Source organism: Vicia villosa, linkage group LG1, assembly GCF_029867415.1.
Source record: "Vicia villosa cultivar HV-30 ecotype Madison, WI linkage group LG1, Vvil1.0, whole genome shotgun sequence".
NCBI lineage: Eukaryota > Viridiplantae > Streptophyta > Magnoliopsida > Fabales > Fabaceae > Vicia > Vicia villosa.
In genome coordinates, this window is record NC_081180.1 from 128,956,261 (window position 1) to 129,028,349 (window position 72,089).

A 72,089-nucleotide genomic window follows, 5' to 3' on the forward strand; every position below is an offset into this window, starting at 1 on the left:
TATTTGTTTTTTCAACATATTGACGGCGAGTCTGGGGTACGAACAACGAGATTGAATCCCGATATACCAAAATTCAGGGGTGCTACTAAAGACGCTTTGCACATCTGGCTACAATAATGAATTCTTACACATGCATAAAGGACACAACCAGAAACTCAGGGGTGCTGTCGGAGACGCTTTATACATTTGATTACAATAATCAATTCCCCACCGAAAGTCAGGGGTGCTGTCGGAGACACTTCAAAGTTCTTCTACATCAATCAATTACCCACCTAAAGTAGGGGTGTTGTCTGAGATGCTTTGTATATCTAACTATAGCAATCAATTACATGCAAGCGATAACAATACACCCCCTCTAGCAACTAGCCACTTCAAATGCCGCGATGGTTTGACCATACATTTATCCCTGATTGTATTTTAGTCTGGTGGGGGGAGGGGACTGACCTTTGGCCGAAAATGGCCCAATGACGTCCAATTAACTTCGAAGGAAGACCTTGTAAGTTTGCAAAGATCCTAAGCTATGCACTAAGAATCCTACAAATGCACCTTAAACGTATAAAAAAGCTTCATTCCATAAGTGACAATATATACACATATCTATTTATATTACAGGGTACTCTCAGGTAGGACACAAAAAATCAGAGGTCGACGTGTCTACTTCGGAATAGAAGCATTATTTCCATCTTTGACCACTCATTCCAGTCAAATTTTCTCCTTGGAGATAGTCAAAGGAAGTTGAAAATGCTCCACTTGATGCAAAGCATTCTCAAACGACTTCAAAACTTCCTTAAGGGTAGTTGTCGTACATTCAACCAATTGCTAAGTCACCTGGTTCTTCGCCATGGTCTTCACCAAATGAGTTACCTTGTTCTTCTTCGCCGCGGTCTTCACCAGATGAGTCACCTGGTCAGAGTGAGGATTGTCAAAGATGTATAAGCTATTTCTATTAGCTGCAGGTACTTATCCTGCTGGAGCTTCAGGATGTGAACGTTCATTTTAAGCCGCTACTTCCCAGTGATTGCCATTAACAAGAGCCAAAACGATGAAAGCACGCCATACATGTCGAGTTAGAGTTGCTAAGTCTTCATCCAGAGCATGTCTGAAAATATTAGGCAAGTAAGAGTAGTTGTCGTTCAAAGGAGGGTTTCATCGACTTCCGGCAGAATGGGAGCTAGACCTCGTCAGGAGCAGACTAGCATTCAAACCTAAGATACTCGGTAAAGTCGGTAAGGTCTCCAAAGCAACGTCACTTCCGTTCAAATGTATTCCCCACCTTATACGCCATAGTTGTATTTCATTCTTCATATAATATGATCATAGTTATTGGTAAAACAAATACGTCACCAGCAGGTAGCTTAAAAATAAAAGAGCTTGAAGTTTCCAGAAATTACTAAAATTGACCTTTCTATCTTCCCAGAATGGACATTTATAGCAATCCAAATTCAATAAGGCGTTGCAAGCGTTTCTTTTCAACCTCCCCCACAGGGGTACCTTCTAATACAGAGCCTCATCAAAACGATCTTCGTCCTTGTATACATACATGTTGTTCCCATCATAAAGTGACTCTCAGTCCAGTATTTAGGAAACAACTCAACACATCTCCCCCACTCAGCCTCAACAACGCAAACATCGCATGCGCCTCTGGGTAAGTGAGAGTGACCAGAAAGAAACGGTCTTCGAAAGGTTCCAGCTTCGGAACAAGCCCGAAGCCGCGCATAATCGGCTCCAAAGAAACTAACCCAATGCTACGTCCCGAGCCACGAGACTACAACGACAATTAAAGAGATCAACTAACAGGGTTACATAAGGCTTTCCTTTCAGATACTCACGTCAATACTGGCTTGAGTCTTACAGTGATAACCTTGCAAGTCCCCTACTCCACTGCATATGAAGCTTTGATTTCCTATCACCACCGCTTCTCATCTCATCTTTGATTCTTGACCGGAAAAAAATGATAATTTATCCTTGCATAAAAATTATAATGAATTTATTAAAAATTAAATTATTATATTAAATTAATATTATTTATAATAATTTTATTTTAAAATATTATAATTTAAATAAAATAAATGTTACCATTTGTTAATTTTTATAAAATCAGAACAAAACTCCAATGAACAAACACTAAATTGAAACCAAATCATGATTTCATGTTTCTTATGTCATCCAACCCCAAACATTTGTTTACTCAAAACACATTTGACCATTAATAATAATTTAAGAATTTTATATTTAATACAGCTAATTTAAAAAATAGAGTCAACAATTTAGGAAAACATTTGAAGATACATCTGAATCCGACGGCGGAGTCGGAAAAAAAACATAAATTCTCCATAAAAGAGATTGATCGAAAGGGTCAAAATCAAAATAAACATAAAGTGGGGTTAACCTCCTTTTCCTATACCTACGTCCTCTCGTTCCTCTTATAAGCCAAACCTCAATCCCCAATTCATATTATTATTATTATTATTATATTATATATATTCTTATTTAATTAAACCTTCTGCCGCACCTTCTCTTCTTCTTCATTCTTCCATGTCAAGGTTCGTTCACTCTTCATATCATTCTCTCTAATTCAAATTCAATTCGCTTTTATTCTTTTCTTTCTGTTAGTTTCATTAGTTATATCATACACGATGATACGATACTTCACTTTATTAGGTTTTGTACGGTGATTGTGCGGTGAATTCTGATTCCTGATTTGTGAAATTTCAATTTTGCATTGATTCAACTCTCATGATTTTGATATTTTTGCCTGTTACCGAATATATTCCACTTGCAAAGCAAGCATTAGTTTACTGCTACTTGTTTACTTGAAATCAGGTCATACGAAGTTGATTGATTGATTCACTTGGAAGCCTAAAGCTATGTCGTCGTCTTATCCGTCGTCCTCGATGCGAGCGACGTCGATTAATTCCAACAACAGGACTGCCGGACACATGTTTTCGAACCCTGCTGAGCTACTTGATAACATCTCGTTTTCGCCTGCTTCGGAAATGCATTCTATGCCGTTTCCTCAAGAAAGTGATGCTGTTTCCTGGGGGACGGAGCTGTTTGACGATATGCTTCCGTTTTCGGATAATGTTCCCATCCAGAATGATCATGTGGGATACAGTGGTGGTTCGGATGTCTTGGGTGGGAATGCTAAACCGACGGAGTTTAAGGAGTGGGTTGATCAGTTGATGTCGGTTGATGATGATGATTCTCTTAATCCTAATTGGAATGAACTTCTCGGTGATAATAATATGGCAGAACCATTAGCAAAGGTTTGTAATTTTCTCTTAACTCTTAGTCTATGACTTCTGTTTTTAATTCTTTGTTTTAGGTTTTAACCCCTAAGATGGCTAAATGTATAAATGTACCATTTTCTCTTGATGCAGGAGAATCAATTTTCACTGCAGGAGGCTCAAGTTTCGCTGCAGCAGTATGTAACATCTAATGAAGTTTCACTGCAGGAGAATCAAGTTTTACCGCAGGAGAATCAAGTTTCACTGCAGCAGTATCTTCCTAATTCTTCTGGATCGACTACATCACAATCTAAGCCTAGAATGCGTTGGACTCCCGAACTTCACGAGGCCTTTGTGGAAGCAGTCAATCAGCTTGGTGGTAGTGAGAGTAAGTTCACTTCTTAATTTTGGACTTCTTGTTATTCTCATTACAGATTTTCCTTGTTATCTCATGGTGTTCGTATGCAGAGGCTACGCCAAAGGGTGTCTTGAACCTGATGAAAGTTGAGGGCCTTACCATTTATCATGTGAAAAGCCACCTGCAGGTACATTTTTTATTTTTCTTCTGTACTTAGGAACTCTTTTATTGGCGTGTGTTTTTGTTAAAGGTTTTTAATGAATTTTTGTTCTTTTAATTTTAGAAATATAGAACTGCCAGATACAAACCGGAAGCATCAGAAGGTACGTGCAAGTCTATATGAAAATTTAATGTTCATATAAACCATATGGCTTTTTGTTTATATCTATGGTTTAGGGCTTCCTCAGTTTTTTCACCGGGGTTTGAACCCTGATATCCCTTAATTCCTTTAACACCAGGATAGTCAAACCAGCTGTTATGTATTGTTGCCTGATCTCTTTAGGGTTTAAATACACTTAATAATCACATTGAGTTGCACCAATTTTTTAGGATGAATATGAGATTACTGGTAGTATGAATGACATTTTCTTCACTATCTACAGGAATTCCAGAGAAGTTGACTTCGATTGAAGAAATGCCGCCTATAGACTTAAAAACGTGAGTTCCCTCCCCATCTTATCTAGAAATTATTTGTTTTGTATTGATTGACCTTTTTTTTTGGTGACAATGACATCCCTAAATTGTATGCATTGAGCAGAGTGTAAATGTATAATGCTTCATTGATATTGATTGTAAAAGGACATATAAAATAAGATAATTTGTGTTGGCTAGAATTATTTATATTGTGGTCGGAGGGAGTGTCATATATTTAAATTTATTATATAAACTATGACAAAGATATGACCTAAAAACTGATTCGTACAGATCCAGTGTTTGCTATGGTATGATAACTGTTGTCCTCATTTCCAATATTTGAAACTATTCCTATCACTTAAATTTCAATGAGATGAAATATTAATGTTTACAAACATACTTTGGGTTGTCGTTATGCAGGCCTAAGGGCATTACCGAAGCATTGCGGTTACAGATGGAACTCCAGAAGCGGCTTCATGAACAACTTGAGGTATATTTTAGTTGCTAAAGTTCATTGTCTTTAGTGTGCAATCTTTGGATGAAGGAGTGTTCTTTATCCCCATTTTTTGTAAGGAAGATGACAACGCGTTCTGTTATTATAACTAAAATTAATTATTATGCAGATTCAAAGAAATCTACAGATTCAAATTGAGAACCAAGGCAAGCATCTACAGATGATGTTTGAGCAACAGCTCAAGTCGAGCGAGCCTTCTGCTCCGTCATCTAGCGCCGCACTACCTTCTCCAGTTGAAAATTTAGAAAACTCAAATGAGGGTCATGAAAAGATTGGAATCAACTGTAGCACTCCAGACACATGCGCGGAGCAAAAGGCAGATGATGCTAAAGTTACCGATGAACTTGACCAGTTATCCGCACCACCCACAAAACGAGCGAAGACTGACTAGTTGAGTAAAGAAGAATAAATTTAGACCTTGTGAAGGCATCTAGTGTTTCTGCTTTTACAGATAACATACTGGAATTTCCTTTTTGCTTTTGACCATGACTTACTTGATCAGTGATTTGGTTTTGGTTTCACGGTATCTATTTCTTGTCCTTGATTTAGTTTAGGGTATAACTTGCATTGGGAAACTTGACAGTATCTAGATATTTGTTGTATATTAATGGAATGTTTAGACACTGGAGCACCTAGAAACATTGTTGGCTCCCGAGATGTTTCAACCATATTACTAGTGTTTAATAAGTTATGGGAGTTGCCATTTGCATTCCCTTTTTGCCCATTATTCTCTGCATCTTTCCAATTTTATCGGATGTTTTTGAAGGGACCGCAATCTCTCCTAATCCATTTGGAAAGTAAATTTCTGAAATATCTCTTCATTCTTTTTCCCTTTCCTCTCCTTTGATCGCCTACTCGATTATGTTGAGTTAGGATGGCAGTAACATAGCCATCTTTAAGATGAATGCACATAGAGTTGTGTTGAGGAGAATGCATGAAGCCATGAACAAAGCATGAGTTGTGGAAACAAAATCAAATCACATTCAATGAAGGACTCTGCCAAGTCGGCACATATTTATGAATTATTGAAGTTAATTTTCAAATAAGAACAAAGAAGAGTCATGAGTTATTGAAGTTAATTTCGAAAGTTAATGTGTTTTAGCAGTTAACTTCTAGAACGTAAAATATATATGAAAGGTAGCACCAAGAAGGTTTATCAAAGTTAGAGTGGTTGAATTGTATTAGAAAATTTTTTAAGGGGGGGAACAAGTTAGAGTGGCTGAGTTGAATTAGAAAAATTAAGGGCTGCAGATAGAAATTTTCTTAGGCCCAAAATGTAGTCTTATAAGTATATTTTAATCCAAACAATTCACATCATTATAAAACAAATAAAATATTACAATTTATAATGTATTGATTTTGTAATTATTTTACTAATATTGGTTAAAAGCGGGGAATGTCGGTAGATACATATTAGAGAGATGATCAATATTGGTTAGAGTGGTGGTGGTCGATGATTAAAGATAGTTTATTATGGTAATTTACAGTGGTCGGAGTCGTGGTAATGATGTTAGTCGATGGTAATGACAGGTGGTCAGATTGGCGATAAGAGGTGAATGATATGGTGATTAATTATGATCAAGATGGTGGTGAATGTGGTGGATGATGGGGGTTATAGAAGTGGTTGACAGTTGTTAGAATGGTGATTGACAATGATGGTTATAGTAGTGGTTGACAATTGTTAGAGTGGAGGTTGATGACAGTCAGAGTGGTAGTTAAGAGTGGTAGTTAATGGTGGTTAGATATAAGATAATATGTGGATAAAAAGGTGATAAGAGGTGGTCATTGTGGTTAGGACAGACAATAAACCAAACATACTCGAATATACTTTGAAACTCAATTCGATAATTAAATCGTTGAATTTGGTTCATGAACCAAATGAGTTGAATATGATCAAAAAATTAAATTAGTTAATTAAATGAGTTGAACTTGAACTATGTACAAAAGCTCAATCACTGGGCCTAATACTGAAGATGCAGACGACAAACAATACGTGAGACCTCAGCCAAGTACGAAATATGTGATCCTGGACTCTGGCCTAACTTTCACCATCAAATCTAATTAAACAGCAATTCGTACAATGTGTTGAATTAATTAAGAGTAATTTTAACTACTCACTCTATATAAACTCCACACACCAATTTCAGGGTTTTTTCTCTTCATTTTCACTCTAAATTTTTTGAATACTTTACTAACCTACACATTAGACTTATAATCTTACAAATTCATCTCATTCTCACATATAAGCACTAATCATCTTACCGTAATTCCGTTTTCCCATATAAAAAGCCCTAACCATTTTACCTAACATGTCGCTATATTCCTGTTCCTTATTCCTGATTTCTTAAAGCAACAATTAATAATTAATATCAAAATTTTTAACAGTGATTGAAGATCAAAAGACCATATACTACCTTAAATCAAATACTTGACTTCAAAAATTGAATATTTCTTTGTGTAACTAGATTAGATTATTATTTAATTTTTACCTAATCTTTTTAAAAATAAGCACGTGCAATTCACGCACAAAAAAATCACACTAATATTATAGATAAAATCTGACAAAGACACACTTTGTATAACTATATCAAACTTAAAAAGTAATTTATTTACCCCTATCCAACTCCCTTATAAAAATTTGAGTTAGCTCAGCCATTCAAAATGACCATCTTTTTTAAATAGAACATATGAAACAAGTGACTCTATCACGTGTTTATATAAGGGAGATGAGATGACCATCTTTTTTATGATTGATGAAAGCAAAATTCATTAATTAAATAATATAGAAAAAGGACTACAAAGTCTCTACCATCTGGCATGCCACTTTTCTAGGTAACGAGAATTGAAAACTTCCACTTGAAAAAAGAACCTTGCTAATCCCAGATTTTGGTCCAAAGACAGAGCGATACTACATTTACTATTATTACTCCCTCTTTTCTTTTGTAAAACATTTCTTATTACTCAATCTGTCTTAGAATAATTCATTTATTTATAAACAAACTATATCATTAGGCTACTATCTCAACCTTTTTTCTTATTGGTTTTTTTTTATAAAAATATTCGGTAAGATGTAAGTATTTTATTGGACTTTTCAAAATTACCGGTAAAAATGCTCGTGGTTTAAGTGAATATTTAGAAAATGCGGATAAAAATATGTTCTTAACAAAAAATATGGTATAAATCAAAATTACCGGTAAAAATGCTCGTGGTTTAAGTGGACATTTAAAAAATGCGGATAAAAATATATTTTTAACAAAAAAATATGGTATAAGTCGTCAATTGTCTGGCAAAATACAACTTAATTGAATAAAATTTGATAGGTAGCTCAAAATGTAAGGTATATCGCATAACTTTTGAAAAAATTCGAAATATAACAAAGAAAATATGAAAATAAATTTTTAATATGCTAGGGTAATATAATAAAACTACTGCAATGAGGAGTGTCGGGTATATCAAGGGTGGCATGACATAATTTTCTTGCAAATTTGAAGTAATATAAAAATGAATTGGACCTCCAACTTGAGTCGGTATTGACCTGTTTGGCCAACCCACAATAATTGTCTTTCAAGTCCTTGAGAAACGTGAACCACACCACCAAGAATTGAGATCTCATCGTGAACTGTTTAAAGTACTTAAGTATCTTAGGATATAAAGGATATCATTATTCTCAAACAATGGACCACATCTCAGGACTTCCCTATATTATATTGTCGAAAAAGAGAAAAATATTTAATGCATTTGTTCTTGATGCTAGTGACTTCTCGTTAAAACTCTTCACTTACTTCAGTTATCAACTGGCCTAAAGACGCGCACGGTGAAATACCCATTCTATTGAAATAAAAACAAGGATTTGGACGACAACTGTTTTGGGTCGTTCGCAAAGCTCACGACGAAAGGTCCAAGAGAAAATTTCAAGTAGAAAGATGCAAGAAATAGGTAAACCATCACTCTGATCAGAACTTACGATTATGTCCACCAACGCATCAATCACCGTTCAATTCAGTCAGATAGATGTCTGCACAATACGTTGCATCATGCGCGAACAATTTCTACCACTCTTAATATATAAGGATAAAACACATTCTTTCAAGTATTAAAATCATTTCTCATTCTGACATTACTTATGATTTTCTCACTGACTTATGTGTTGAATTGCTAACTTTATAGATCTACCTCACTCAACCGCATCGAAAGTATTACATCACCGCAATAAGACACTAATCCACAACCCCACCTTCTTCTTTTAGTTTTAACCAAACAAAAATAATGAGAAATTATCTCATATCTAAAACCCTTTATATACAAACAAATAATAATGAGAAATTATCTCATTTCTGAAACCCTTTATATACAAACAAAATAACCTTATAATAAGTCATTCTCCACCAATAATGTTTTAGGAATGTGATTTTTTAGTCAAAATAAACAATCCTTTAAGAAAGATAGGAATAGCTATATGCATGGGAATAGACAAATAACCAAGGGAAGATATAAAGTTATCAATGGATCCTTCACTACTTAAATATCTTTTGAGATTTTATAACTTTAGTTACCTAAACAACTATTTTAGAAGACTTTTGAAGATCTTAATCCCAATATTATATATTTCATATGTTATAATTCATTATTTCTCCGTGGTTATCCAAAAATAGTTTTTCTTTATGATTAAAATTTTATGTTATATTAAAGTTGATTCTTTTCTAAAGATAACTATGTTTTTATATAGACCATACGAAACATACGGCTCTATCACATGTACCCTTATTTATTTTATCAAATAAGTAAACACAATTTATTAATACTGATAATCATAATTTAATTTATAGATCACGCCAAATGGGGTAATTCCACATCTCTAGTGATAGAATATGAAATTAGTTTTTAGACCCTTAAAATAATTAAGGTTTAAAAGAGATATGTATCTTAGTTGGGCCTTTATTTCAAATATTGTTTAGATGGGCTTTTTAGCCATTAGGTCTTTATGTTACTACCCACTACTACTATATATGTACTCTCATTGAGAGATGGAGGGGATAGGAAAGAAACCAAAGTTATTTTTATCTTACTTTTTAGCTTATCTTTAATGTCTTTCTTCTTTATTGTTAAAACCCTAGTTCTATTGACTTGGTAGGATTAGCTTCCTATCAATTGGTGCTTTCATTTTCGATCTCACTTCCGCTTGAATTCATGACAATATTATTGTTTGATGGGAAAGAAGATGCATATTGGTGGATCCTTTGTTTTGAAAAAAATTTCAAGGAGCATGAAACACCCGAGTCATGGAAGGTTTTGAAAGCTGTTGGAGCTTTGAGAGGTTCTGCTCTCGAATGGTGGATATGGTGGTCTCGTATTCATCGCATATCTACTTGGGATACCTTTACCACAGCACTGTTATGGCACTTTAAACCGGAATGGCGAGAAATTTTACCACTGTTGGATGAGGAAGAGGAACTAGATTTGGTTATCGAGCCAACTTCTACGGTTGAAGTTAACCACAAACAAAATCATTCTACAGATGATGGCAAAGAGGAAGAATATATGATGACAGATCTGGATTCAATGAATTTCATCGAGGAAACTTCTATTCATGAAGATTTTGTTGCTGAATCTCGAGTTGTTAGTAGTGAAAGGGTTCAAAATCCTTTTCCAAATTTGAAACAACAACTAATTTCAGATCCGATTGGAACTCAAACCCTCGTTCAGATCTTAACCCCATCCAACATCAATTCAAAGCTCCTTGTCGACAAGGTTGATAATGTGAAATCTGAGTTCTTTTTTCCAGAACAAGTTGTTGGTGAAGAACAAAGAACAACAACAGCTTTGTCGCTACCACCTCCAAAGCCACCAGATCCTACTTCTGACTTTGTTGTTGAAGAACAAAAAGGTGAAAACAATGTTTCAGTAGAAACCCTTCTGCCAAATCTAACTCTGAATCCCTTTGAGTCTTGCGTCTTCAAACAAATAAGAGAGGGAAATAATGATACCGATATGGTTTTCAAGTTATCGATTTCTAGTCTACCACCACCAACATCGATATCTCCTCAACCTTTGATGCCTCTACAATCGCTTCCAGCAACAACGGTTACGTTGTCACTGTCTCCTAAAGAACCAGATATGCAATTGCCATCACCGACAATAAATGTTAATCAACCTCTGGGACTTTCCCCACCACCAAAGCCGCCTGATCTACCATTAAAACCACCGTTCGAAGCTTCTTTACTGCAACCATCATCCCCTGTTTCACCGAAGAGAGTCTCGTCATCATCGACACTACCGCCGCCGCCGCCGCCGAAAACACTAGAGTCACCATCCCTGAAACCATCAAGCATAGACTCCTCTTTCTCTCCATGTCCGAAAACACCATTAAAACCTCCAGATATATTGTATTTGTCGCCGCCATCGGAACCACCTTGGGATAAAACAACAGCCGTTGAATCATCACCATCTCCCGCCATCGTAAAGTACACTATGCAAGCAATTTCCATACCGCGGGCTGCTGCAAGTATCCTACTTAGTCATTATAATTGGAGTGTTAGTAAAGTTAATGATGCTTGGTTTACTGATGAAGAACAAGTTCGAAAAACAACTAGTTTGTTGGAGAAGAAAGTTTATGAGAATCCTGAGGCCAATGAGCTTACTTGTGGCATCTGTTTTGAAGTTTATCCTCCTTCAAAGATTCAAACTTCATCTCGCGGCCAACCACATTGCTTTTCATGTTGGGGAAGATATATTGGAACTTCAATTATCGACGCTCCAGGATGTTTGATTTTGAGATGTCCTGATCTCTCTTGCGGTGCTGCTGTCGATCAAAAGATGATTAATCTTTTAGTATCTAATGAAGAGAAAGATAAGTATGACTGTTACCTTTTTAGATCTTACATTGAAGACAATAAGAAGACCAAGTGGTGTCCTGCTCCTGGTTGCGAACATGCAGTTAATTTTGACGCTGGAAGTGGAAGTTATGATGTATCTTGCCTATGTTCATATAGTTTTTGTTGGAATTCTACTGAAGAGGCTCATCGTCCAATGGATTGTGGCACTGTGTCAAAGTGGATTTTGAAGAATAGTGCAGAATTTGCAAACATGAACTGGATACTTGCTAACTCAAAGTCGTGCCCCAAGTGCAAGAGACCGATTGAAAAACACCAAGGGTACATGCATATGACATGTACTCCACCTTGTAAATTTGAATTTTGCTGGCTATACCTTGGTGCATGGACAGACCATGGTGAAAGGACCAGAGGCATCTATATTTGCAATCATTATGAAGCAGCTAAACAAGAAGTGGTGTATGATGAAACAAAAAAAAGAAGAAAAATGGCTAAGAGAATTCTCACAGTTGGTGTAAATGGTGAGTTGCATCCATCAAGGTTATGCGAGAAGGATTTACTTTTCAAGACACATGTGGTTATGGAATGGTTGATAGCTTGGGCTTTAGGATGTTGTTTAAATTGTTGCTGGAAGATTTCAATTCTCAAGTAGGAAGCTTAGTTGCTGATTTGGATGAAGGGTTGAATCTCAAGAATTATGCACCTCGTGGAAGAGAATTTAAAAAGCTTAATTAGGTTCTGTTAAGAGAATTTTATCTTAGGAAAAGATAATCCAATTCAATCTAACACTATACCATATTTTTTGAAGACCGGTGGAATGAAGAAGTGAATGCACATCACCATGTCTTTGAAGTTTGGGTCTGATTTAAGCATATGTTTTGGGGTCGAGTCGAGCTTCATTATCTTCCGAACGAGCATATTTCTTTACTGCTTTAAGAGTTATACTTGTCTACAACCTTGAGGACAAGGTTGTTTTTAAAGGGGTAAGTAATGATAGAATATGAAATTAGTTTTTAGACCCTTAAAATAATTAAGGTTTAAAAGAGATATGTATCTTAGTTGGGCCTTTATTTCAAATATTGTTTAGATGGGCTTTTTAGCCATTAGGTCTTTATGTTACTACCCACTACTACTATATATGTACTCTCATTGAGAGATGGAGGGGATAGGAAAGAAACCAAAGTTATTTTTATCTTACTTTTTAGCTTATCTTTAATGTCTTTCTTCTTTATTGTTAAAACCCTAGTTCTATTGACTTGGTAGGATTAGCTTCCTATCATCTAGCCTCTAGGTCGTGAAATTGAAAATACCACGTGAAAAAAAGTCTTATTTTGGTTCAAAGCTACACTATATTTTATAGTTATGAAATTGAGAGGGGACCACAACTTAAAAGTCAATGAAAAGAAGAGAGTTCTTTTTAAGTAACTATTGGAAAAATTTACATGATTATTTATTTATTCACTCAAATAACATCTAACCAGACAATAAACTGCATCGCTATCCGTTTTAATAAAAATTATACATGATTATTTTCTTTTTTAGACCCCATCATTTTACAACTACTGTTGTGATTTATGTTGCTATTGATTAAGTATACAATTCATAGTTAAATGTTACAATTTTCAAAGCACTACATGTGTATGGATAATTTTCCTTGTTTATGTACAAATAATCAAATATACTCCCTTCACCCTCCCATGAGAGTTGTGTATCTTATTTTAACTATCTGAATTGGAGAGTGGGATTCTCTCCATGGTTGAACAATTCTATTTAATCTTTATCATTCATTATAGTCTAATATATGCATCAACGATATTAATTAATAGATGATCAACAAAGATAATGGAAGGATGAGGAATATGAGAAAGGACGTAAGAGGTTTAGTTTCTTAGAATTAGACAATTTTTGTGAAATTTTATTATTTTTATTATTATTATTATTATTATTATTATTATTATTATTATTATTATTATTATTATTATTATTATATATTTTTTGGATAGAAATATATTTATTATATTTTAATAAAGATAGTTTGGTCATTTTTATTATATAGTATTTATACTATTTATTTAGACTGAGTATTTATACTATTGTAATTCTTATTCTATCAACATTTATTATTCTAATAAAAATTTAACCCCTTTCTCTTTTCTCACTTCTTTCTTTTTTGTCGATATGATATCAAAGTCGAGTTAAAAACTATAATGTGAAAATTGTACCACAACTATATTAGTCATAAAAGTGATTATTGAAGTCGTATGAATATTATTGAAGATGTTTGTAGTTTGTCGATCTAATCCTTTGAACTAATTATTAAGATGAGATTTGATAAATGCAAAATTTATTAGATTTAGACAAGTATTTATAAACTTAAATCACAAGTAATCACATGAAACAACCTCAATTTATAATGAAAAGAATATAAAACAATGAAATTTTTAACTATATTACTCATAAGCCCAAGTAAAAATGGTCAAAGAAATCATAAAGTAACAAACAACAGGGCATATACCTTGTTAGGAGAAACAAGGGCACGCCTAGCGAAGCAAAGAAAGTCACCTCGTCAAGTCAAACCAGAGTCCTCTCAGCCAAATTCAGAACAACACAGGCAGAGATATCCTTGCTAGGCGAAGAAGTTAGTTCATTGGTGAGGTAAGGCAAGACAAAGGAATTCAAATATTTCTTTAAAACCAAGTTAATTCATTGTGAAGCAAAGGGATTATTGTTATGCGAATATGAAAATCTCGCCTAGCGAATCACATCGGTTTGAGAGACTCCTTATAGGCTAAATAACTTCAAGGTGAAGGAAGATTGTTCCGCTAGGCGAAAACAGGGTCTGGCCTAGCGAATTAAGGTGGCAATGCCCACTTGGATGAGCTGACAATCAACTTGTGGGGAAAAAAGACAAGCTCGCTAGACGAGCTAAAGGTCTCGCTAAGCGAGACTGCAGCTACAGACCTCTATAAATAGCAGATGGAACCATTCATCAAAGAGAATTTTGGTAGAGCATTTGCACTTCATTCTCACCAGAAATACATTAATAACTATAGGGAAGAGAGAGATTGAAGGAGAAGTGTGAGAGAGATTGAAGGAGAAGTGTTGCTGGAGATATCGATACAAATGTTGTTAAACTTCTTTCTTCTAGATTATCATTGTACAACTACTATGAGTAAGAGTAATTAATTTCTCTTTTTTAAGATTAGATGTAGTCATTGAATATTCAGGTACCAATCTTGATAATGGTGTTTTATGTAAATCTAATTATGCTTTACTGTTGACGATCATCTTCATGCTTCATGTTTGTTCTAGAGTATCTAACTAGAACTTGTTTTCATGATTTTGAAATGATATTGAGAAATACTTTTCATCATTAGATAAAAAAAATTCATTTTCTAGATGCTAAATTGTAGAGATAGATTTAGGTCTAGCATCCATATATACTATTGAATCTTAATGTTATCATATTAGTTAATAGGCTGAGTGATCATCTATTAGGTATATTTGATTTCACGATGTTGATTAAGAAATAAGTAACGAACGCGAAGTGATATATGGTAATATTAATTACTAATTAGAAATACATATAACTGACCGCGATATCATATAAATATATGGAGATGAAATTTGTACTGGTTAAAAAGTACAAGTGTGCATGTTCACCCTACAAGGAGGTTGCCCACTGAGGCAAGAATCCATGTACGATGGTATTTTACAATGGTTTTAGGATACCTGCTCACATGAGGTGAGAGGCTTTGTGGATGGTGGTATGTTAAAGTGGAAGCGTATGTGGGGTTTGATATGTATGGCTTGAGATCCACCTTCTCCCCTTGAAAGGAGATGTGTTTATAGAGGCCTCTAGGGCCTAGGATTCTCTTGGGAAGGGTTAGTGCTCACTCCATCCATGGTGGAAAGTTAAATTCCTTATATCCTAGGAAGTCATGGGCTAGTTATTGGCCCTAACTTCTCTCTGCCTTAGAAAATGTCTTATCCCATGTTTCCCACGAATGACTAATCATGGGGTAAGGCGATAAATCCTTTGGCGATACTCCAATGTCACTTGTCATGATGCGGTCTAAAGGCATATCACCCTTGGCAGCCTATTTCTTGATTTTTGTTGCTTCTCCCTCGTCTAGTGGAAGTTCGCCCGATTGTAGATAGTGTAGTATGGGCGGCATCCATATAGATTATGGGATAACTTTTAGGGAGTACACCTCTTCTACCTTAATTCTAAAGGAGTCGAGTCTTCTAGATAAACATTTTGTTGAAATCCTCTGTCTTTGATGTGTCTAGTTTGGACAGGAGGTTTGATCTGAAGTTTTTCTCACGGGGGACATGCTCTATTTTAAAGGAGGAGAAGTGAGAAGATAGACTTTGTGCCTTTTATATATATCTTATCACCTGAGGCTCATTGGCTTGGTACTTCCCAGATATTTGGTTGGCGACTAGTTATGAGTCACTTTTTGCTTTCAATCTAAAGGCTCCCATCTCTAAGGCGAGGATCATGTTGGCGATGAGAGACTCGTATTCCTCTTGGTTGTTGCTGGAAGTGAACTATAACTTTAGGGCTTGCCCGATGAATATGTCGCCATATCCTTCTAGAATTATCCCAACATCGCTCCCTTTTACGTTGGAGGCGCCATCTACGGATATCGCCCATTCTGGGGACATCTCCTTATCTATAGGTGGGCTTAATTATGCGGAAGAATCGTCCATAGCTTGTGACTTGATGCTTCCCCTTGGAACATATTGGATGTCGTATTCCGAGAGTTCCATTGCTCAGGATACCATCCTCCCTACTAGATCGGGCTTTTTCAAGACTTACCGAATATAGTGGTTGGGTTTTACCAGGATCTCGTGACCTTAAAAGTATGATCTAAATTTTCTCGTTGTAATAACGATGGCTAGCGCCAGTTTCTCAATTTTATGATAACATGCTCTCACGCCTCTGAACACCTTGCTTACGAAATACACATGTTTCTTCGCCTTGTCTTTCTCTTGGACAAGGACTGAGCTCATCGCCTGATCTATAACTGACAGTTAAATGAGTAACGACAACCCATCTCTCGGGCGAGTTAGGATAGGGTGCTTGTTAGGAAACTCTTTACCTTGGTGAAAGCCTCCTCGCACTCTAGGGTCCACTCAAACCTCTCCTTCTTCTTTAAGGTGATGAAGAAGAGAAAAGCTTTGTCGCTTACATAGGAAAGAAAACGAGACAGGGCGCTGAGGTGACATGTGAGTTACTATACTTCCTTTAAATTTGTGAGGCTCCTCACAGTGATGGCCGATCGACACTTATTTGGATTGGCCTTAATGCCTCTCTAAGTCAGCATAAAGCCTAAGAATTTCGCCACCTGAACCCTGAAGGAACACTTGGCGGGGTTTATGCACATATCATATTTCTCGACTTACTACATGACATCCTCCAAATCTTCTACATGGTTGCGCCCTTAGATAGTCTTAACTATCATGTTGCCAACTTAAACTTATAGGTTTCGCCCTATCTGGCGGAGATGACATCATCCATGAGCCGCTGGTAGGTGTCGCTAGCATTTTTAAGGCTGAAAGCCATGACGTTGTAGTATTAATTTCCATAATTTGACATGAAGGTTGTTTTGGGTGCGTCCAAGGGGTCCATCTGAACCAGGTTATACCTCGAGTATGCATCCATGAAGCTTAACATGCAGTAGCCTGGTGATCTATCGATGAGGCGGTCGATGTAAGTGGGTATTGATCTTTAGGGCAGATGTTCATATTTGTAAAATCTACACACATGCACTATCTGTTGTTAGATTTTCATACTAGAACCACGTTGACCATCTAGGTGGGGTATTTTGTTTCCATGATGAACATAGCGTCAAATGATTTCCCCACCTCTTCATGAATGGAGGCTCTCTTTTCTTCGCCAACTTTCTACTTCTATTGTGCCATTAGTCTAGCAGAAGGATGGATGGAGAGTCCATGACTTACCACTTTGGTGTCTATTCTTGGCATGTCGGTGGGAGCCTAAGCAAACATGTCCACATTCTTAATGAGTTGGTCGACTAGTTCTCATTCCTCCTTAGTGGACAATGAATTACCTATCTTAGTCACCTCATGGGCGCGAGGACCTATCTGGACATCCTTCAAATCTTCTAAGGGCATGAGCCTTTCAACCTTTGCGCCCAATCTAGGGTTCTAGCACTCGAAGTTAGTATTTGGAACTTCAAAAGGAGGGACATCTACAAGGAAGATCTCTTCTTTCAATGTATTCATACTACTTTAATAGCACTCTTAAGCTGTGAAATTCTGGACTCAGACACGCGATGTCTTACAGGATGTCACGACATCACTATCTGAATGTTTTTAAACAAATGAACAAAGTGTAAACAGAAAAACAACACAGGAAAATTGTTAACCTAGTTCGGTGCAAACACACCTACATCTGGGGGCTACCAAGCCAGGGAGGAAGTCCACTATAAGTAATATCAATTCAAGGTAATACAACTCAATATTACGCCTTTCACTTAATATCTACCCAATGCAACTTCAATCTAAACAACTTAGACCAGAGATCCTACTCACTCCCCCTCAATCACAGCAGTGATGAAAAACTAACCAATGAAAAACAAAAGAAGACACTCTTCAAAAACACAACTTGATCTTGCTTAAAAGCTTTGATCAAGTACAATGATACTCTTGCTTAAAAGCTTTGAGTACTTCTTACAACTCAAATCAAAACACCTAGACCAAGACAATCATCATCATGATTGTTTGGCTTACAAGAAAACTACAACACAAACGAAAAACACAACCAACTTCTTGACGGCAAACCCTAAAAAAAAACCTCATACAGCAGCTTCTTCAAATGTTATAAATAACCTTGCAGCAGCTGGGCCTTGGATCCAATATTAGTTTTAAACCAATTTTAAAACCATTTCCATAAATCAAAGATCCTATGAATAAACATCGCATAACGTTGTTCTGAAACAAATCAATATCCAAAGTTTCCAAAAGAGGCGCGCAAAGTCTTAACAGATCAAACAACCATGCTGAGAACATAATAAAACACAGCAGCTTCGGATGTCATGACATCGGTCTTGACATCAGGTAAAAGCCTGCACAAGGAAAACTTCAAAACAACGCATGTCATGACACCAGGTTTGACATGATAAAGACACTATTTGTTTTACCAAAAAATACAGCCAATCAATAACATCTACAAGCTGCTTGTTGGTCCCCTCGAAAATTTAGAAAACTCCATTTGAAAAGTAGACATGAAAAACAGTTCACTGAACCAAAATCATTTGATGAAGAAAATGATAAAAAAAAACTTAAATCCAAACTCATTAGCAAAGCAAAACATAAAAACACAAAATCAGTGTTAATTTTTTGTCAAAATTTGAAAAAAACACATAATCAAACTCATAAATGACAAAATATGAGTTTTTAACATAAACAATTATTTAAAAGGAAAACGCAAAAAAAAAATCAAGTATTACAAAATCGCTAGTGTTCTTGTATCAAATGAGGAAAAACATTACTTATGACAGAACATCTTGTATCGATAAAGATAACAGAACATCAACGCATAAGAAGAAAGAATGAAGGAGCACCTTGTATAAGAAATGTGAAAGTGGAAATGGGTTAGGGGAAGGAAGGAAAAAACATATTGGATGAATGTAAGAGTGAAAAAGTGGAATGGGTGGAAAAATCGGAAGTCGTATTAAAGAGGGAGAGAGTAAGCAAAGTTTAATCAAATAGGGAATGAAAGTGAGAGAGAAAAAGAGTGAAAACCCATTATTTAAAAAACGGGCAACTTAAAAATCGACACGAGGACGAATTATCCTAGCATGAGAGAGAATTATATTAATACATTTGTTGATTATTCATTTGTCCTTTGGTAGTGTAAATATTACAAAAGGTAAGGGAAAATCAGATAGTCTACATACATCTAGTTATATTAGTTATAGAGTTGATTGAGTCGGTGTCATGTTAAACATAAGAATATTAATGTTATTAAAGTTAGTTGGAGTTTCTCAATCTCATCTTTTAAATTAACTTTTGAGATAAGTCAAAATCTACTTAAGAGTAGTTGAATATGTATTTAAAATTTTATATGACTTTTCACATTATTTTTTAATGTATTAATTATTATATTTTGACTATTCACATTTATTAAAAAAGTCCACAATTTTTTTATTATAGACTATTACTATATTTTGACTATTTCCCAAGTATGGAGAGAAATTCCATCCAAAAAAAAGGAGAGAAACAAAATAATAGACTTATTAATCTCCATTTGGACCCACCATCCCTCTACAATACACTTGAAGGTTACAACTTTGAAGCACTGCATCTGCATGGAAGTTTCCAATTGGTTTGGTTTTGTCTTCTTTCTACTTCCTATGCACAAATATCCTTCACCCTCTCCCATCACTTTCCCTCTTTTATTGATTTGGTAAGTCCAATTTTCCTATCTTTTTACCCTTTCCAAATAATCAATCATATTATTTCAAGGACCAAAATTAAAGACCTATCTTATTCTGATACAAAACTCACATATTTATTTACATTTAATGTTCATGTCTTTGTCTTGTGTTTTGTTATGTGTCTCATTGATATCTTATAAGCAAGATATTCTAATTTATTATAATGATAATAATATTTCACACCTCTCTCACACACACATGTTATTATATATTAAAAAAAAAATGTGTTTCTGTTCCAAAGGCTTTCTTTCTCATAAAGCTGTTGTATTGTATTGTATTGTATTGTATCATATTCTTATCTTCTTCACCGATTGAAACTTTTGTTCTTTTCTCTGCATGTGTTTGTTTTTGTGTTCTCTTATGATGCTTTTCTTTTCAACTTTCTAACTACATAACCAGTTATCAAAGTCACTACTCATGCCTACCTTTCTTCTCTAAACAGTTTTCCAAGTACAAATAATTGTGTGATTTTTGAAGTTTGTTCATCATTGGAGTAGTTGGCACAGTTCAATACAAGTGTGTGGTTTGGTTTGAGAATTGACAAGTTTGAGAATTGTTAAGAAAAGAGAAAGTGAAAAATGGAAGCATTGAATCAGAAATCTATTGAGAGAGTGGTTTCTCAAAGAGCACTACAAATGGGAAATTCATTTTCTTGTCAAATTTGTGTTGTTGGATTTCTGTCTGGAGTTTGCTTAACTTCTCTTTTCTTAGCTGCTTTGACTTCTTTTGGTACCTTTCATTTTGGCCCCATTTTGTTTTCATCTATGTCAATGGATGATAATTCTACTTCTCACAACAATATCAGTAAGTAATTTCAACTATTTTTAATTTTCATCCTTGTTTTTTCTCTTTTCTTGAAGCACAAACACACCGGACACGACACTAATACCTCAAAATTCATAATAATTTGAAGAAAAAAAATGAGTAAATTGAACGTAATCACAATAACACGGACATTGACACGCATTTTTTCAAAGTGTCTAGAGAGGTTATGATTCCTGCTCATTTTTGTTTTAATCAAAGTTTGGTGTATTCAATGAATTTTAACCATGAAGCTAACTTGATGAGAAGGAGTTAATGCTTGTGTATGAAGCAACTTGTGAACATTATAAGCTTCTTACATGAGTTATTCCATATAGTCTCGAAGTGTTTATGTCAGTAGATAAGTTCAAATAAGTCAATCCAAACAGACAGCTCAGACGAGTATTTGCAATGTTTTGCATAATCCTATTAGTTTATGATGAGATTCTATAAATAATCACTTATTTTTGATCATGATGGTTTAGTAATGCAGGAATTAATCTAGTTATTATGGCTATATTAAGTCAAATTAATGGACGAACATGATTTGTTTGTTTTCTCAGACATGGTTACAGGAGCCAACTGCAATGTTAAGATTAAGGAAGCGAAGAGATTGTTGGATTTGAAGAGCGCTAGAGAGAGAGACAACGATGAAAGAATCTCGTCGCTTTATTCAGTTTGGAGTGCAGTGTTGAATGAATCTAAAAATGAGGACAATTGGGACTTATGGTCTAGTTTGCCTAATGCTCCACATTTGGAAAACTGCAAGTTGAAAACACAACTATATCGCGATTTTGACAAGCGTATAGGAAATGAGACGTTTCCGTTATGGACTAGCTGGAAGGGTTATTTGCAGACTTTGCCTGTTGTTCCAAATGAGCATATACAAAATCCAAAGCATGACAAGGCCGTATCTGAAGGAGCTTATCCACCGTGGGTGCGATTTTCAACTAACAATCATGCATTAGTTTAAGGAATAATATGAATTTCCTTAGAACATAAAAGGACTCTTACATTGTTTATCGGAACTATTATTTTTTTTGCAGATTGAAGGATCTGATGAAGATAACTATCCCTTGACTAGAAAAGTGCAGCGCGACATATGGATCCATCAACACCCTTTAAACTGTAACGACCCGAATGTGAAGTTCCTTGTTGCTGATTGGGAAAGATTGCCTGGATTTGGCATCGGTGCTCAGATTGCTTCAATGAGTGGACTTCTTGGTATTGCGATCACTGAAGGAAGAGTCCTAGTTGCCAACCATTACAACAGAGCCGATCACGATGGTTGCAAAGGTATGTGATTTTCCGAAAGAAATCACGCCGTTACCAACAAGAATCATCATCTTCATATGAAAAGGTGAACTCTTTCTCATGCAGGGTCTTCTCGGTCTAGTTGGAGTTGTTACTTCTTTCTAGAAACATCCCTTGAGTGCCGTCAGCGTGCATTTGAACTTATGAAAAGTGAAGAGGCGTGGAGCAAAGGAGTTGTGACCACAAAAGAAAATTATACAACAAAGCATATATGGAATGGACCAACTCCTAGGTAAATCTCTCAGAACTGCATTTATGATGATTGCTTCCATACTGAGATTCTCTGAGTGTACTAACAGTTGTTTCTCTCTTCCAATGCTAATATGTACTTCAGGAAGTGGGGACTTCCATGGATTTATTTACAACCTACAACTTATATAAATGGGAGTTTGTTGATTTCTCATAGAAAAATGGATAGAAGGTGGTGGAGAGCACAGGTACTTGTTTGACATGCAACAAGAATATGTGTTTATTTCAATAGATAAACTCAAATAAATCAATTCAAACTTACCATAATTTTGCTATTATAAATATTGTTTTCAGGCTGTACGCTACTTCATGAGGTTTCCAACTGAATACACATGCAATTTAATGAATGAGGCCCGTCATGCCGCCTTCGGAAAATTAGCTGCAAAAATGGCTCTTCAAAGTCTTGATGCAGACTGGTCCAAGGTGGTTGTTAAATTTTTTGCACTCTTTTTCTTATAATGAGTATCAAGAGTTAAATGTATATTATATTTAACCTTGCTTTTCATCATAATACAAAGTGCTTGAAAATTATCCTTTTAAGAAAAACAATCTAATTCAAGGGGATCAATGCTCACTTGTGAGGACCATAATGTTAGTACCTAGCGGAATTCGAACATGAGATTTTGGAAAGAGCACACTTTCAGAACTCAAGCTTTCACCAATAGAACAATCCCTGAGGATAGTTATTTTGATTGTTTGATAAACACACCTGAAGTTTTACATATTAGGTAGACATTGGTCTTCAGTTAGTATTCATGAAGTTCCCTTTACTCCTTTGTCTCAGGAAAGCAGTGACAGACCAAAGTCTGAAATTGATGAATATGTATGGTCCAACCACAAGCCTTGGGTCCCTAGGCCTCTTCTAAGCATGCATGTAAGGATGGGAGACAAAGCAGGCGAAATGAAGGTTGTTGAATTTGAAGAATACATGCAGCTTGCTGATCAAATTCGGAATCATTTTCCAAATCTTAATAGCATTTGGCTTTCTACCGAGATGCAGGTACTAGTTATCTATCTATCTGAATCCCATCGGTCAAGGAATTCTGCATGGTGCAGTTAAACAATTTGGACTATCGAACCAAGAACAGTCCATTCGTCTGATCTTGCTTTGATAGTCTAAATCGTTTAACAATGGCACTAATTACTAGTTTGTTATAGAGTCTAATACAAATTCTACTCTTGATTTGGTTCAGCAAGTGATTGTCAAAACCAGAGAGTATTCACATTGGAATTTTTACTATACAAAGGTAGGTCGCCAGGCTAGGGCTAATATGTCAATGGCAGATTATGAAGCCAGACTGGGTAGAGCGACCAGCACTAATTATCCACTAGTTAATTTCTTAATGGCTGCTGATTCAGATTTTTTTGTTGGGGCATTGGGTTCTACTTGGTCCTTCCTTATAGATGGAATGAGAAATACAGGGGGTAAGGTAATGGCTGGATACTTGAGTGTCAACAAGGATAGATTTTGGTAATGTCTTGTATAGTTGATCATTTGTAAATATGACAATATGATTGATTGTTTTCTCCACAAGTCTTGTAATTTTTGCGTTGTTCCTCTCTGTTCTGTCTTGGGATGTCATTAAATAGAAGGTATGGACTTGGAAGATATATAAAATGTCAAGAAAATTCAATAATCCACCATGATGAAAAGAAAAGGCAACAAAGCAGATTCAAACTATCAAAATGAAAAGAATTACAGTAGTCAACAAAATTTACTATGTCAGTTCAAAAAATAGCCAAAACTTGATCAATGAACAATGAATACAGACCGAGGTCCTACTCACAAAAATGCAAGATCAATAAACAGAAATAGATGCAGATACAAATAGTGGTATCTTAACGAAAATTAGAATGAAACCAAATGCAACTAATTGAAGGGAATACTCCTGCTTCATTTTCACTTCATATTACAATACAGCAATTTTCAGATGATGACAGCTCTCTTTATGATTCGATCTAACAAACAGGCGAAAAATATAGAGGCGTAAAGTTCCCAGTAAATTTGTGGCAAATTCATCCAATGTGAAAAGTATAGTCAGCTGTGCAAAAATACTGTCTTTACACTTTCTCTCTGGCGGCAATTATAAAAAGTAGCCATGCAGATATCCCACACTATTGATTTAATTCACCCACCTCATCACTCCCCTGTTGCGCTACATCTCCTCCTTTAGAGGCTGTCTGCTTCTTATTTTTCTTACTTTTGGCTCTTTTTGCCTTCATACGACGCTTCCTCTCACTTGCATCCACCCATTTGTAGTCTGAAGGAATAATGAAAGGGTCTACTCCATCCTTATATCTGTGACTGTGACTGTGACTATGACTATCAGAGTCACTAGATAACACGCCACGATTTCCTTTCATCCACGAAATCCAGGATGTCGACCCTTCAGATTCCTTGGATTTAGGATCCTGGAAGTAGCCTGGGCTAGTGGGTGGTGTTGAAAATTCCTCTGATGTCTGATGTTCCTCAAATTTTGTAAAAGTGATAATAACCCTTATAGTAGGGACTATAGGAATAGCTACCTGCACAGCAGTAGGATAACCAGAGGCATGAGAAATGATGTTGCAACAGACAAACACTGATTTAGCACGTTTTATAAAAAAAATGGACGGAAATAGATAAACTTAGTAACAATATGATCAATTGATTAGTTGTATGAAATATTAATTAGATTATACAATACAATGTCATACAAAAAAGACTAACAGCCATATGGAAATATATCCTATATACATCTGACTTGCTTAAAACTAAAAGTGTCTCTTAAATGTTCAAAAAGGATAAACCTCCGGATTGTAGCATCCTTTCCATAATGCAAGTAGAAGAATTATACTTCCGAAGTTTTGCCACGTGTATTGATGTCCATTAGATTTAGAACGCCATGGTGACTTTACTGTTGCAATGCTAGAGTTTTCATACCTAGGAGCAAAGTATATAATGAAAAAAAGAAAAGGCACCATGCCTTTTTGCACCACTACATTTTAACGACGTTTGGGCAACATATGGAATTTGCTTTGTAATATATTATTCTGCACAGATGATGAAAAGCTATATATCTTGTGATTTTAATCATTTTAACTACAGAAGGGCAACTCCATGTGTCAGCCTAATGAATCCGGATATAAGCCAGGGATTTCAGAAACTTCTCATTCTTCTAACACATCTCAATGCAAATGTTCAATTAGGACAGATTCCAAGGAAGAAAAAAACTAGGAACCATAAATATCTTAACTATTGATGCTAAGAAGCTCGAGTCACATATTTGACTATAGAATGATAATAGAATCTCCCCGTAGAAAACAATCAATATTTGGAACTAGACTGGTGGAAATCAAAAAAATTTGCAGAAAAAGAAGGGTAATGCTGTTATATTTAATTCACCCGTCAATGACTGCTTATAAAGAGATTATAATAATTTATAATAAATCCTCAATGAGAATCTTAGGAAACAAATAATAGGTAAATATGCATTAATCATGTGGATTCTTCTAGAAGAAAACACACGGATTCAAATAAAATTGTTTGCACTTGTGACAAAAGAGAAAGTATCTGTCACTCATGCACTATCAAAGAATTGTAGATAACCCCCAACCCAACAATAAGAAATAAAAAAATTTCAAGGAGATGGGGAAGAATGGCTAGACAAACTGCAACCGTTTCAACAAAAAACCATAAAGAATAAACACCTATTTTCATCCTCATAAAGTACAAGTGTTATCACTTATTACTTATAAGTTCTTGGAAATTTTTGTTATCAATTCAGTTATGCAGAATATCACCAAAATCAGTTCTTGTTTGTCAGAATGACATAAAATGGATGTAGCAGAGGAGCCTTGAATTAGGGACTAGTTTGATAACATTTTGCATGACTGAGACTAAATTTATTTGCATTATCATGGAACTGAGTTGATGTAAAAAATATATAGAGGGGTCTGCTGTAATGTCGCTGCTTTATTGAGGAACCCTAGCCTCTTCGGTTTCAGAAAACATTTATTCTATTCATTTCTTGTTTTCTCCTCAGTTTTATGTACAAATACAATTTGGTAATTAGACATGAAAACCGATAACGGAAACAAATAACATTTTCTTAAAGCAAACAGAGCCTTAATTGATGGAAAATCATCTGATAACTAGAATAATGGACATTGGTAATATGATGGAAAATCATCTCACTACCCTTGGCACAGACAGGGAAATAATAGAATTGTATCTTGTCAGGATATAGAATAAAGGATAATCTAAGTAGTTTAGAGTTTTTAGGGAGATTAGTTTGTTAGGTGGTTGTTAAGTTCTGTTGTTATTGTGGTTATTTCTAGAAATTCTTTAAATAGCCCTGAAGTGGTAGAGGGGGGGATAGCTTTAAATAATTGAGTTTTGTGACTGGTTAATCAAGTGTGAAAGGAGAGTGCTCCTTTGAGAATATTCTGTACTTTTCTTTTCCTATTGCTGTAAAATAAAGAATTCAAGTATCTCTTTCGCAATCTTCATTCTTTAGATTACTCAAACATTGTTCTATTCTGGGAAATTTTTTTACTCAAAGAAAGGATCCTAACATATCTAGTCTAAGCGTACGTAACAAATAAATAAACAGAATCACAGCTAACTAGCATTATCAGAAAATATAAAAAATGAAGCAATAATGTTTATGATAGTATTAGGGTTACCTTGACGGGAAAGGTTCCTTGAGGAAGTTTAGTTGTCAAAAGTTCTCTGAGCCTCCTAATAGCCTTCACCTTGTTTGCTAAGATATCAAGTAAGGGTAGAAGCTCATCTATTTTCAAAGGGAAGTCTTGTGTCAGCCACAGGACAGGTCTTACACCCCTTTTGAACTCACTCTCACTCTTAGACTCCTTACTTGCTCCTTTCTTCTTTTTCTTTTTCTGGTTTTGATCCTTTCCCTTCTTCGAGTTCTTATCTCCATGATCCTCATTCTGAAAGTCAGGCTGTGGATTTTGCTGATCACTTGATCTCTGGTTGCTACCTTCTTGGCCCAACACTGAAAACTTCTTTGAATCCTCATGTTCATCACCACCATTCTTCAAGCTTTTCTTGTTCCATCCAAACCAGCCCTTCTTCCCTTTAACCACACCATTGACTTCAGAATTATCATATACATTTTCGCGACCATCAAATCCTTCTCCTCCTCCAGGTTCCTCGTCCTGGCAAACGCCATCAGAGTTCCCCATCCTTAAAGCGGAATCCAATTGTATTCTCTCCTCCGCAGTCAACACATCATCATACCCCTCTCCATTAGCAAAAGCCTCTTCATCATTCAAAGCACCAGGAACCCGCCTCGATTTCACACTAACCATAACATTGAGCATATCATAAACCCTAGCCTTCCAATCTCCAACAATCTCCGTCTTCTCTTGACGCCTCCAATTCAAATTCGGAACAAGCTCCGCCTGAGTAACATCAATACCCGGCCGATACATATTCGTCTGAAACATCATCGAAACCTCCCGAGCAACTTCCGCATCCGTAGGCTGAGCACCAGCTCCCTCCAAAGCATTGGTAATCTCCTTCTCCTTATGAGAAAGAGCAAGCAAAGAACCACATGGAAGATTAACACTACCATCCTCCGAAGCATAACCCTCACCAAGAAACAAAAAACTCTGATCAGCACGTTGAATTCGAAACCCGTCGAAACCAGCCAATGTCATATCAGCACGAAGATTCGAACCGCGTTTCCAAATCCGGTAAGTATCAGAAGGCGCAATCCTCCCTATAAACGGAATAACAGAACTCTCAAAATGAAAAGAAATCTCCATATAAAAATCACGAATCCTCGAAGCAGAAGCGATAATTCTCGGCAACCTACGGCACCATTTCGCCCAAGCAAGAGGCTGATAATGACGCGCGATAACAAGGGCAATCGATTCCTCTCTATTACACACCGCTTCTTGTAAAGCGCTCCAACCTTGTTCGTTCTGAAGACTCCAATCAGCACCGGCGGACATTAGAATCTCGGCGGAGATTGGATCCCTAAGACGTACGGCGAGGTGGAGAGGGGTTTCTCTACCGGGGACATCGCGGCGATCTATGACGGATGAGACTTTATCGGCTTGAATCTCGGCGGCGAGAGATTCGGACTCGGTGGTTACTTCGCCGGGTTTGGGGAGATTAGGGACGACGGAAACGAGACGGCGGAGGGAAGCGTGGTCGGAGGATAAAACTGCGACGTGGACAGGACTGTGAGCGTATTTTGATATATCTTCCATCTGAAGTGAAATTAATGAATCTGAATTGGTTAGTGCATTTGGTGTTTATACTTTATAGGGTGGTTAGATAAGGTTGTGGAGTAATGTAGGGGAGTGGAAGTTTCGGTGATTTGAGGGGGAAAGAAAGTACGTGAAAATGAAAGGAAATGGGGGTGTGTGGTTTAGTTTAGGGGTGAATTGAGGGAGATTGGATCTGAGAGAGAGGGAATGAGTGGTGAGAGAAGAGAAGGAGTGAGAAGCACATGAAGGAATCAGGCGGAGTGACAGAGGGGTCAGAAATGGCGTCGTCGTCTCGTCAGTCGGAATTGGATTTGGTGCATTTATTTACTCTTTTGCATTTCAACCTCAATGAAAAGTTGGGATCGTTCAAATTTATATTATTATTTAATTAAATTAAATATTTTATCTGGTTTCTTAGTATGAGTATAATAATTTAAATATCCGATCTAACTTTAACAACCAAAATTGATTACTAGTGTGTTGAATTGAATTGAATCACGGTTTGAGCGATTTTGGTTCCTCGTGTATATTTTGTTATGTAGTAGTAAAGGAAATTAATTTTTGATAAATTGATGTTATTAGTAGTAAAGGAAACTAATATTTAATCAATTGATTTTGTAAAATTAAGTTTTTGTTAGTGATTTAAAGATATTCTAGATCAGTCAAAATCTAATTCAATTTCAATTTATTCCAACGATCTAACGTATAAAAGTTATCACACATGAGATCGAAGATACATTATTCTAATCTTCATTTTTTATTACACTCTTTTTGAATTCTAAATTAATTTGCGCGTTGGAGTGTTAACTTTGCAAATTAATCTCACGCTGTCGTATAAGAAATCAGCACCACTAGTTCAAGACTATTTACGGCCAATACATCCTCATTTTGGTCTTCTTTCGAAAAGTGACGGCGTCTGTGGGAATTGACTTCTAATTTCTATAAATGCCACAAATAGATCATCTTCAATCCAAAGTCAGATCTCTATCGGAGCAGAGAGAAGAAGATAGTAAACAAACGCATCACAAAGAGAAGATATGTTGGATATTCTGATTTTACTTCATCTTATTTGGTCATTACCATTAAGATCCACAACCCTTGAAATTCGGCGATGATCCAACGTCGGATTTTAAACAACAATTGATACTAAACCGCCAGGCGAACATCAAATGGCGTTAAGAGGCCTAAGCTACGAGAAGACAAGCAGAACATCGAATGAGGAACCGCCTTCAAGTATCTTTTTCACTAGAAGAAGGCCTATGAGATCCCTCGTAGACTGAAAAATGACCATAATAACTTTCGATCTAACGTAGTTTAGCAATAACATGGATCCAATGACAAAGCTCTCTCTGATGGGACAAACGCATCTGTGCATTCATAACATGGATCCAATGAATAAAATATTTAAATAAACGAATTCAAATATTAAAACCATACAAAATTCCACGCGGATAGCCCCTTTATTTTACTGTAACATCTTTTTCTTCCCCAACATACTTCCCCATTATCAAAAATGTGTTTCTTCATTTTTTGCACCAAATTAAAAAAATGTAAAAAAGCAAATTGCTTGTTTTTTCGCAAGGAAATTGAATATGTAGTTAGTATTTTTTTTTCACTCTATCATTCAAATTTTTTTAATTAAAGTAAGAAGTCTAAAACTTCAAAATTAAATTAAATGCTATATAACAATGATAAATGGCAAGTGACTGAGGGCTATTATTCCTTACATCATGACAAACATAATAGAATCGAGAATTATCAAAATGATGCTTAAATGATGCATTTGAAATTGAGAAAACTCACCTTGTAAGTGGAGATGGTGAATACGGATTCAAGCACTCTTGGGGGTGGAATTGATCCTATTAGCTTCCTTGATGTTCCAGAAACGTGTTGCAATGCTCAAATTGTCTTGAAACTTTATGGATTGTTCCAACCAAGTCCATTTACAACTGGAAAAAAGTGACACTTGGATAGAGTGAATGTGGTGTTTCAGATCATAACTAACGCGTACAAAAACTTTAATATAATGCGTGGATGGTGTATGAATGAAAATATTGAAGAGAACTTGAAGAAATTAAGAGTTTTGAAATTTTGGATTTTTTAAGTGAAAATGGAGTTTTTTTTGGGTTATGGATACTTGAGAAAAAACTTTGGGTGTTTTGAGATGTCTACATCTTCTATATGGTATATGTAAGGTGATTGAATGATTTGTTTGCAATAAACTTGAATAAGATTCAAAAATTGCAAGTTTCTGCAAAGTGATGAAAATGGAGCTTTGTGTGAGGTAGTGACTTTGGAGACTTTTGTGTGTTTGATTTCAGAGGCAAGGACCTCTATTTATAGGCATAAATTCTGACTTGTGAGTGAAGGAATTATCCATTTGGAGTTTCCAAGCTCAAGTTGACTTAGTTGGCTTAATGGTGAAGTTAACTTGAAAATCATGGTTCCAGGATGTTCAAGCATGCTTGTGGGGTGGCTTGCAGGTTTGTAGATGGTTGCTTGTTGGTTCTAAAATGTTTTGTGATCAGAAGCAACCAAGCATGGGCTCAATGCATAATGTTTTGTGATTAAAGTGACTTTTCAAGAATGGCAATGGTGCCTTTAGTGCAAAAATGGAATGTTTTGATGGACAAACCATTAACCACTTGGATAATGCTTCAATTAATGGTGTGAAGATTAGATTATGTCAATATTTTAGGGTAATGTGGGTCTGCAAACTGATTAGTAGAGGAATGGTTTGAGATTTGCAACTTGGTTGAACATGGAAATTGCCTAAAATTCAAGTTTGAGACCCTAACTTCATCTCTTCGAATCTCCTAGCTCAAGTATGTTATGGGTGAGTTCTAGTACTTTTTGGAAAGCCTGGAACATCCTCTACAACTTTGGTGTTTGGTGTTTTCTCAAATTCACAAGTGTTGGAAAAAATGACATCAATTTCATGGCTTCATAACTTAAAATCCTTTCACTTTTTGGAAGTTCCTCAACAAGGACAAAGTTGTAGAATATAACTTTTTCTTAAATTCAGCCTTTGGAGCATAAAAAATGATTGCTTATTAAGAAGTTATGAGCTTTCAAATTTAAGCATTTAACAATTAACATGTAATTTTTTCTTTAAAAAGTCAAAAACCTAACTTTGACTTTTGAATCTTTGATTGATTTTCTTGATTCATCTTGATCAAATGACTTCAATAATCACATATTCATGATTTTGATCTTAAAAAATCCATGGTTGACCAAATTTCCCAAAAGTCAAAGTTAATCTTGGACAGTTAACTTTTTCCAATTGAATTGTACTCTTTCAAACACAAATTAAATCAAGTTCTTCTAGCCAAATGGATGATATGAGTGGAATATAATGGAGCGTTTGTGAGATTTGAATCATGATTTGAGCCATAAAACTATGCTTTGACCAAAAGTCAACTTCCTCAAAGAATTAGGTCAAAACCTTAATTGATGTACTAGATGAACTTGGAAGTTGTTGATCTTGATTTGAAGCATCCTTGAGATTGAATATGGATGATGGGAATCACTTGATCATATGAGAAGCTTGAGTCTCCTCTGTGAGCCACAAAACCCTAATTTGCTTGACCTTTCTTGATCAATCACCTATCTTGTGAAACAAGCAAACACATTTTTTGTATATTTGGGGTAAGTGATGATGAATGATTTCTATATGAGGATGATAAATGAAGTGGGATCTTTGGGTCAAAATTTGGGGTATGACATCGAGGACCACAAAAGAATCAACTACCTAACTAATAATAAAACATACCACCAAACACCCTAAATTACCCTTAATGAAAAAATTAATTACCCTTACAAAAGCCCTTTATTGTAATTTGCTAAATCAAAGTTTTATTCCGACCAATCACATTCTTCCATTCCTCCAAATGGCACTCTCTTTTCATATACCTTTTCATTGTTTCTTAATATACCTATTAACCATTGGTTCTTCCCCTCTAACCTTTCAAAACCCAAAAAACTATTCCAGTTCCCACGCTTCTTGCCCTCTAGTCGTTCTCTCTCTCTCTCTCTCTCTCTCTCTCTCTCTCTCTCCCTTTCTTTTTTTTCCTCTCATTCTCTCTTCCTTCAACAATGAATGGAGAGAAAATCGTCCGTCATCCCCTTTCTCCCTCATCTCCGCTTCTCCCCTTCTCCGATTCAAACCCTAAATGTGTCGATATCGGAATTTAAGGCGTGGGATGCCGAGTTTGTTAAGGTTAGGGTTTCTTCGATTCTTCTGGTTCTTGTGATTTTGATTTCATGGCTTTTTTTCTTTCTACTGAGAAATTTTTTATTTTTGCTTATTATTGTTGTTGATTTCCGCTCTTTATTGATTGTTACAGATCCATGCTTTTGCTACAGATAATGTTGTTTCCGAAAATGGTAAGTTTCTTACTTTCACAAGGTCTTAGAATCTTTTTAACAGGGTTATGGTACGCTTCTTATTGTTAGTGTTGAAGAAGTTCTTGGTTGATATATAAATCTTCCAGATAGTGAACATGGAAGGTAAGTAAGATTCGCATGTTCATGCTCTTACAGGGCTTTATAGTTGATATATTTTATATTTTATCGTAATGTTGGTGCTACGTTTGATTTGTGATAACTTTTGTTATGGTGCAACTATGAAGGATGCATAATCATGAGTTTAGTTGTTTGTTCACTTAGTCTTTGTTACACCATATGGTAATGTTTTAATTCAAAGTGAACATTGATTTACAAATGTTGGGAATATTGGTTTGTAATTACAAAATTTGATTGTTTATGCAGCATATTCAAAAGCTTCTTCGTAGGTTGAAAGCCGAAACCGATCAAATATGTCAAGCTTCTGGGTATTTCCTATAGCTCTTTTCTATTAATGGTTGGTTAGTATTTCGTATAAGTAAGGTAACCATTTTTTTCTGAAACAATTTAATCATGTTGCGTTGCAGCGCGATGATTGCAGACACAAAACTCAAGGTATTTGTTTATAAGCATAGTATATTATAAAAATGATGTTATGTGTTCGTGTTAGGCTAATGATGAATTTATCTTAATTTCAGGAGGTTTAAAAAGAAATTATTATTTTTAGGTTTCAATTGGAAGATATGATGAATCGACTAAGGTTACATTCCCTTGACCATTGCTTACAACTTTACCACATGTCATTTTATTTATTTCAGGTCTTTTGTTTGTCTTTCTGCTTTGAATCATTCAGTAATCCAATAATTTTAAATTTTTTGTTTGTTTGTTTGTTTCAGTCATGGTTGGTTTGTAATGAGCTTGTGAACTCTTATATGTTTATTATTTTTAAACTTTAGTTTTTCAGATTATGGTCTTGAGTATGCTTATGGAGCACACAAGTATTCATTAACGGGGGTATTTGAAGAGTAACCTCAGAGAGGTGGAGGGTTTAGATTTACAAATACAATTTTGATTGGAAAATAAATAAGGGAGATCGTGAAGTAGGGTGTGATGGAAGAACTTGCAGCTGAGTGCAGAAGAAATGCTTGCAATCTCATTACAGAAAGTTGTTGCCATTGGTGTGACCGTGCTTGTGTTAAACTCACTACATTCTAGGATAAGAAACTAATGCATCATGGTTTGTCCCCTCAGACCCCTGCTGTAGCCATTGAGCGAGGGACCACACTTCAGTAGCGCTCGGTAAGATTGACATCTGTGACTTTTCTCCAATTTTATTTTCGTCCCGGTTACCGCCAGTTTCACATTTAGAAATTTGCATTTTCTCAATTGTTACCAATTTAGATTGACATCATAATTTTCAATGAGTTTATTCTTTAATGATTAATGCAGAACAACATGGCAGTTTATTCTTCAACTAAATATATCAAAGTATATTGGTTTCAATGTGTTTGCAGGTTATTCCACTCTTGGATCTCGAGCACCGACACTAAAGTAAATACAATCATAATTGTAAACACTGGTTTTAGTATTTTGAAGTTCAATGTCTAGCAAATTTTCTTGGCTCCTTAATTAACAAACATGCTAAAGAATTTTAAAGTTTAAAAGGAGTGGTGGTCTTAGTAGGTTAAAAATATAAACATGCTTGAGAGGTTTTATACTCCTGTTAAAAATATAAACATGCTGGAGAGGCTTTATACTCCTGTTCTAAGATTACATGTTTTATTCTAGATGGTCTTTAGCATGATGTTTTCCTTTAACATGAATTTGTTGACTCGTGTGTATCATTAGATAGATACTGATATGTGGTTCTGTCAATTTTTATAAAGCTGATATATAGAGGCGTTGAGCCAAAGCCACCAATCATTGCACTTGCGGCTTTTTTGATATGAATAGGTTTACGAAATTCTTAAAAAAATTGAGGGAATCTGCAAATATGATCACACAATATTTATAACCTCATGCCAGGTAAGTTCCAACAAAACATGATAAATTTTCATGTTTTCTTAAATATAGCTACTTGCAATGATACGAAACAAGGATCCAGAGTGTTTCTTCAGTTGGATCTCTTGGTTATCATGTTTTCTCTTGGTTTTCGACAGCTGAATGATTGCTTATCAGTGGGTAAGTTGTACAAGCTATACATAGGGAGCATCAATACAAAGGAATAGTTGGTACAAGTTGCACCTACAATTTGTTAAGAATTGTACCAGATATCTCTTGGGTTCATTCTTTAGGTTCTTACGAGAGTTCTGAGATATTTGGTGCTGAAAAGCAGCATTATAATCTCTATAAACCAATGCCATCACTCTGGACAGAGCAGATTGTAGCATAAAACATATTTTCATTATTCTTACTACCAAGTATCATTATTATTATTATCTATTGTTTAATTATGAATTGAAGTGTTGTTAGCATTGAAATTACATAGAGTATATCCTTCAAAAGTATATACGCTACATTAGTTTGAACTTTTTCACTGATGATTGAAACCAAACAGGTTCCTCCACCGGGAAAAGGTTCATTGTACCTTAGGCCTCTGCTCTTAGGAAGTGGTCTGGTTTTTTGTTTGGCTCCCTGCATCTGAATACACATTACTCATATACGCTTCCCTGGTTCACAACTATTTCAAGGTCAGTGAAGCTTTATTTATTTTGTACATTGCAGCTGGATCATTTGTTTACACTGATTGAATCAATTTTTCATCTATAAAATTATGCAGTGACAGAAAATAAGATTAATTTTTGTGTGTTGAATTTTATAGGAATATGTTCCATGTCATGAGGGTGTTGTTTCAAAGTTAAGATGGCAAATGGAATAGCAGCTAGCATACCCTCAAAATTATGACATCTCAAAGTAGCTTTATCTGTGTTTACTTCAATTGCAAGCAAGATGAGAGACAATATAGAATTTTGGAGATGGAAGAAGCTATTTTCAACTATCAGTATAGAATTTTGGAGATGGAAGAAGCTATTTTCAACTATGTGTATTCTGTTTATTTTTTTATTTTTATAATCCTTTAATTTCTCATGTATATTACTTGGATTGGCATTAACCTATGAAAGTTAAACTACTTTATTAGTATCTTGTCGTAAAATACTTAATCCTTTAAGTAGCATATAAAATGGGGACACAATTGGTACATGACTTGATATAGTGTTGAACTATGGTCTAACTTAAAATATAGGTAAGTTTAATTAATAAAGAATGGGACCGATTTTAAGAAAGTTATGTTCAAGGGTTCTCATGTAATAACTAAATTTTGATATGAAAGAGAGGTAAATATTCTTGGAGCCACTCTATACACATTTATAAATATTTACAGTTATCAAGTGATATTTGTTATTAAGTTATATAATTGCATATTTTATAATTGCATCTAAATTAATTATATGTCAATTAAAATTGAAAATTATTTATCTAAGAAGTTTTTACGGGACACTATTACCACAATACCTATTTTAATTTAATAAACAAAATATTATAAATGTTAATTTTAAGGTACACTATTACTACATTATCTTTTTTATTAAAATAATAAAATATTATAAATATTTATAATCATGAGTGATATTTGTAAATATTTATAGTTATTAGTCATATAAATATTTATATTTACTAAACATATTAAATCATGTTGGTGATTTGATAAATATTTCTATTTAAATATTTTCAGTTATTAGTGATTTTATAGTAACAATTGTATATCACCAACAATCTAACCTTATCGAATTAACTAAAAGCATGATTATCGGTTCATGTTTGGGGTTTCTACACAGTTTTTAAAGAAATTGTGTCAGAATATGATGGATAATTCACTTCTTTTTTCATTCCTCAACTAAATGACGTTCACAAACTAAAGGACGCTCCTACACATTTATTTGGTCTTATTTATTTATTTTTTTTCAAAAACTGCAACAATAGATGTATTGTATGGTGTATTGTGAGGTTTAGTGAGACCCATTTTAAAATATTTAATGGGTTGTATGGATATTTAGAAATGTAGATGAGTGAATTTTTTTTTGAATAACAAGTTTTTTAAAAAAAATTTCAAAAATAACAACATTTTCAAAAAAATTCCCCAAATGTCACTTTTTTGCTATCTGCACCACGTTGTCGCCAGGGGGGTGGCGACAACACTCAGCCCAAGACGTTGTCGCCAGTGGGCCTGGCGCCTGCATGCAAATTTTAGGTGTTGTCGCCACCCCACCTGGCGACAACACCCCCCCTTATTTTTTTTTCTTTTTTTTTTGTTATTTTTTTTCTTTAACATATTTTCTCTTAAATTTTTTTATATTATATTTTTCAAATATTCTTTCAACATTATTTTTTTATATAATTTTTTCGGTAATTTTTTTTTCCATGGTAATATTTTTTCGGTAATTTTTTTCTTTCAACATTAATGTTTTCGGTAATATTTTCTCTTAAATGTTTGTAAATATTATTGGTTCCAAATATTTTTTCCATGGTAATATTTGGTAATTTCTTTCAATATGTCTCCTGAATCCATTATTTTTTTGGTAATGTTTTTTGTGTTGTAACCCATAAAATCTATGAAAAAAGTTCATTTCATTGAAAAAGTAAATTACAAATATCATCGAAAGTAAAAACTATGTTGTGGAGCTAGATCCACGATTGGGACATTTGGTCCTATTATGTCCTACCTCACGACATATACTACACTTCCTCTGCATTTTTTCAGTTACGTCCATCTCGGTTCTAATACGCCTGCTGTTTGGTCGACCGCTTTTATTCCGACGCATTAAATCGTTATGCCAAACTGTTTTCCCCTCGTACACAGGCCAATATGCTTCCATTGCTACCACCGGAAAGTAATTGTCGTATACGTTGAGCAACGTTGATACCTTGTAAATTTCTGATACCAAAGATAATGCATCAAAGTGAGTATGTGAACATGCTGCAAGGACATGGGAGCAAGGCATGCAATATGCTTGAAATTGGCCACAGTCGCACCAACGATCTGGGATATTGACGCGATACTGTTGTCGTGGAAGTCCCTGGTTGTGGTCAATTGTTTCCTTTACACTGAAGGTGTGGCCATGACGGTCGAACTCGGTCACTCGGTGAGTGTTACCCTTGGCAGATTCCTGTTGTATATATTTCATACACACATCGCTGTAGACCTGTTGTGTTTGTAACACTGAATTCCACCGCTTACCTCTTGTGGCGAACAGAGTTGCCATCCGAAAATACGTAGCACTAACCAAGGCAGTTACAGGTAGGTTTCGAATGCCTTTGAAAACCCCGTTCATTGATTCCACAAGATTTGTAGTCATGTGACCCCACCTAGCCCCATCGTCGTATGACCTAGTCCATCTCGCTCTGTCAATGCTGTCAATCCACCTCCCTGCATCTGGATTTGTCAACGCTATTTCTCGGCGGTAGTATTGAAATCCAGGTTGGTTTAAGGCATACCCCGCGTTCACCAAGTGGTTCTTCAAAAATTTATCTTTGATCTCTCTCATAAAATTTTGTGCTATATGCCTAATACAGTAGACATGCTTAGAGGGGGGGTTGTGCCAACCATTTGCCGGATTGTTGTATGCGCTGTCAATAGAAGCGTGCCTGTCCGAAATCAAACAAAGGTTAGGTTGTGGAGCAACTCTAGCTCGGAGATTCTTCAGAAAGAAACTCCAAGCAGCAGTTGTTTCTCCTTCTACCAGAGCAAAGGCTATTGGAAAAATGTTGCTGTTTCCATCCTGCGCGACCGCCATCAGCAAAGTTCCCTTGTATTTCCCATACAGCCATGTTCCATCAATTTGAATAATCGGCTTGCAAAAACCAAAACCGATGATGCATGGTCGAAACGCCCAGAACAGTCTATGGAAGATTCCATTACCTTCGAGAGGGGTTCCGTCTTGGGACTGTGCCGGCAGTGTCTCCAATATAGTAACAGTCCCAGGTGAATACAATTGCAGTGCAGCCAGGTAGCGAGGAAGTTGTTGGTACGATTCCTCCTAGTTGCCGTAGACTTTTTCAATTGCTTTCTGTTTCGCCAACCAAGCCTTTCTGTACGAAGGTTTGTATTTAAACACAGAAACGCAATGAGAAATAATTGTCTTCACCTTCAGTGATGGGTCAGTTTCGACCAGAGGAATGATGGTATGACATATCATGTCATGACTGAGTTTTCGATGATCTTGCGCCATGTTAGTGGTGACGCAGGTGTGGGCTTGAGATATCGAACGTATCACCCACGCATTAAATTTCTTTCTGAATGATGCCTTCAGCATGTATCCACACTCCGGGTTTTTGCATGCAATACTGACTCTCTCTGGATTTGATCAATCGGCTTTAAAATCAACACAATTTGCTAAGTGCCAATTTTTTATAGCCAGTAGACAATCATCCTTCGAACGAAACGTGTCACCCTCTTTTAACTCCTCGTTTGACCTCATATATGGATTGTAGAACATATCGGACGATGGCTCGTCCTCTCCTAAATTAAGCGTTGTGAAATGTGCCGGAGGTGAATATGCATGTGTATCCGGTACTGGATCCGGTACTGGAACTTCTTCGTCACCTTCATCTTCGGAATCACGATTCACCAACTCATCAACAACATCTTCTATATCAGTTTCTTCGTCAATGACATGTTCGGGTTGTTGTTCGTCATCAACAACAGGATCAATAACCTGTGACTGAATATTTTGCGAAGGAGCATTTTGTTCAACCACTAGATAATCATAACCAAAATACTCATGGGTGAGGAACATGTTTTGAACCTCTACGTCAGTTGTTATCTGTGATTGATAAAACTTGACTGAGTTGTTAGGTTGAACAAGGGGTTGTCGGTAAAATATTTGAGAGACTGGTTCTCTTATTTTGGATTCGATTTTCCTTTTTAGATAAGAGAAATTTGATTGTCTATTTAGAGCAAAACGTGTTGAGTTTGTGTTTCTAAACAGAAAACCGTTTGTGTCGCAGTGGTATGTCTCACCGTTCATATGAACACGAACTTTGTACTGCGAGGTGGATGCCATAATTTTGATATGTGAGAATTGTGAAAGAAGAAATGTGAGAATTGTGTTGTAAAAAGAAGAAATGTTTGGGAGAATTGTGTTGGTTGTAAAAAATAGTATGTGAAGTAGTTCCTATATATCATGCACCACCTCTTACACAAGGCTAATGCATACAAGAAATGAAGCAATAATTCTGCACAAGATTCAAACATGACAAGACTATTGCATGCCACAAAAGAATCTCGTCCCCACCTCTTACACAAGGCTAATGCATGCAAGAAATGAAGCAATAATTCTGCACCAGATTCAAACTTGACAAGACTATTGCATGCCACAAAAGAATCTCGTCCCCACCTCTTACACAAGGCTAATGCATGCAAGAAATGAAGCAATAATTCTGCACAAGATTCAAACATGACAAGACTATTGCATGCCACGAAAGAATCTCGTCCCCACCTCTTACACAAGGCTAATGCATGCAAGAAATGAAGCAATAATTCTGCACAAGGCTAATGCATGCAAAAGATAGGGCTGCATGCATGCTTTGCTTAGGGGGAATCGTTGCAGGAATCTATCAGGAATCGCTTCAGGAATCATTGCAGGCGCATGCTAGGGTACAGGAACTCGTTTCGGACGCATGCGAAGGACAGAAAACAGGTGGGGACCATGTGGGGCCCTAATTTTTTTTCTTCAAAATTAGGGTTTACGTTTTTCCCTTGTATATGAAACCCTAATTGTGATAAAGACCTAAGGCAAGGCGTCCGTCCCTCTATAAATTAGGGTTTCCTGTGTGCATTAGTACACACACGCAAAAATGAGATCTCGAATAAGGCCAGATAGCACACACCGGACTTCTGAGCCTCCACCACCTGTGAGGCGTTTCGACTATCAACCGGACTATCGTCGAAGGAATGGATACGTTATTTTCTCTACCGTCAAACCTCCCATGCAGGTAATGTTTTGGAACATTCAATCCATGGACCAGCTTAAGAGAACCCTCCTTAGGTTTTTGGACGGAGAGTGGAGTCCAGGCGAACAAATCAGATCTATCAAGAGACTTAGAACAAGGGGAGGTGTTTTTCTTGAAAGACGGCGTTGGTGGGAGACAATGGAGGACGACATTCAATGCACTCGAATGATGGAGGACAGAGAAGACATTGTCCTAACCGTTGTAATATCCTAGATGTTGCAGTTTCTTTATCATTTCAGTTACTTCTGTACCGTCCAATTAAATGCTCTGAGCATATATCAATGAAATGTTTTTTTAACATTACAAAGTTTCCAATTAGTATTTAAGTTATTAATAATTAACAAAATTATTTTCCTCTGTATTTCACCCACTATAAATAAAGGTGTGTGTGTGTGGAGTTGAAGTACCAACTCTTTCTTCATTCTTACTGCAAACACTAAAAAATGAACTCAGTTTGGGCTGTCGTCTTTTTTGAGGAAGGTAGTCACATGCGTGTCTGCCTTAACCCCCATTGGAATTTCCAGAGAATTGTTAGAGCCATCAACACTGGGTTTCGTCAACTAGATGGTCCGACCAGAAAAGTTAAACAGATAGATTACCGTTGTCCATACATTACGTTGACGGATAATAATCCAGAAGGCACCTACATGTATTATTGGGACCGTGTGAAAGACGATGTGGACGTGGATCTAATGTTTTGGACACATAGTGGAGAGGTTAACCGAGGCGTTGAAAATCCACTTGTTCTTGCAGTGATACTTGAGTAGTTTATATTAAGTGTTGTTGTGTTTGTTGCAATGATCGAGCGTGTACTACAAGTTGTTATGTGTTATTTTGCATTGTAATATCGTGATATACCGGTTGTTTTGTGTTGCCAAAACCGGATCGTTCAATTAAAATAAATGTGGTCGTTGTGTTAATTGTGTTAATTGCCAAAACCGGTTGTTTTGCTTTAACCGTAGTAATTTCTTAGATGTTTTAGTTTATGTGTTGTTTTGTACACTGCAGGGAATCTCGTCCCCACCACAGACATGACAAGACGAGACACTGCAGGGAATCTCGTCCCCACCACAGACATGACAAGACGAGACACTGCAGGGAATCTCGTCCCCACCACAGACATGTCAAGACGATACATTGCAGGGAATCTCGTCCCCACCACAGACATGACAAGACGAGACACTGCAGGGAATCTCGTCCCCACCACAGACATGACAAGACGAGACACTGCAGGGAATCTCGTCCCCACCACAGACATGACAAGACGAGACACTGCAGGGAATCTCGTCCTCACCTATGCATTTTGGCTATAAATATGTTCACAAACTTGTTCAGTTTCTTCATCACCTCTTATACTTTCATCAGAGCAACTTATCATCAGAACCACCATTTTTTTCTCGTCAACAAATATGTCTCTCCTAACTATGGGTCAAGAGCATCGAGGAACCATTGCAAACATTGCTGATTTTGTAAGTTTGAGTAAACACTTAATTTTTTTCACCTTAAATTTTCTAATTTCAAATACTTATGGGTAATGTTTTTTTATAGGATATCACGAGATTTAGGACCCGTGCTGGACCGATGAATGCTCCTGACCCTTTGATTATGGACTACGTTAAACGTGCGGGATTTGGTGAGGTAATGAACTTAACAGAAAGCAAAGTTGATATGAAGTTTATATTAGCATTGTGTGAGCGTTGGAGGCCTGAGACCCATACTTTTCACCTTCCAATGGGTGAATGTACCGTCACTCTAGAGGACGTGTACATGTTATTGGGTCTCAAAACAAATGGAAAGGCAGTGTATGGAAATGTCCAACAACCAAACGCTCTATGCGTCGAATTGTTGGGTGTGGATTTAATAGAGGGTGAGGGGCGACAAAGGGGTAGGGGACAAGGTATAAAGCTTGCTGGCCTTCAACTAGCTTATGATGACCTTAAATTGAATGAGTTTTCTGACGAAGAAAGTATCCTACAGAAAACTAGGATGTATATTATGTTATTGTTTGGTAAGTTTTTATTTCCCGAAGGCACGGGAAATAGTGTTAATTTTATGTACTTGTATTTACTTGGGGACATTGATGCAATAAAGACATATAGTTGGGGTTCGGCTGTGTTAGCATACCTCTATAGTTCCTTGTGCAAATGTGCAAAAAAGAATAGTTGTACATTTAGTGGATGCGCATTCTTGCTACAAGCATGGGCATGGTGGAGAATGCCGGTATTGGCCCCTGCAAATCCAAACAGTTTCGCCTTCCCTTACGCTTCAAGGTAACTTTTGGATCTTATTTTAATTAGTGCCTTTTATTCTATTATTATTTGTAACTATATTGATTTTTATCTTTTAATGTGTTTAGGTTTAATGCAATCGGGTTGGATTACACCAATACGCCTTTATCCAAAATCATTTTTTACCGCCAACTATTAGATCGACTTGGACCCCAAGATGTAAGACCACTAAAAATTTCCATTTTCAAAATATATTTATAAAATTTACTATCTTCTATATTTTGAAATTAATATTATTTGCTTTGCATTTTATTTGGAGACCTTACTTGGAATTGGATCACGTACCCGACCTTGACGAGGCGGCTATTTGGACGACAAAATCACCCATCATACGGTTCACCACTGTGGAGATGCACCAAAGTGACCGTGTGAAGCTCCAATTCGGCATGCATCAAGGTATCCCTGACCCACCTGAACCTGACTGTTTGGGACGTTGGCATCTGGCGAAGGTTAGCGAACAGTGGTACGTAGAAAATTACAAGACGTTTGCTATAGATCAGCGTAAAATATGGGCTCGTCGTTCCAAATATGTTCTAGAATTTCCTGTGGCGCCGCAAGAAATGAAGCCAACTGTTGAATATGTCAACTGGTACAGATCGGTCACAAATCCTGAAATGATTGTGTCTGCCCCTTTCTATTTAGCTGACCCGCGAGCACAACCTCCATATTTTGGAGGACAACAACAACCACCACCAAATTACCACCAACAACAACAACAACCACCACCACCAAATTACCAACAACAACAACAACCACCGCCAAATTACCAACAACAGCATTACCCACGGCAACACCAACAACAACAACAAAGTTACCACTAACAACCAATCCAACCACAAACACCTTTTTACCAACAACATTCCCAACAATACCACCAGTTTTTTCCATCCCAAACTCAACCACAAAATCAAGAATTCCATGTAGGGAGCTCTTCCAGATCACATTTCCAAGAATTCCATGCGGGGAGCTCTTCAAGATCACCACCAATAACCCCCGACATGGGCATAGAAGAAGAATACCTGCAATACACCACATTCGACCAACCAACGCCACAGTACACCAACCAACCATTTGACCTCAACACACCACCATAACCATTGTATTTTAACCAAACCGGAACCACCACCAACTTCCAAAACTTCCAGGCCGCACCCACTAGGAGAAATTTCAACCCGCCTAGACAAAGCTTTGACAGCGCCGCGGGCACCCGCCTATCCTATGGAGGGAATTCTTCTAGAGGTCAAGGACGGCCCACAGATTTTGAAGACCCAGATTTCATTGAGGGGCCGTCGACGCAAGCACAAGACGAACCAAATAGAGGGGGGGCGTCGTCGCAGGAATAGGGGGCATTACCAACTCGTGACCCTTCTACACGACCTATTAGACAACCTGATTGTGGATCGTACCATGGTCCACGTGGCGCTTAATAGGAATTATGTTTGTATCGTTAATGTATTTTGTAATGTTTTTAATTTTAATGTATTTGTATCGTTAATGTATTTTGTAATGTTTTTAATTTTAATGTATTTGTATCGTTAATGTATCGTTATTGTATTTTAATATATAATTATTTTTAACGAATGTCCAACTTTCAAAATAATGAATCCACCACCAACTTCCAAAAATAATTTTAAAAAGATAGATAAAAAAAACAATATAAAAAAATTATTGAAAAATTGTAGTTAAAAAAAAAATACTGTAAAAAATTATATGATAAAAGATTGTTAAAGAAAAAAAATAACAAAAATAAAAGAAAAGAAAAATAGGGGGGGTGTTGTCGCCAGGAGGGGTGGCGACAACACCAAAACAACAAAGAGGAGGCGCCAGGCCCACTGGCGACAGCTCCTAGGCCCAGAACGTTGTCGCCACCCCCCCTGGCGACAACGTGTTAAAAGTATAAAAAAAAAACATTTTGGTAATTATTTTGAAAATGTTGTTATTTTTGAATTTTTTTGAAAAATCTGGATATTTAAAAAAAAAAATCTAGATGAGTTGTTCAAATAACTAAAAAATTTAAAATAATATTAAAAATTTGAGTGGGTCCTATTTAAAGAACCCAAATGAGTATGATGGATGTGGATGCTCTAAGATAACCTATAAATTGCAGAAAATGGGTTTGGAATTAATGTGGTGGTTTGGAGAGTCTTATAAAGAAGAATAGAGATTTTATAAAAAAAATCCATGCAACTATACATCATAAGATCTTATGGATTGGATATGGGTTTGGAATTAATGGGGTGGTTTGGAGAGTCTTGTAGAGATAAAAAAATTCCATGCAACTGATACATTATATACATTATAAGATCTTATAGATTGAATATTTTTAATGGTTCACTATAAACCATTTAGTTGATGGTGCATTTTAGAAGTCACCTTATTTTTTTTATCAATAAAAATATTAATTTTTAATTAATGTATTTTTTATTTTAATAAAATTAAAATTTATATTATTAAATTGGATAATACTCAATAGTTGTATAACCAATTAACTTTTTAATTTACGGGTCACTACCAGCACAATACCTATTTTAAAGCATTCTAAATGTTTAAAGTTTTAAATTTCGTTTGTATTTTATTATTCACATTAAGATATAAATTACCCGTGCGGACGCACGGGTCTTCTACTAGTATATATATATATATATATATATATATATATATATATATATATTAGATCGGCCAAAGGTCAAAATAGCTAAAATCCAATTTATCTCAAATCCATTCCATTTAATCCAAGGTATAAAAATCATGTCACACAGAAAGCAAGGTACATTCTCGTATCTCTACTTTTTACCATACTCATCTTGATCTTGAATTGACTTGGGTGTTAGAGTGCTAACCATGTAAATTCATCTCGTACCACCGTATCGGAGATCAGCACCATCATCACTTCAAGACTTCCAATTTATCAGTTGCATCTATGGTGCTGTCTATAAGAAACGACTTTTAATTCTCGCAAAATTCCACTACCAGATCAATCTTGATCTGAAACTATATCTCTACCAGAAGCGCTAAATCTGGTAATGATGTCTAAGATCTATATTCCATCTCCTGAATTAATTACTCACTAGCTATCATCGATCGATGAGTTCCGTGAGGGTGCGTCCTCCAACACCTGTCATTTGACACATTGCTTCCTACTTACAACAGACACTGGCAGTCAACAAAGTGAAGAATGATTAGAGTTAGGTTTTCTATATTGTGAAAATATCAATGGAATTCTGAATTTCTATCTACATCTGATTCTGGCATTCACTTCAATGATCAAAAGCTGATATGATTCCTTGTGGATGACGGAAGCTCGTGCAACATCCTCTACGCGACCACATTAGAGCTATAATGTATCCCAGAAGCAAGTCTAAATTGGTATAGTGAGGGAAATTTGTTAGCTTTCAACAATTCGATGACTCGCCCTAAAGAAATGACGGATCTGGAACAGACAATAAGAAGAGGAGTGCATGAAAGAAAGGTAATCATCCACTTCCGTGTAGTCTCATGCAAAAGTGTTTTCAGAGATATCCTGAGAAGATCCTTCTTGGCAAGCCTAGACGCACTAACATCGTCGGTCCACTGGAAAGTAACTTATCACAATATGGATTGACAACCAACCATTATTAGTGCCGACCTAGAGGAAGCTCAGCAAGTCATTAAGCGTATACATGTGGTGTTCTCGCGTCGATATCGGTGTCCAAAATTCATTATATTTGGATAACAACTTTCTATTTAATATACAAAAATAAGATTAGAGAAAAATGGAATAAAAATATAAAATAGTAGCATAGAACAATATAAACAATATTATAATAAAACAAAAAAAACATTGGAGAAGATGAAAAAGAAATAGCAGAAGAGATGCGAGATTAGAGAAAAAATGTGCATTAAAACGTAATTGGAAGAGAGAATAGTAGAATAAAAATAAGAAGATAAAAAAGAAAGAACATAAGAGATGAGAGACTAGAGAAGAAGAGGCGAGATGTACATGACAAAGAAGATGAGAAGAAGGCACGATACCGTTAGGAAAGAATTGAGAAGATTTAAACTGAAACCTTATGTGTGAGGAATAGAAAATCATTTGTAATCGTAAGATTAAGGCGTAATAAGTTTGAGTTTTAGTTTGATGTGAGTTAAATGAAGTTTGGATTGTAACATAATGTAGTTTGGTTTGGTTTGTAATATACAAACTGCAAACCGAACCGAACTGCGCAGTTTTATTAAAAAATGGACCACACACATCTGAACCAATTTTTTATTGGACCAGTTTGATTTTGAACACCCCTGCTCACATGTAGCTTACATCATTGCGCAACATGGCTAGTAAGACTAATCTAGTAATGAATAAGACTTTATTGGTCAAATTGAAACGTTGGGAGCCACGTAATGTAGTCATCCCTACAAATCCTCAATCCACCAAACAAGCATGTTAAGATGTAAGACATTTGTTCTTTATCAAGTCGATTTATATCAGTCCTCATACTATTCGGACATACTCAAATATTTCATTCAAAAGTTACAATTATAAACACTTTTGCATAAAGGACACTCTTATCATACGAGATTAGGTTATAACTATTGGAGAAAAAAACTCAAGTCACACATTGGTTAAAGATAGAATCCACATATGATTTATAGAGTAATACCCATCATCTTACAAGTCAGTTTTGTAAGGATGAATTAGGTCGAACTCTAATTTTATCACGATATCACAAGCCTAGCGATTCGGGTCACCTATCGTTTATATGCACATCAAGTCCAATAATGTTAGACGCAAGAGGATGAGGATTCAAGATGTCACCTCCTAAGTTATATTTGGCACCCATTATACAATGAAAAGACTATTATAACCCTACTTAAATTTTCCACCATTTTAACAAATTCACATTTTCAAACCGAAAATTAGATAGCATAGTGAAAATTCTTTGAAAATGGTAAGTAGAATACTGAAAATTTCACGTTTATACCGAAAATGGTAAACCTTACTAGAAATTCTGAAATTTCCGATAGTTTAATTTTTTTTGAAAATTTCCAAAAATTTCAAATGAACTAATTTTCGGTATAATAGTAAACTTTGAAATATCCAAAAATATTTGTAACGTACCAGAAATTTCAAATGAACTACAAGAAATTTTGTTGATACCAAAAATATTCATCATGATATAAGTGGCATCTTACATCCTCCGAAAGGATGACCAGGTCTTACATATCGATAATTTAGACCATCTACCGTTTATATCAATGCAACAAGTCCAATAATATTAGACGTAAGGGGATGTATTGAAAAAAAACAAAATCCCACGTTAATTAAAAATAAAGTCTAAAAATAGTTTATATAAAACGACACCCTCATTTTACGAGCCAATTTTATAGGAATGAATTAGATCAAAGTCTAATTCTATCAATACCACACTAGCCTACCGGAGCAAGAAGCATAAACACTCTAAATTTGCGATGAGACTAGTCATAATAAATTAACTTCATTGTTCTATGAAGTTGTCCCAAGAAGACAGCGGTTTGTGAGTTGACATGGCTATTATCTTTCCTCGTTAAAAAATCGTCATCCTAGTACTTGTTTAATAAAATAAAAAACATAAGACTTATTTCGATTTAGCTTCCTTCCTGATTTATTGTTCAAGATATCTAACTTCAAAATTTTTCATGAATGTAAAGAAAACTATTATAAATCTAAATCACTAAGACAATCAAGTGCAGCATCAACGTCGGGGGTTACAGTAGCAAGCTTGCTGATCTCCCCAATTGAGCTACAATGCTTTTCAGCAGCATTCATTGCAACCAACTCTTGACTAAATATACAATTCATCCCCGATGAAACCTGCAACCATTTCAATAAATAACATAGATTTAGCTTAAGCAAAGAGTAACATATTATAGTCAAGTTATGAACCAACTGGAGGTAGAGAAATACATAAAAAAAACTACTAAGAAAAATTTCGAAATTTTTTTTTTCAATAAGCAATTAATTATAAGAAGTGCACTAGGGCTGCAACCCTTACAACAAAGATCCTAAAAAACAGATCAAAGGCCTGCTAAGGGAGCCTTAATGGTCTTCGATAAAACATTATGACAGAGGTTAATCCATATAGCTGACCTCACTTAGTGAGATAAGACTTAATTGTTGTTATTGTATGCATAAACAAAAATAACATCCGCAAAACATCATGAATACCTTATCCATTCCACTTGTCTATTGCATCATCCCTCACTATTGATCTCAAGTCAATTATTATTGTTGACTGACATCCATTTTTATGTTTTATTTTCGTTATCAATTATTTCCAGTACTACTAATTCAACTGTTTTTAGATAAAAATTGACCTCTATGATTAGTATAATTACTAATTAAAGAGCCAGCTCCCTTATGTATTATTCTATGAGATTTTGGGAGTAGATTATCTTTAGAATTCTGAGCTCTAGACATTTCACATTCTTTCATTTGAAAACTTGTGACGATTACTTAATTTTAGAAAAAATTTATTTGAGAAAACATCTTTTGTGATGCACGAACATCTCTGGAATTAAACTTGTCCCCGTGTCCAACCCGCATCGGTGTTTGACCCTCATACGAGACATGTCTGACTACTCAAACAAGTATCTCAAAAAAAAACTCATTTCCTTTCCTTGTTTTAACACACCTTAGACACTTCTACAGAGAATAAGATATGTAGAAACATTGATGATCAATGAAAGAATTAGGACATTAAATTTAATCATATCAATTTTAGCCTTTTTAATAATTTTTTTGTAATAAGCAAATTGCTCAATTAAAATGCACATATATCGTTTAATTCCCATTTTAGTTACTTCATAAATGATTTTCATATTTTATTAATATAATAAACAAATATATATGAACCAGTTCCAGTGTCTTAAAATTTAAAACATTTTACATTAACGTGTCCGTGTTCGTGACAGTGTGTATGTGCGGGTGTAAGATGTCTGCCAAAATCTATACTCCTACTTCATAGAACATTTCTTATTTCCATTTCATGTTTTAACTTTTAATTTCAAAATTGTCACCTTGTTTTCATTGTATTCTGTATTCAAGTATTGGTTGAGAACAACTTTCTTTGTTAATGCGCTCATTTTCTCCATAAAACATAGCTCCGGGTAAGACATTTCATTGTGTTGATTATTCAGTATATTAAAAATAAGAACTGAGAAAATGCTGCTAGATATGCATCTTGTAATTTATCTTATGAATGCAGTACTTACATCATAAAGGGTGTTTCCAATCTTCAGCTTAACTTTACCACTCTTGTACACAACCATTTTGCCAATTAGACCAGGTGGCATTTCATCCAACTTGAAGAGCTTCCGACCTCCAGGACGTTTAGAGTTTACCTTAACATCTGGATCTGGTTTCTTAATCATCGGAAAAACTGGTGGTAATTTCATGAAGATTGACCTTGTCTCTGGGTTTTCCTCCTGCCAACAATTTGCTCAAAACACTGTTATAATAATTTAAAATAAGTTGAACTTAATAAATTTTATTTCCTGAATTTTGGGTTAATTACCAAAAGGCCAAGCTCCGCTGCTGAATTTGCCGTGTTTTCATCATAAGTTCTGGTTTCTGCAGCCTCCCCGAATTCCTCCTTATCAAGATATTCTATCAAAACCATATGTGAAGTTAAAGCCACTTGACTTAGCAACATAGCATAACAACAAAGTATATTTTATTTTCAACCTAACTAATCCCAATGGAAGATTGATAATATATAAATGTAATGGTAAATCTAAAATATCATAATCATGTAAATTGAAAAATTTGTATTGCTCAACTCTTATGAAATTGAAATTCCATCTAATTTACTACACTAATTTTCTTTCCTTTTTTGCTTTATAATCAAAGATGATTCCTGGAATTTACCTGGGTTGCCTGAAAATGGTTTCCTCAAGGGAAGAGATATTGGATAATCACTGTACAGGTCCTGTAGCAACATCGAACAGCCAGTATTTTAGGATGGAACAAGCATGAACAATTACACTTGCAGTTACATAATTACATTCACACGGGAAACAAATGGAAACAGAAAACAAATAAAACAGCATATTTATTTCATTCAGTATACTTACCCATGGTTCTTTGTATTCTTTCCCGTTTGCATCTGTGGTTCAACATCGACATAATATGGTTAATAATGGAAGTATCATGCAGCAAAGATTTTGTGGCAATTTATAAAATGAAAATGCCTTTGGTCAAGACATACCAACAAATGCTGAACTTTCAGTGCCATTCGTCTTGCTCCCAACACCATATGGTTTGTGATAACTTGATTGGCCTCCAGAACCAAAAGCAATTTGTGAAGCTGACACTGCAAATCATAAAATGGGCGAAGCAATTTTAGAAAGCTACAAGATTGATTCTACTCCTGCTTTAGTGAAAAGGGCGTCATTTCCAACATCATCATGAGATCTCAGACTAGACGGCAAGCATTCAAATTGTCAAATTTCATCTTTATTTTGTATCAATCAAGCATTCATAGGAATGGCACAAGCATTTAGGATAGTAAATGTTTGCTTTACAAAAAACAAGTACCATGTGTTCGCTTAAAATGTATAATCTGAAACAATTAACAAAAAGAGAGGCTGTTTTCATTCTCAAATTATTTCGCATTACTTGAAACATATTAAGAGTAAATGTTCCTCAATTACTCATCGTGATTGAGCAAACTGGAAACAAGCTAAATGGTCATTTTGAAGATGGTTATTTATCAGTAAATTCAATTTAATTACTTTATGTAATGGTTGAAGCATCTCTAAGTACTCTCACTATTTGAGATTTATAAGAGAAGTAGGATTTGTTTTCAAATAAATTCAAGATGATGGAAACGGAAAATCAATGGCTCCAACTTAAGAGTCACATAAAGTTATTCATCGCAGTTTTAATCCCAGAGTAGTACCAAGATACTATACCTTTTGTCTCAACCTTCATCCTTGCCTTCCTTTCATTTTCCTACAAAAATATATAATAAATAAAATTTCAGGATAACAAAATTCAATTGAAGTCAGAGAAAACTTGAACAAGAGATTATCAATCAAATTGAAACAACATATACTTGGAAACGCCGAAGGAGTTCCTTAGCCTCCGCTGCTGATGATTTATTATCCTCCTCAATAACTTCACTGCAGAAGCAGAACAAATAACAGGACCATCAAATTAAGCCAGTGCTGTTTAATAGAAGCATTATAGGCCTACAATACTATCGTGTAGCGGAAGTTGAACGAATTACTATTGTTCCGGGATCCAGTATTTAGTATAAAATGTGTTCAAATTGAAGCAATAGTGACACCAAGGTTTTAAAAAAGGATCCGCGACCAAGAAAATGGCCGCGACAAAACAGTATCGGAAAGTACCAATACCGTTAGTGACAGTTTTTATGCTAAAGAACAAATTGTAGTTAATTTACACCGCGACGACCGTATTCAGCATCGCAACACATGTACCGACCGAAATCGCACCGCGACCCATATTTAAAACCTAAAGCAAAGCCGATTAGCGGAATCTGAACAAACCGCTATGTTCTAATATCCGCAATCAATAACACTAACAGAAAACTATTATCAAACAGATTGATACATACCTTTTAACTTCTTTCTTTGGCACTCTTTTAGGTGGAGCTTTTGGTGCATATTTAACCTGCAAAAAAAAACTCATGCAATTCACTAAAAGAAAATTGAAACGAATAAAAAATATCAAACATAATGAAATCAAATCAGACCTTTCTTCTTGCTGGAGGCTTTGAATCAAAATTTGAATCCATTATAATCCAATGCCGATCTTAAATTAAAACCGAAAAAACGAATTCTAAATTAGATATTAGGTCAATGAATTTGCAATATAACGAATAACCAAAACAATGTTGTGAACGTCGCGCAATGCATAGTTCAATCTTCAACGCAATGCTAATTATTGAAAGCAGAGCATGTTATGATGTTGTTAACCGGCGAAGTGAAAAGGAATGGAAAACTGAATTTACCGGAAACCTCCGCGTGTTGATCGGAAATCGAGCGATTGCGGTGGAAAGACGCCGGAGAGAGGTTTTGGTTGAAGCTTAACGCGAGAGACGGCTGCGATGGTATACTTCAGAATTCAGAACTCGCAGGGTTTTTCCTTTTCTTTTTAATAAAACCTTGTAAGGTGATCAGATTACTAAATTACCCTTAACAAGCACTCTTTAACATTATTGATTCGGTGGTTTTCTTGGGTTTTTGGAAGACGGTTATGAAGTGGCTACGAGTACGTGCAACAGAATCCGCTGAGTAGCAATTGCTCCAGTATTTATAATCAGTTCAACTTCAACCTAAGCAGCGGAAAGTGAAAACCGACCTTGCTTTCTATCTATTTTTTTTCCCGTGAAAATACAATATAGAAGTATCTTGTACTGTAGTACTATTATTTAGTACTACTACTATTTTGTATAATGAAATTTATTATTAATCAATAGAATTTAATTTATTTAGGTATTTTACAATTCTTATCAGGTAGTTAATTTATATATTTTTTAGATAACAATAATAAATTATTTTCATATTTTATATGTATCAATTTTTGTCATCAAATGAAACTATATTATTTTTAAATTATATGTTTTCTACAAAATTTTAGATAAAAATATATTTGTATGTTAAAAATATTTAAAAATATATATTTGTAAGCTCTAATACGATAAATAAAATAAAATAAAAATCTTGAGTATATTAGAATATTTGTTGTTGCAATTTGTTCCGCATTAGAATTGAATTCGATCAGAAAGGATGAATTTTGATATGTCGTGGTGGATTAAAGTTTACGATGTAGTAGAGACGAGATTAGGGATGACAATGAGTAGGATTTAGACAGGGTACTATAGTATCTGTCTTCATATTCATGATTTGAAAAAATCTTCGTACTCGAGCTCTTACTTGCATGCATGGGCGGAGCCAAGTAAGGCTAGGGGGTGCAACTGCACCCTCAATTTTAAATTGTTATACTATTTTTCTCCTTTTTTTAATATTTGCACCCCTAGAATTTTGGCTTTGCACCTCTTAAACTTGATTTTACAGTTTACACTAATTTTTTTATAAACAAATTAAATTAACATTAATATTGAGTACAACTGATACTAGGCCCGGAACATAGAATACGCTCAACAAAACTTATACAACATTGATAGAAATTAAGAGAGAATAAGACACATTTTTTTCTTTCTCTATTTTTGTCACATTTTTTTCCTCTATTAAAAGAGAATAATTTTTAAAATAATTTCACAAGCCAGCAGCCGCGGTAAGACAGAGGATGCAAGCGTTATCCGGAATGATTGGGCGTAAAGCGTCTGTAGGTGGCTTTTTAAGATTCAAATGTTGTATTTTTTCTTCTCTATTGTAGTGGCATTTTCTTTCATCTATTAAAAGAGAATTATTTTAAAATAACTTTTTTAAATGATAAAATTTTCTTTTACTCCACAAAATGATACAATTAAGATTCAAACCAATATTTCATTGGTTAAATCTATTTACTTTGTGATTGATCAACAAAACATTTGTGAAACTTTTGCATTCTTATTCATATATTTTACGTATTTAAAATAAAAATATAAAAATATGACTCATGGGTCCGAAACAGTTATCCCACGAGTCATTGTCTCTGCTTTGTTTGGCAAGGGTTTGCCATATGTGTCTTTGCCTCGCCATAGAGTCCATGGATGAGGAGGTCTTTGATGGGATGTTGTCGCTCTTGGGAACAAGCGCATTAAATGTCATTCTTGTAAAATGTAACATGATGCTGGGAATGGTTGACATGCCCCCTACTCTGGTCAGTAACGATGTCTCTCCTTACTTTACAAAACTTGAGGGCTTTTCTAATCGTTTTCGGAAAATCTCCATCATTTGTTGTGTGGAGTAACTGTATGATCCTTAGTGCTCTGATAGGGTATACGAGGCTTTCGAAGCGTCGACTTGCTCTTTTGAATGACGTTGACCCGCAAAAGAGAGTTCTTATGTTTCTTTATCGTTCCTTTCTGGAAACATTTTTGTTCAAGCTTAGGTGATTTCACTCGTTGGTTTTGGACTTGCATGCTTGATTGTTCTTTTCCTTGAGTTCTAGCATTCAATTTCCTACTTTTGCCTTAGTTATATTTCTTTTAGGGTATTCGGGATAACGAGTGTTTGAGCTTGCTTGCTACATCATGCATGCGCTCGTTTCTTGTTAAAACATATTTAATTGTGGTTACTGTGTCAAATTTGAATAAGAAGGCCGATAAAGATTTATCAGGAGATTTGGTGGATTCAGATATATTGGAGACGAGTTCCTCTTTTGGTCGTGGAGACATTTTTGACCAAGTGCTAATTGACGTGGAACGAGCATCTGTGTGGGGGTGTTTCCCCCAGATGAAGATAAAAGGATCTGTAGTCAATATAACGGGTGTGTGTGATCCCTTTTCACAAATTCTTATTCTCCCATGGGTTAGAGTCACCCCTTCTGTGAATTTGAAATTGACATCATGAACCATTTATTTATTTAAGTTTTTTTAGTATTGGTGCAAATATAAAGGGAGCAAGTCGACTGTAACATTGTTCTTTCATCTTTTCAAGACCTAAAATAGTGCCAATAATGCGAGCGACTCTAGTATGCTTTCTTTGAGGCAAAGTATCAGATATTTTGAGGCTTATTACAAAAGTGTGAAACATTTCAATGACCATTTTTTCATGGTTACTCCTCTTAACAAGGAGACTCATATGAATTTATACCACTTAGAATTTAGTCATTTACATGCGTGCACATATATCTTTTGCGAGTATTGGACTCCAAGCCATTACTTGAAAGGAGCAAGAATGTATCACTATAAGGAGGGGGCACGTCCTAGGAGGAACTACTCATGAAGAATCGATTAATGGTCTTATGTTAGGAACTTGGTTACATTGGTGGAGTTGTTTTCTCCGATGTGGTATCCGGAAATCGGTTGAAAAGGTGTATACACACCCACTGGCGGGTGGATCCTAAATTAAAGGAGGAAAAGAAGAAAATATTAAGTAAGTGGCTCGAGGGTCTTGTTTCCCCTGATTCATTTTCTTGAATATCTTCTTACGTCTTTTTCTTGTTCATGTGGGAACGATGAAGAGTGAATACGATATGCAGTAGTTAATAAAGGAGATTTGGTCGCCAATACGTTGGTCATAATTTTGAATATTCCTTCCATTGAGGGAGCTTCCATATCAGGTACATATGTTGAGTCGGCATTCTGGTCCAATTATCGAGAAGGTCGTTAAAATTACCCCTCCTCATGCTCGGATTGAACTTGGGGTTTCCCCTGGTCGAGTTGTAACAGATGAAATCTTATTATCTCCTTGAGAAGGAGGTTGGGAAAGGTTGTCCTCCATTCCAAAGTTAGAAGAGGTATAAGTTGAGAGACCTTTTCATATGTGTCATCGACTTAAATATACAAGGGGAAACTTCTACTCGTATGGGATCAAACCCTATGTTGCTAGCTCATCTAGGTCTGTAGACAGACAAAGAACGGTTCAACGACCTTATAATAGAACAGAACCGGTATATGGAATAGGTCTAGGATAATTCTAATTCATTCCTCACTATAAAGGACACCCTATAGCCTTTTTAGGACACGATACTCTAGTTGAAAAGGTGAAGTTACTTACTCAAAATGTAAGCATTCATGAAAAAGGATCGCACACACCTTGTATTGACTACATATCCTTTTATCTTCATCCGGGGGAAACTCCCCATGTAACACCCCAATTTAGAAATTATATTGCTTATGTGTTTATTCTTGAATAATTGTGTGATTTATTGTGTTGATGAGATTATTGGCGAGGGTGTAAGACCTTGGGTTATAAATTTAAATAATAAGGAAAATAAAATAAATTAGAAGGTGGAGAGATTTTAAGGGCATTGAGGTAATTTCATGAGAATAAGTGAGGGCGTATGAGTAAAAACATAGTAAAGGTCTAGTGATACTAGAAAAAGGGAAAAATAGGGAAAAGAGAGATCATTTTGTTGGTACGAGAGAAAAGAGAAAGAGGCTAGGGTACAAAGGAATCAAGGGAGCATTCATCCATAGTGAGACAAGAAGCAATTCCTAGAGATAATCTAAAGTAGGGGTATATAATGATTCTCAGGTATGATTGATATGAGAGATGGATATATATATATATATAGGTTTTAATCCTTTTGATTGATAGTGATTGTTATGAATATTGATGTATTTGTTGTGTTGTGAAATATTTGATGATGTTACTGTTGTAAGTTGAGTTGTTGATTAGTGTGTTTCATGAACCATAATTGGATTTGACATGAATGGATGAATTGGTGATTGGTGATGATGAATTTGGTGTTATAGTTATTATGTGTTGTTAACCCATGATCCCATGACATGATAGATGGAATTAGGATGTTGAAACAGTAGAAAATTGAATTATTGTGATATGAATTTGTGGAATAAGTTGTTGGTATGTAAATTGGTGTTTAAATGATTAAAAACTAAGTTTTCATTCTAAAATAACAGTACGTGTCGACCTGAACGAGTTATGTGTCAACACATAGCCTTTAGAAAAGTTATTTTTGGAAAAGTTTAATGCATGTGTCGACATAGAGAGGTTGAATGTGTCGACACATAGAAACAAATGCTACAAGATTTAAAATGAGAGTACATGTGTCAACCTGTAACATGTATGGGTCGACACATGCACCCTGAATTTGCTCATAAACACTATTTTTTTAGCACGGTTTTGATCATAACTTTTTAACCGTATATCCAAATGAATAGTCGTTTGAAGAGTTGGAAAGCTAATATACAGAGCTATAACATGATATGGATAGGTGAATTGTTTGAGTATTATTTCTATGTCTAATATGTTTGTGAATTTGATTGTTTATATGTTCTGTTAACGAGTTATTGCACTATCGTTATAATGTTTTGTTATGATAATTTGTTATGACGATGAAGCTTGATATTGTTGTTGTGGTGCTGGTGTTGATGATGTTGTTGCTGCATGTTGTAAATCATGCATCCATGTTGTAAATCATGCATCCATGTTGTTGAAACTTCAGTTCTATTTATGATGTGGCATCGATCCTATGGTGGTGGTTCGAGTGCAAGTAACTAATTCTTATATAGGAAAATTAGTGAAATGTTACCCACGATGGGGGTAATAATTGTTGTTGTGCTCCAGTTCAAGAGTGAACTCGATCCTATGGTGGCGGATCTTGTATCCTGTGGTGGTGGAACGAGGAGCGAAATGAACCTTTGCGTTCATAAATTGGTACCACATGCATTGAGTCAGTGTTATTGTATAGCATTTTATGTGGCATTGTATAATTTTATTAGTGCTATATGATATGGTGATACTTGTATATTTTATGTGATTATATGTGAGCATTGTGATGGAAGTTGTATATGAGTTACTTATGATGTTTGGGGTGTGAGTTATGATTGATTTGATGTTGTTGATTTGTGACTTATAATTGTAGTAAATCTATTCTTTCTTATATCTCTTATAATTGATTATAATTACTCACTCATTTTGTTTGAATCTTGCCTCTACGTGGGTAACATGCAAATACTCAAGAGTAGCTTCTGTGGAAGTAAGGGGAAGCTAGTCGTGGAGACATTTATTTAGTTATCATTTTCGTAGTAGTTTCTGCTCTGATCATGTAACATCGGGTTGAAATTGACGTTGAATTTCATGAACTATTGTGTTGTTTACTTTGGAAACAAATTGTTGAGCTATATTTAAGATGTTTTGAGTTGGATGTTGAAAATACCATTATTGAAGTTATTAAAGTTGGAGTTTAATACTCAAAGTATTTTTTGTTTTATATTAAAAGCTCAATGATGATGATGAATTCACTCAAAGTATGTTTCGTATAAACATCATGAATGTGTATGTTTTGAGAGATTGAATATTAATTTCGTGTAGCCCGTGTTACAGAGCATGATTAGTTATGTTTTTATGAAGTGTGACACCCTTGTGTGGTTGTTTTAATTAATTTATTCATAAATTATATGTGGAGTTTAGAGGGGTGTTACATGTAACACCCCGAAAATCTAGATTAATTATTTAATTAGTTATTTAATTAATTTGGCGTGAGTATATGAGTCTCTATGAAGTATTGATGTTCTAATGATGATATTTGTTGTTTTGATGATGATATATGATGTTTCGATGATTTTAGGTGATGCATAAATGTTATGGGAATTATTGAGAATTAGGATGTATTTTAGAATAATTAGAATAATTAGTTGGTATTGTTTTTATTAATAAAATAGAATAATATTGGTGTTAGAGGTAATAAGGACGAGATAGTCATTTCAAGGGGGGTTAAGTGAAAATAAATGAGAAAAAAAGGAAGGGGGTTTTCATTCAATCGTGAAAAGTTTGGAAGAATGTGAAAGAGAAGAGAGCTAGGGCTTGGGAGAACTTGAAGGCTTTGTAGAACGCGAAAAGGATTTTGATACCGAGCTTCAATCTAAGGTTAGGGAAGTCTATCCTAATTATTATAATCGGCCTAAGTGATTGATAGTTGTAGAATTGGATTTGTGGTTTTGGGGTTATGAGGATTGGTTGATGAGGTGAAGGATAAAGACGAATTAGAGGTATGAAATTGTATTAGAATGATACCCGTAATGTATGATACATTGAATTGTGAATATATGATGAAAACTTGAGTTTAGATGATAATTTAGAACATGTAGTTTGAGAAATTGCAGGAAAATTGGACTGAGTTATGCAGGAAATCGCAACAAGATTTCTCTGTTCGCGATGATTCGCCGCGCGAATCGATTGGGTCGTCGGGCGAGTCGATCAAAATAGGACGCGTAGGGAAAATGATGCAGGCGAGGAGAGGTGTTGGATACTGCCTTGACTCGCCGGGCGAGTGAAGAGGCTAGCCGAGCGAGAGACACGAGAAATTGAAGAAGTTGGCTTTTGCCTTCAGTTGTCGGGCGAACGAGGGTACTCGCCGGGCGGATAGTGCTTGAACCAGAAAAATTTGTAAAGACCGTAACTTGAGTTTTCAGACTCTGTTTGACGCCCCATTTGAAGCGTGAGAGAGCTAATAAAATAATCTATACTCTTTTGGGATAAAATGAGCTCTAGGGTATAGTTTTCTAATAATTGTTTTATGATGAGATGATGATGTCTTTTGGTGATTAATAGTAAACATGCTTTCTATTATGAAATTGATTTAACCATGTTTTATTGTTACTTGACTTCTGCTCTGTGATGTCTTGATGTTGTCGTGAGGTATGTGTGATTATGAAGCATGTGATGATGAATATTCTGAGTTGTGATTAATATGATGAACGATGATGCCTTTTTCTATTATGTGTTATTGCGCATCATGCATTCATAGCATTTGTAGGACTATTGTCTAGTGATGGAAGGGCAGATGCCCAGTGATGTTAGGACTAATGTCCAGTGTTGGCCTTAATCCTATTGTGTGGATTAAGTGCGTTTTGCAATATGCTCCGGTTCCAAGCGGGAATCAATCATATGTTAGGGATCTTTGGAGGAAGATGACTATGTCATCAGTGATGATGAATTGGTACCACATGCATGAGTCTATTGATGTTGCATCTCATTAATTGTGGCACTACATAATACTTGAATTAAGTGATGTACTTGATGTGATTCTTAAGTTAGAGTGTTTGATGAGAAGAATTGGAGATTGTTGATTTGCTATAGATGTAATAAATGATATCATGTTGTTGTTATCCATATGTTATGACTACTATATCTATTACTTATGCTTTTTATAATGATTGCGATTTACTCACCCTTTGTGTTTGAATGTTGCCTCTACATGGGTATTGCGCAGGTGATAAAGATTAATGCAAAAAGCTTAGGAGGTAGCTTTAAAGTGCGGTTATTTAGTTTTCGTTGAGCCCAGTGGGTCTTGCTCTGATATGTAACATCTGGGTTGGGATCGATTGATTTGAGAATTATGATTATCTTTGTTATTTTTAAAGAGTTTTGTATTGCTTTTATAATCATGTCATTGTTAGCATAAATTATGGTGTTTCCGTTTATACTTGAGTTACCTTTCACGGTATTGGTTAATTATGATGAAAATGTTTTAAATTGTTTATTCCGCTGCGAAGTTTGAAATGATTTGCTTAATATGCTAAAGATGTTATATACATTTAAATGTTTTGCAACATGTGTTACGGAGCAAGATTATTTGTTATATGATGTTTATTAAAGATGTGATATCCTTGTTATTGTTTTGCGTTTATTTATTTAAAATATTCGTGAAAATCATGAGGTTTTAGAAGGGTGTTACATTACACCCCCCAAGTCAGTCGTTTGACCCAGGTAAGATACTGTATGGTAAAAAATGTTTCCACAATCAAAAGCAAAAATAGTCTCCAATATCTGAATCCACTGAATCCCCTAATATATCTTTGGCGACCTTTTTGACCAACGAACTTTAGGAGAAGTATGGTTGAATTGGCTTATCCCAATCATTGACCATCAGATGTTTTGGAATTTAGTGTTGTTGGTTAAGGATAAGCTTTCTTACCTGACCATTTATGTTAAGAGACGGAGAAGCTCAAAGAACCGGTCGACAAAGTTACAGTCAAGTGAAACTAGTATCTAAAGATGTTTTTCTCTTAATTGTAACCTTTCGCAATGAATCTTGTTTTATTTCTCAAATTATTTACATCAAGCTTGTTGAGAAATATCCACTACGGTTCCAATCACTTAATTAGATTTGGAACGAGTTCCAAAATGTTGTTTCTCTGAAATTGTTTTAACATTTCTTGCAAAGAAAGAGACCAATTTTCTTTGGCGATAGCTTCATCAATTTTCTTAGGCTTAATTTTTGAAACAAAAGCCACGTGATTATATACCTTTTTAAGAAAGTGCAATTTCCTTAAAAATATCTCCATTAACATTCTGAATTGGATGGTCCTTAATGGTCTTCCATTGATTCTCATGAGTTGACTTCTTGAAGCTCTCAATTTGGAATTTGGACTTCCTTTTGTCTTTGATATTTTTCTTTCCCTTGATTTTCATCTTCCAAGGATGTTCTTTAAGGGATACTTGCAAATTTAACAACCTCTACTTCTACCTACTAAGAGTTAATTCACCAAAGGTAATATGTATGAGTTATTCCATAGTCATGGTCCTTTTAATAAGAAGTTTTAAAAAGGATTAAATTTTAATAGACTATGCATATAGAGAAATTAAACATACTATATTACCTTTATTACACCTCTTACTCAATATTAAGTAACTTGTTCAGTAAAGCTTTACTTGATTTATAACAACTAAAGGGTAAGATTAGAAATCTTATAAAAAATTTAAGATTCAATAATTTTGTCTTGTTGTTGTTATTCAAATAAGTTTCTTCTCTTGTATAAGTGGAGCAATAGAACATATTTATTTCTTCAGTTGTGTAGCTTGAAGAGCAATTGTCTGTATCATCATCTACATCATAATTTGACTTTTCTACCTTTGGTACCTAAATCTTTTTGGGTCCTTTGGTGTTAGTGGAATACATATTATAGGCATACATCTTTCTCATTTTAATTTCACATTGATCTTTATGAAAGTATGAAGGAGGATGTCATTCTTTGCTCTCATGACTTTTTTTTTTATAAAACAAAACATGGCAATATGGCCTTGTTTATTCCAGTAACTGCATTTTAGGGTTTTGCATTTAGTTTTTTGTTAGGCATTGAAAATATTGCTAAATTTTTTATTATTAATCTTAGGTTCATAACCAAGACCAGCCTTATTATAAGACGATCTTTGGTTACCAAACAAAAGATTCGAGTTGTCTTTCCCTTTAGTGAATTTATCAAGTGAGATTTAAAGATCATCAATTTTATTTTTCAAAATTTCACATTGATCACACTTGATAAATTCGTCTAAGAATTTATGAGATGAGGAAGAGTTTTAAATTAGATCATATTGTCTATCTCTCTCTATGACTTTTTATTTCTTCCAACTTGTTTTTATTTTTTAATTATAGAGAAGAGATGACTTTAGAGGCAGAGATAATTTATTCTAATTTACTAGTTTCTTTTGTTAGCTTCTTACAAATGCGAAATAAATATTGATAAGAAATGTCAAAGGTTACCTTATCATCTTGATGATTTGCCGTGAGACAGAGGATTGCTTCTTCCTTGTATAAAGATTTCATATCATCATCATCAAAGGATATGTATGCTCTTTTTTCTTTTCTCTGGAATTTATTGATCTTGCTTTGATTTTGGTTTCTTCTCTGGTTTTTAGGGCATTTTGGTCTTATGTGCCATTTCTCTCTGCATTGATGACATGTAGGAATAGAAGAGCAATTTTTTCACTTTGCTTTTGTTTTTCGTGCTTCAGGAGTTCTTTGAATTCATGAAACATGAATTTCATATTTTCATTACTTTTACTTTAACACTCTTTATTTTCTAACTTCATGTAATTGATGCTTGTGACTTTTAGTGTGATATTATTATTCTTTTTATTTTTCATCTCCATTGTTATTAGTAAGCCTTTTTAGTTCCATATCGTGTTCTTGCAATTTACCTAAAAGAGTGTGTATCTATAGTTGCTAAATCCTTATATTCACTAATCACAATGACTTTGGGTTGCCAACTACGGGTTAGGCATCTTATAATTTTCACAACTAGTTTCTCATTTAAAATGTTTTTCTCAAAGTTCTCATATGGCGCACGATATGAGTAAATTCTGTTTGCATTTGATTAATGCTCTTTTTAGGTTTAATTCTAACGAGTTCATACTCATGGGTTAATGTGCCCATCCTTGGCCTATTTACATCATTAGTTCCTTAATGGGTAATTTAAAAGATGTCTCACATTTCTTTTGCAGTCTCGTAGTCAGAAACTCGCAAAAACTCATCAAGATCGAGTGTGGTAGTGATAACAACTTTCACTTTCAAACTGAGCTACACAATTTTTTTCCATCTCTATTCCAATCCTTTTTAGGTTTTTTTCTACAAAACCATTAACTTGTTTTGTAGGAATAAACAAATCTTCCTTCACAACTTTCCAAATACCATGATCCATCACTTTTATGAAAAATTTCATTTTCTCTTTCCACAAACTATACCGTTCTCCATTAAAAATGGGGGTTTGTTTAGTGAATAACTTGAAGTCATTTTTCCTCCTAAGGAAATTAGTATTTAACACGAGTTAGGATCTGATGCCACTTGCTGGACAAGTGACATCAAGCACAAGAGGGAGGGTGAATTATGGTATCTAAAGTTCGTGATTACTTTTATATTTTTCTCTATTAAGATCGTGTTAATAGTTTATTAAGAGAATGGCAACGAAAATAAAACAAACAATAAATAGCATACAATAAAAAGAGTAAGGGTTATAGAGGTTGTACCAAAGAGTTATCCAGGTTTGATCGAATGTTGGCCTAGTACTGTCTTCAAGACAGTAAATGCATTTTAGGTTTTGACTATAAACTTTTAAATTTTTATGGCTTATGCCGGAAAACCTTAATACAAGTTGATCTTGAGACTTTTACAAGCTTATCCCTAACCAAATATAGTTTTTACCACATGCGAAGCTAACGAACCTTCTTAGAGATTTTCATACTGATCTCAATAACGAAAGCCTAACTTTTTCCGACAAAGCTCAATACACCAAGAACAAAGATTTTATGACTAGTTTATCTCAAGAACCAAACTCAATCTTCTCAAGAGAATCGCACTCTCAAGAATAAACTAAAACAACACTACCACTTACAAAATCTTCCTCCCAAGCAAAGTTTCAATCAAAAGCATTATGATAGCTTTAAGTGAAAAAGTGTTTCTAGAGAAAGAAAGAGAGAAAATAGAGAGATAAACCCCATAGAAAAGAAAAAGATTTGGAAAGTGGCGTGAAATGAAGAGGATTCAACCTCCTTTATATAGGATTTGGAAAAATCAGAAAAGGAAATAATCCATGGACTGGATTGATAACCTAATCGATTGACATATTGCTCCAATCATTGGCCAAGTCATTTTAATAAATTATCATGCCCAAAGAGGAAATATTGAATATTAAGCCATTGAAATAAATTAATGTTTTGTCCTGAGTACTTAGTTAATCGATTATCACTTCTCCAATTGATTAGTTTAGTTCTCCAATTAATTGGTTGGCTCAGAAAAGTTTTGCCATTGGTTAGTTTAAAATTGTTTGGAAAAGATTTGGACAGCTTTTTAGTGTCTTGGCTTGGCTTAAAAAAATTCAAGATAAAAAAAATTGAAAAATATATTTTAAGGTGTATGGTGTTAGTTTCATTAGTACCTCTAAGTTACTTCCTTGCTTTCATAAGACTCAGGTCACTCAGATAGACCGACAGACATGACCTGGCGAATTTTCATACTTTATCTAAGGCTTTAAGATTTTTCGCTAGATTTCTTATGATCATATAAGCACTTTAATCTTGAGTCTCCTTTTGTTGCTGAGGCATGAGAAATTTCTCTGGTTAGATCACCATCATCAAGTTTGAAAGTTATTGCCACAAAATTTAATCATCGTAGTTGTCGTGCGCTCGGTTTTTTACTACCTCTCGTGTGAGAGATACGAACTGACTCTTCTTTTGTTTTTGAGTTTTGAAAATCAGAGAGTCGCCACCGACTTTTATTTTATCCAATTAAAGAAAGGTTTATAAAAGAAACAGAAAAAGACCTTTAAGAGATTTTGGGTAAGGGGGTAGGTTATACAAAGGGAAGGTATTAGCACCCTTTGTATCCATGGTTATCCATGGGCTCTTAATTGCTTAGCTCACTCGTTTTGAATCATTTGTCTTGCCTTGAAATGCTTGTATGTGGTCTTAAAATTCATTTTGTAAATTGACTTTATAATGATCCTTGTGCGGATGTATACAAAGTGTTTTATCTTTCGAAAGATGTTTTGAAAAAAAGAACGTTAACTTCGTAATGATCCTTGTGCGGATGTATACAAAGTATTGTCTTTTTTGAAAGTTTTATTTTGAAAAACAATGATATATGAGACATTTGTTTGTTTTGATTTGAGCAAGCAATTAGGAGGTCTACCCTAAGTTTATAAGGTCCTTTCCTATTTCCTTTAGAAAATTCTCCTTTTACCGGATGTAAACAAAGGTTCGATTTTGCATTTGAAACAATAGAATTTGGATTTTGAAAAGAGTAACAGAGGGATTACCCTAAGAGGTGCAAGTGTGATTGTGTTTTGATTCAGATATTTTTATCTTTGAAGTTAGTGATCTAACGCTTCAGTTTTTATCTTTGACATACACGCAGTTTTATTTGTACTGGAATTAAAATGCGGGAATGTAAAATGCGGAAATAAATCTACGCTATTACATCGATTGTGCGGGAAATGTAAACTACGCTATTTACATGAATTTGACAACCTATACACTTATCTAGGAATTTAAATTGCAATAAGATAAAAGAAATATTTTTGGTTTTTTTGGATGGTTGATTTTAATTAGAATTAATGTATAATTAATTTAATTAAAATGAGAAAAAGATAAAAAGAAAATTTAAACCTAAAAAATTAAGTCTAAAATATGTTCATATTGCTTGTTAATTAATTTTAAAATAAAAACTAATTTTTTTGGATTTTTGAAGTTGTTTTGAAAATTATTAAGTTAAATTAACATATAATTATACAAATAATTATACAAATAATTAAAACTTAAAGAGAAAAATATTCTAAATATGTACAAAATTAGTCTATAGTATATAAACTAAATTTAATAAAAAAGAACAATTTTTTTCTGATTTTTTGATTGGTTGAAATAATTAAAAAGCAAATATATAAATATATACTAATTAATTAGACAAAATATTTTAATTATTAAGAAAAATAAAATATTATTATGTCAAAAAATAATAGATTATTTTATAAACCTAAAAGTGAAATTAAAATTATTTTTGGATTTTTGAAGGTATTTTTAATTAATTATGCAAGAAAAAACAAATTAATTAAGAAAATACTAATTTATATGATTCAGTGTGGCAAACCCCTAGGGTGTATGGTGAACCTGCAAGATAAAGAGCGTTAGATGAAAGAATCAGAATGATCTGATGGTCATAGATGCGTGGCACATGGAAATAGCCTAGTCAGCGAAGCATCAGATCCAAGGATAAAACAAAACGCGCGTTTTTCAAACTGGCCAATCAGATGGCGCCACGCCTTCGTCTTCAACCTCCAGCCTTCACTTTTAACAGCGTTTTTGCCAAAAAACGCTGTAATAGATGAACTTCATCCCTGCAAAATAGCAAATAGGGGTAAACATGCACAAAAAAATTTTGCGACCTGTCCATTCTATTCGTCATGATCCACTGAATTCAATCATGCCATTATTTTTGTCTAATTTTGCCTCTAACGAAAAACCCCAAAATAGAGTTGAAGAACCCTAAAATGGTACCTTCATGGATACGTGACCAAACTTCAATTAACTATCCAGAAACGATCAGAACAATAAACTAAACTCAAATATATGTCTACATCTTGTTAAACATACATGAATGATCAGATATGAGGTGATTTATGTTTGAACAAACTGTGGCTTGTGTGGCTCGATTTGTGAGGCTTTGATGCTTAAAACTTATTTGGATAGGTTCAATGAAGTTCAGAGATGATGTTTGAATACTTAGTTTGGATTGAAACTAACTGAAACTTAAAATTCGAATTTTAAATTTCTTGCAAAATTTCAAGTGTGTTACAAGTGTGTTACAAGCATAGCAATGGTTCTGAATTCGTGTCTCTTGATTAATGAAGTATTCTACTTCATTTATAGGCCATAGAAGTACTTAAAAACTAAGCTAAGAAGCTTTGATGGCTTTGTTGAATTTTTGACTTTTTTAATAATATGTAGCTTTGAATTCAAGAAACCATGGCTTAATTTTTTTCAACCTTCTGCTGTACCATCTCTTTGGGGCAGAGCTTTGAATGATTCTCGATGACTCATGCTTAAGATCAAAGCTACATAACATTGTCTTGCACCATTTCTTTTTCAATTTAATTTTAAATGTAATAAAATTAAACCAAAAAAAGAAATAAAATGTTATGGGCCTTAGGTTGGTCGTGGGAGGCCCTTAACATTATTGGGAACATGTTTGGATCATGTAAACTTGGCCCCTTTTGGAAAAAAAACATTTTTGATCAATGTTGGTTTCATGCATTTTCCCAAAAAATAGCCAACTTCAACAAGGCATAAATCCCTCAATTTTTATCATATGAAGGAGTTCTTATACTTTTTAGAAACCTCAAGATGTCCTCTACAAGCCACTTTGGAAACTTTTTTTCATTTGGAGAAGTTATCTTGATGTTATTGTCTTTGACAAAAAACCACTTTTTGCTGACTTTGAAAATGACCTGTAATGTCTGAGCTCATATTTTACAAATGGTGAATCCAATGACCATGGGAACAATTGCATTTGAAAGATAATTGAATTTCCTTCAAAACAAGCTTTGGTTGGAATTTTTTGAATGAATGAGGAGAGAGTTATGGTCAGTCAAAGTTCAGTTGACTTTTTAGGAGAAAACCCTAATTTTGAAACTTAGGGTTTTGTTGATTTTTGATCTTTCCTTGATGAATTATGATCAACCAATGATCAAATGATGAATCTTTTGACAAAATATGGATGTTGACAAAAAATTTCATTTTTGACTGTCTGTTGACTTTTCGGTCAAACTGGTCGTCTGTTGACTGTTTGAGCTGCTGACTGTGCGTCTGAGTGAATTGAAGTTTGAAAATTTGTATGGTGGTACTTTGAGATATATGGAGATTCATGAAATCCATTTGAGGTCTCAAAAAACTTGTTCTCCTGAAAAAAAAAACAAAAACCCTAGTTAGGGACTGTTCGTGTAGGAGACAGTTGAGCGTACCTGATTTTTGTGCAGTGCTGAGTTTCTGTTGATCATGTGATGTTCAGAAGACTTCTAGAACAAAAATCTTGGAATTTTGAAATGAAAAAGATTGATTTGATTGATGGTACAAAACACGGAGAATTGCACTGTCGGCGGGTTTGACTGTCAACTGGCTGTTCGGGTATTAATGTAATAGTTAAAGTGAAAATTCAACAGTTAAAGTTAATTTTTTCTTTTTGTTTTTTTTGTTGTGTTAATGGTGAAAATTTATTTACATGAGTTGTTAGAAAAATTAGTGGGAAACAAAAAACTAATAATAATTTACTTGTTACCAGTACAGTCTGAATCCCCGGACTCTGCGCCTGCAAAAAGATTTAATTTTGTACCAATTGCGTCAGTACTATTTATCTGTAAATAAATCTCAAATAAACAGCGTGTGTGAAGTGATAAACCGTAATTGGCGTTTGCGTAAGAATAAATTCAACAGCGAACCAAAATACCGTATAAGAAAAATTCTAAAAACCGAGTATTCATAAAATCAGGATATTTATGAAATAAAATCCAAGATTATATGAAACTCCCAATTTTTAGACAGAAGTCTGTTGCCTTCTTTCTGAAAAAGATGCGGGCAAATTTTGGGGTATAACAGTAGTCATCATCAAAACTTCAAATGAATCTTCTGCGAGATTTTCGGCTTTATTTCTGCAAGCACATAGATCCTCATAAACAACAATCTTTTAGTACTTTTATGAAGGGTTGTTGACTATGTACCAAACCATTATGGTTGATGTTAGTGGAGGAGCACTTGTTGAAAAAACTCCTGCAGATGCAAGAAAATTAATTAAAAACATGTTCATTAACTCCCAATAATTTACAACCTAAAGTAATTCAGTGGTAATGGCAAGGGGAGACAATTATACACAAGTCATTGGCCATAATAATTTGGAGAACAAATTTGAGGAACTAACAATCTTAAAAAAATTATGATGATAAGTCAAACACAAACAATAAGAATTGAGGTATTTGCACAACAACCTACAAATGTATGTTCAACTGTGCAAGACGGTGGATTATTAATACTCTTTGTGGTTATGTAAGCAATATCTACAATGATAGATATCATCTTAACTATTACTTTTACTAACAAAGTGATTGTTCTTACATGATTAATGAGATCTACTTAAGGATGAATTGTTTGAAAGAACTTAAGTTCAAATTCTAAGGAGCACAATTTATTATGATACTTTTTTCTTGGGAGTCAAATGGTTAAGACAAAAACATATATTGTAAAATAAAATTATTTTAATTTTGTTATAAGAAAATTTTAGGTGAGTTGGACTTGGAGGCTCACCAGGGCCAGGACATGCTTCAATGCTCAAAGAGCGTTTACAAATGTACCTATAGATTACATACCAGTGATGTCATCACATCGGCAGCGGGAATGAACACACTATCTCTAGGTGTGTGTCAACCCCTTACCAACTAAACCAACATTCTTAGGAAAAAAAAAGATTTTAACTTTGTTTTGAGTGTTTGCTCTCGCAATGGTGAACCCTATAGCCAATTTCAATGATTTGTTCGCGAGATTTTTACTTGCCACCCCCACACTTAAACTCGGCACCTCCTTTATAGTAATGCTTTTACCTTAATACCCTTCATGAATTTTACGTTTTTAAAAAAATAGCGTGTTTTTCAAATTTTTAGAAACTTCCGAGATTTTACAGGATTTCTGGGGAATTATATGAGCATTTACTATAGTTTTTGGGGCTCTATGAATTTTTTAATGGGTTTTTAAAAGATAGATGTAAAAAACATATTTTTTACACCTACTTTAAAAAACAAGTGTGAAATCATAAACTTTTCCATAAATATATGAATTTATACTTAATTTTTTAAAAAGCTTGTGTAAAATCATACTTTTGATATCGAATTTTTCACAAATCTGACATAAAATCATAGTTTTATGGGAAAAAAATTTTATTGCTTTTTCAAATATGCCAGAATTCTACAAAAACATGTTGGAATTTTTTTCCAAAAAATCCAATAGTGTTTACGTTTTTTTGTATATCGAATACGAACTATCGAATTTTTTAAAAATCTGAAAAATTAAAAACATACTGATTTTATTAAAAATTTTGATAATATGAAATTCATTTTTTTATAGGCATACTCGATATGAACTATCGTATTTTCAAAAATTTGGTAAAAGTATCAGATTTTAAAAAAAATCCAGTAAAAACGCATACTAAATTTTTAAAAAAGTGGTCAAAATTAAAAAATTTGCTATGTAACATTTAAAATAACTATCGGATTTTTTTAGATATACTATCCAATTTATTAAATTTTACTATTTTTTAGAGTAAATTTTCTTGACCAAATATTATTTTGAAATGAAATAAATAATGAGAATAACATTTTGATTTATATAAAAAAATACTGGAGTGCTAGATATGAGTGTAGGGTGACAGATAAAAATCCATTTGTTCTCTTGAGAGGTTGCAATCAAGGCCTACATGTGGTTTTCTTCTTCCCCTAATTGAATTAGCACTAACGGTAGTAGATTTCACTACCCATCATTTCTTTCAATTTCTTCTTCAAGATGCCGCACTTATCATTCTTCGTTCCCATGATTGGATTGTTGGATTTTCTCACACCTTTTGGGAGGCTAATTTATCCGCGTGCTTTCTACACTCACTACTCCCATTTCTCCTTGACTTATGTGCGTGGAGTATATGTCCTCTTCATTGGATGTTTAATCAAGAGCAGTGAATGAGACACTTACCCATAAACATTCCTCCTTAATGTGCACAATTAACACGTCCACTTATATTGAATCATATTCTTCATAATTACTTGATACTATTATGGAGTCAAGTTTGCGGTCATGTGAGATATAGGCATGAGTGTAGTGTGTGTGTGTGTGTATTAATTAAGAGATAGACGTTATTAGAAAATGATCAAAGCAAAAAATGTTAGAAAGTGAGGCATGTGACTTTTGC

At 34.8% G+C, this 72,089-nt stretch overlaps 4 protein-coding genes and 1 long non-coding RNA gene across 8 annotated transcripts; 3 read left to right on the forward strand and 2 right to left on the reverse strand.

Moving 5' to 3' along the window:
• The first annotated feature begins 2,388 nt into the window (after positions 1-2,388).
• Positions 2,389-5,459, forward strand: LOC131616721 (protein PHR1-LIKE 1-like). The gene is made up of 8 exons (XM_058888146.1): positions 2,389-2,543; positions 2,824-3,266; positions 3,381-3,615; positions 3,696-3,772; positions 3,869-3,908; positions 4,188-4,242; positions 4,639-4,708; positions 4,842-5,459. Exons 2-8 carry the CDS (start codon positions 2,868-2,870, stop codon positions 5,121-5,123), a joined length of 1,158 nt encoding a protein of 385 aa, XP_058744129.1. The 5' UTR covers positions 2,389-2,543; positions 2,824-2,867; the 3' UTR covers positions 5,124-5,459.
• Positions 5,460-20,258: 14,799 nt separating this feature from the next.
• Positions 20,259-23,940, forward strand: LOC131644179 (uncharacterized). Its single transcript, XM_058914606.1, has 8 exons — positions 20,259-20,837; positions 21,398-21,771; positions 21,881-22,130; positions 22,215-22,380; positions 22,483-22,585; positions 22,692-22,820; positions 23,182-23,397; positions 23,591-23,940. Exons 1-8 carry the CDS (start codon positions 20,612-20,614, stop codon positions 23,870-23,872), a joined length of 1,746 nt encoding a protein of 581 aa, XP_058770589.1. The 5' UTR covers positions 20,259-20,611; the 3' UTR covers positions 23,873-23,940.
• A 306-nt stretch (positions 23,941-24,246) lies between these two features.
• LOC131644178 (uncharacterized) lies at positions 24,247-28,977 on the reverse strand. Its single transcript, XM_058914605.1, has 2 exons — positions 27,066-28,977; positions 24,247-24,923 (listed from the first exon to the last, which is right to left on the reverse strand). Exons 1-2 carry the CDS (start codon positions 28,620-28,622, stop codon positions 24,513-24,515), a joined length of 1,968 nt encoding a protein of 655 aa, XP_058770588.1. The 5' UTR covers positions 28,623-28,977; the 3' UTR covers positions 24,247-24,512.
• A 3,673-nt stretch (positions 28,978-32,650) lies between these two features.
• LOC131616731 (uncharacterized) lies at positions 32,651-36,001 on the forward strand. Of its 4 annotated transcripts, none has more exons than XR_009288201.1 (8): positions 32,651-32,841; positions 32,969-33,454; positions 33,554-33,581; positions 33,665-33,726; positions 33,923-34,265; positions 34,416-34,991; positions 35,524-35,656; positions 35,788-36,001. It is a non-coding gene; the product is annotated as an uncharacterized LOC131616731 (long non-coding RNA). The 4 variants fall into 4 exon arrangements; XR_009288200.1 differs by lacking the exon at positions 34,416-34,991 and having other exon boundaries at positions 32,969-33,131; positions 33,393-33,454; XR_009288199.1 differs by lacking the exon at positions 34,416-34,991.
• Positions 36,002-48,716: 12,715 nt separating this feature from the next.
• Positions 48,717-53,622, reverse strand: LOC131616746 (uncharacterized). Its single transcript, XM_058888177.1, has 11 exons — positions 53,257-53,622; positions 52,999-53,057; positions 52,861-52,916; positions 52,336-52,402; positions 52,193-52,232; positions 51,487-51,591; positions 51,353-51,384; positions 51,147-51,207; positions 50,794-50,885; positions 50,492-50,704; positions 48,717-49,091 (listed from the first exon to the last, which is right to left on the reverse strand). The coding sequence occupies exons 2-11, from the start codon at positions 53,038-53,040 to the stop codon at positions 48,936-48,938; spliced, it is 864 nt and encodes a 287-aa protein (XP_058744160.1). The 5' UTR covers positions 53,041-53,057; positions 53,257-53,622; the 3' UTR covers positions 48,717-48,935.
• Between the last annotated feature and the right edge of the window lie 18,467 nt (positions 53,623-72,089).

Excerpts from the sequence above, each read along its gene's own strand:
- LOC131616746 (XM_058888177.1), bottom strand. The coding sequence starts at position 53,040 with ATGGATTCAAATTTTGATTCAAAGCCTCCAGCAAGAAGAAAG. Across the intron at positions 51,208-51,352 it reads AAGAATACAAAGAACCATGG|GACCTGTACAGTGATTATCC; the intron begins GTAAGTATACTG and ends ATGTTGCTACAG. Across the intron at positions 50,705-50,793 it reads CAGCGGAGCTTGGCCTTTTG|GAGGAAAACCCAGAGACAAG; the intron begins GTAATTAACCCA and ends AATTGTTGGCAG.
- LOC131644179 (XM_058914606.1), top strand. The coding sequence starts at position 20,612 with ATGGAAGCATTGAATCAGAAATCTATTGAGAGAGTGGTTTCTCAAAGA. Across the intron at positions 22,131-22,214 it reads CGATCACGATGGTTGCAAAG|GGTCTTCTCGGTCTAGTTGG; the intron begins GTATGTGATTTT and ends TTTCTCATGCAG. Across the intron at positions 22,586-22,691 it reads GAAGGTGGTGGAGAGCACAG|GCTGTACGCTACTTCATGAG; the intron begins GTACTTGTTTGA and ends TATTGTTTTCAG.
- LOC131616721 (XM_058888146.1), top strand. The coding sequence starts at position 2,868 with ATGTCGTCGTCTTATCCGTCGTCCTCGATGCGAGCGACGTCGATTAAT. Across the intron at positions 3,267-3,380 it reads TGGCAGAACCATTAGCAAAG|GAGAATCAATTTTCACTGCA; the intron begins GTTTGTAATTTT and ends CTCTTGATGCAG. Across the intron at positions 4,709-4,841 it reads GGCTTCATGAACAACTTGAG|ATTCAAAGAAATCTACAGAT; the intron begins GTATATTTTAGT and ends ATTATTATGCAG.
- LOC131644178 (XM_058914605.1), bottom strand. The coding sequence starts at position 28,622 with ATGGAAGATATATCAAAATACGCTCACAGTCCTGTCCACGTCGCAGTT. Across the intron at positions 24,924-27,065 it reads AAGGAACCTTTCCCGTCAAG|GTAGCTATTCCTATAGTCCC; the intron begins GTAACCCTAATA and ends ACTGCTGTGCAG.